The sequence below is a fragment of the Aedes albopictus genome, chromosome 2, assembly GCF_035046485.1.
Source record: "Aedes albopictus strain Foshan chromosome 2, AalbF5, whole genome shotgun sequence".
Lineage (NCBI taxonomy): Eukaryota > Metazoa > Arthropoda > Insecta > Diptera > Culicidae > Aedes > Aedes albopictus.
In genome coordinates, this window is record NC_085137.1 from 281,051,301 (window position 1) to 281,123,389 (window position 72,089).

Below are 72,089 nucleotides of genomic sequence, written 5' to 3' on the forward strand. Positions count from 1 at the left end.
TCCTGGAGGAATTTCTGGAAGAATTCCTGGAAGAATTCCTGGAAAAATTCCTGGAGGAACTCCTGGAAGAATTCCTAGAAGAATTCCTTGAGGAATTCCTGGATGAATTCCTGGAGGAATTGCTGGATGAATTCCTGGAGGAATTGCTGGAAGAATTCCTGGATGAATTCCTGAACGAATTCCCGGAGGAATCCCTGGAGAAATTCCTGGAGGAATCCTCGAAGGAATTCCAGGAGGAATCCTCGAAGGAATTCCTGGAGGAATCCCCGAAGGAATTCCTGGAGGAATTCCTGGAAGAATTCCTGGAGGAATTCCTGGAAGAATTCCTGGAGGAATTCCTGGAAGAATTCCTGGAGGAATTCTTGGAGGAATTCCTGGAAGAATTTCTGGAGGAATTCTTGGAGGAATTCCAGGAAGAATTCCTGAAGGAGCTCCTGGAAGAATTCCTGGAGGAACTCCTGGAAGAATTCCTGGAGGAACTCCTGGAAGAATTCCTGGAGGAACTCCTGGAAGAATTCCTGGAGGAACTCCTGGAAGAATTCCTGGAGGAACTCCTGGAAGAATTCCTGGAGGAACTCCTGGAAGAATTCCTGGAGGATTTCCTGGAAGAATTCCTGGAAGAATTCCTTGAGGAATTCCTGGATGAATTCCTGGAGGAATTGCTGGATGAATTCCTGGAGGAATTGCTGGAAGAATTCCTGAACGAATTCTCGGAGGAATCCCTGGAGGAATCCCGAAGGAATTCCTGAAGGAATCCCCGAAGGAATTCCTGAAGGAATCCCCGAAGGAATTCCTGGAGGAATCCCCGAAGAAATTCCTGGAGGAATTCCTGGAAGAATTCCTGGAGGAATTCCTGGAAGAATTCCTGGAGGAATTCCTGGAAGAATTCCTGGAGGAATTTCTGGAAGAATTCCTGGAGGAATTCCTGGAAGAATTCCTGGAGGAATTCCTGGAAGAATTCCTGGAGGAATTCCTGGAAGAATTCCTGGAGGAATTCCTGGAAGAATTCCTGGAGGAATTCCTGGAAGAATTCCTGGAGGAATTCCTGGAAGAATTCCTGGAGGAATTCCTGGAAGAATTCCTGGAAGAATTCCTGGAAGAATTCCTGGAGGAATTCCTGGAAGAATTCCTGGAGGAATTCCTGGAAGAATTCTTGGAGGAATTCCTGGAAGAATTCCTGGAGGAATTCCTGGAAGAATTCCTGGAGGAATTCCTGGAAGGATTCCTGGAGGAATTCCTGGAAGAATTCCTGGAGGAATTCCTGGATGAATTCCTGGAGGAATTCCTGGAAGAATTCCTGGAGGGATTCCTGGAAGAATTCCTGGAGGAATTCCTGGAAGAATTCCTGGAGGAATTCCTGGAAGGATTCCTGGAGGAATTCCTGGAAGAATTTCTGGAGGAATTCCTGGAAGAATTCCTGGAGGAATTCCTGGAAGAATTCCTGGAGGAATTCCTGGAAGAATTCCTGGAAGAATTCCTGGAGGAATTCCTGGAAGAATTCCTGGAGGAATCCCTGGAAGAATTCCTGGAGGAATTCCTGGAGGAATTCCTGGAAGAATTCCTGGAGGAATTCCTGGAGGAATTCCTGGAAGAATTCCTGGAGGAATTCCTGGAAGAATTCCTGGAGGAATTCCTGGAAGAATTCCTGGAGGAATTCCTGGAAGAATTCCTGGAGGAATTCCTGGAAGAATTCCTGGAGGAATTCCTGGAAGAATTCCTGGAGGAATTCCTGGAAGAATTCCTGGAGGAATTCCTGGAAGAATTCCTGGAGGAATTCCTGGAAGAATTCTTGGAGGAATTCCTGGAAGAATTCCTGGAGGAATTCCTAGAAGAATTCCTGGAGGAATTCCTGGAAGAATTCCTGGAGGAATTCCTGGAGGAATTCCTGGAGGAATTCCTGGAAGAATTCCTGGAGGAATTCCTGGAAGAATTCCTGGAGGAATTCCTGGAAGAATTCCTGGAGGAATTCCTGGAAGAATTCCTGGAAGAATTCCTGGAAGAATTCCTGGAGGAATTCCTGGAAGAATTCCTGGAGGAATTCCTGGAAGAATTCTTGGAGGAATTCCTGGAAGAATTCCTGGAGGAATTCCTGGAAGAATTCCTGGAGGAATTCCTGGAAGGATTCCTGGAGGAATTCCTGGAAGAATTCCTGGAGGAATTCCTGGATGAATTCCTGGAGGAATTCCTGGAAGAATTCCTGGAGGGATTCCTGGAAGAATTCCTGGAGGAATTCCTGGAAGAATTCCTGGAGGAATTCCTGGAAGGATTCCTGGAGGAATTCCTGGAAGAATTTCTGGAGGAATTCCTGGAAGAATTCCTGGAAGAATTCCTGGAGGGATTCCTGGAAGAATTCCTGGAGGAATTCCTGGAAGAATTCCTGGAGGAATTCCTGGAAGAATTCCTGGAGGAATTCCTGGAAGGATTCCTGGAGGAATTCCTGGAAGAATTTCTGGAGGAATTCCTGGAAGAATTCCTGGAGGAATTCCTGGAAGAATTCCTGGAGGAATTCCTGGAAGAATTCCTGGAGGAATTCCTGGAAGAATTCCTGGAGGAATTCCTGGAAGAATTCCTGGAGGAATTCCTGGAAGAATTCCTGGAGGAATTCCTGGAAGAATTCCTGGAGGAATTCCTGGAAGAATTCCTGGAGGAATTCCTGGAAGAATTCCTGGAGGAATTCCTGGAGGAATTCCTGGAAGAATTCCTGGAGGAATTCCTGGAAGAATTCCTGGAGGAATTCCTGGAAGAATTCCTGGAAGAATTCCTGGAGGAATTCCTGGAAGAATTCCTGGAGGAATCCCTGGAAGAATTCCTGGAGGAATTCCTGGAGGAATTCCTGGAAGAATTCCTGGAGGAATTCCTGGAGGAATTCCTGGAAGAATTCCTGGAGGAATTCCTGGAAGAATTCCTGGAGGAATTCCTGGAAGAATTCCTGGAGGAATTCCTGGAAGAATTCCTGGAGGAATTCCTGGAAGAATTCCTGGAGGAATTCCTGGAAGAATTCCTGGAGGAATTCCTGGAAGAATTCCTGGAGGAATTCCTGGAAGAATTCCTGGAGGAATTCCTGGAAGAATTCCTGGAGGAATTCCTGGAAGAATTCCTGGAGGAATTCCTGGAAGAATTCCTGGAGGAATTCCTGGAAGAATTCCTGGAGGAATTCCTGGAAGAATTCCTGGAGGAATTCCTGGAAGAATTCCTGGAGGAATTCCTGGAGGAATTCCTGGAGGAATTCCTGGAAGAATTCCTGGAGGAATTCCTGGAGGAATTCCTGGAGGAATTCCTGGAGGAATTCCTGGAGGAATTCCTGGAGGAATTCCTGGAGGAATTCCTGGAGGAATTCCTGGAAGAATTCCTGGAGGAATCCCCGAAGGAATTTCTGAAAGAACCCCCGAAGGAATTCCTGAAGGATCCTCCGAAGGAATTCTTGGAGGAATTCCTGGAAGAATTCCTGGAGGAATTCCTGGAAGAATTCTTGGAGGAATTCCTGGAGGAATCCCCGAAAGAATTCCTGAAGGAACCCCCGAAGGAATTCCTGAAGGAACCCCCGAAGGAATTCCTGAAGGAATTCCCGAAGGAATTCCTGAAGGAACCCCCGAAGGAATTCCTGAAGGAACCCCCGAAGGAATTCCTGGAGGAATCTCCGAAGGAATTCCTGGAGGAATCTCCGAAGGAATTCCTGGAGGAATTCCTGGAGGAATTCCTGGAGAAATTCCTGGAAGAATTCCTGGATGAATTCCTGGAAGAACTCCTGGAGGAATTCTTGGAAGAATTCCTGGAAGAATTCCTGGAGGAACTCCGGGAAGAATTCCTGGAGGAACTCCTGGAAGAATTTCTGGAGAAACTCCTGGAAGAATTCCTGGAGGAGCTCCTGAAAGAATTCCTGGAGGAACTTCTGGAAGAATTCCTGGAGGGATTCCTAGAGGAATTCCTGGATGAATTCCTGGAGGAATTGCTGGATGAATTCCTGGAGGAATTGCTGGAAGAATTCCTGGAGGAATTCCTAAACAAATTCCCGGAGGAATCCCCGAAGGAATTCCTGAAGGAACCCCCGAAGGAATTCCTGGAGGAATCCCCGAAGGAATTCCTGGAGGAATCCCCGAAGGAATTCCCGGAGGAATCCTCGAAGGAATTCCTGGAGGAATCCCCGAAGGAATTCCTGGAGGAATCCCCGAAGGAATTCCTGGAGGAATCCCCGAAGGAATTCCTGGAGGAATCCCCGAAGGAATTCCTGGAGGAATCCCCGAAGGAATTCCTGGAGGAATCACCGATGGAATTCCTGGAGAAATCCCCGAAGGAATTCCTGGAGAAATCCCCGAAGGAATTCCTGGAGAAACCCACATGGGAACTTCTACAGGAATCCCCGAAAGGAATTCCTGGAGATATCTCTGAAGGAATTTCAGTAGGAATCCCCGAGGAATTCCCCGGAGGAATTCTTGGAAGAATGCCCGGAGGAATCTTAGGAGAAATTATTATAAGAATACCCAGAGGAATTCTTGGAAGAATTTTCAGAGGAATTCCTGTAGGAATCTATGGATGAATTCCTGGAGGAATTCCCGGAGGAACCCCTGGAGGAATCCCTGGAGGAATTCCTGGTGGAATCCCTGGAGGAATTCCTGAAGCAATCTCTGGAGGAGTTCGTGGAGGAATTCCAGAAAGAATCTCCGGAGGCATTCCTGAAAGAATGCCCGGAGGAATTCTAGGATGATTTTTTTGAGGAATTACTGGTGCAATCCTCGGATGAATTCCTGGAGGAATCCCTGCAGGTATTCCTGGAGGAATCCCTGGAGGAATTCCTGGAGGAATTTCTGGAGGAATTCCTGGAAGAATCTCTGGAGGAATCCCTGATGGAATCCTCTCAAGAATTCGTGGTGAAATGGAATGTCAGGAGGAATTCCCTGAGGTTTTTTTTGGGGAATCACAGATAGAAATCTTGGAAAAATCACAAACTCAAATACTGGTTTTGAAATCCTAGAAGAAAAATTAGGACGAAATCTCAGAAAGAACTTTTAGGCGAATTCCAAAACTGCTGGAAATATTTGAAGGAATTGCTAAGAATTCACAACAGCTTCCGGAAAAAAATCAGGAAGAATCCAAGAAAGAAACTCCGGAGGAACTCTTGGAGGTTTGCCAGAGAGAGCTTCCGGAGGAATTCCCGTACTAATCACTAATCAACACCACTTCATTTTGAAAATAGTTGCTCCCCACACTCAATTTGTATGATTTGTAACAAGTTCCGGCGTCTCATCCAGTGGTTCATTCTAGCAACAGCTAACCGCAGTGTTCCGGTGATGGTTCCATAGAAATGTAGGCATTAGAATCCGGCAGAAACATCATCTAAATTCACACCAGCAGCAGCCGCTCTATGTTGTTTACATCTCGCACTTCGCACAAAATCCGAACAGCGCGAGAAACGTCACTTTTCCTTGCGGAATAATTGGTCAGGCTATTTTTCCCAAAAGAAAAATTGACAGCTGGCTTGATCGACACAATCATCACCACCCTTGTCACCATCATCATTGATCATCAAGTTCGTCGATTTTTCCGTTTCAGCTGAGTACCGCTCAAGAAATTTCGACAGAAAATCGTTTCTTGACCGTTTCTTGGCCTATCTTTTTACACAGTACTTACGATGTGAGTATCACCCCTTACTAACCGATGAGTAAATTTTGCTCATCCAATTCTAAACAAGCGAAGCGTTTGTCGTGTGTAAAAATCACTCATCATCAAAACGCTTCATGAAAACGCTTCGCTGTGTAAATTTCACTCATGACATTTTCAAGAACAGCAGTTACTCTAAAATGAGTAAACCGACATTTGCTCATTTTTCGTGTTGTCCCAGTTTAGCTCGGAGATGTGTGAAAAGAACTCAATTTAGAGTAACATTTTCTTAGCGTGTAGTGACTCAAACTGCGTTGCCCGGAAACTGCACAGCTGAAGCGGAAGCGGTATTTGCACAAGTTGCATCTGCAGACGGAAAGTGATATTTGGAACAATTCTTGTCAGAGGCAAAGTAGAGTATTCTGTCATGTGAACACGTCTGATGGATGTCCGGAATTCAGTGAATCTTCCTGGAACTGCTGTAGCTATTCAATTTACTGGCGTGACATACGGTAAAACAAAAATATGGCATACGGTTCATACAAAAATACAAAGTAATGCATCAAAACGAATAAAAACATATTATAAATGAGTAAATTCCAGATTTTACTTCCAGCGCGGTAGAAAATCTGAATTTTGGCACGTAAGAGTCGTATTTTACGTCGTACGTCAAGCGGAATGTGCTGGAATTGCAGCGTTAGGTTCGACGTGCGAAGAAAAATCGACAATCGCGTGCTAAAATTCAGATTTTCAACGCGCGCTAAGAACATTTCGTTTGCGCAAGAAATTTCTAAACCATTCCATTTTACTAACCGATGAGTAAATTTTGCTCATCCAATTCTAAACAAGCGAAGCGTTTGTGGTGTGTAAAAATCACTCATCATCAAAACGCTTCATGAAAACGCTTCGCTGTGTAAATTTCACTCATGACATTTTCAAGAACAGCAGTTACTCTAAAATGAGTAAACCGACATTTGCTCATTTTTTGTGTTGTCCCAGTTTAGCTCGGAGATGTGTGAAAAGAACTCAATTTAGAGTAACATTTTCTTAGCGTGCACACGCTAAGAAAATGTTACATACCGGCTGTGTTAAATTCACGCATCGAACCGTTTCGTGCACAAGAACGCTTCGGTGAGTAAAAATTTTGCTCATAATGTGAGTAACTGTTCGCAAACTCACATTTTGTGTAAATTAGCTTTTAGCGTTTGTTTAAAAAACGGTTCGAAACGAATGAAATGTCAAATTTCGGAACAAACTTTGAAAGTCTTTGTTTTTATCTCGCGTTGTGGATGCTGTTCCGGTGAATTTTTCGTCACGAAATCCGCGCTCCTCCGGATAGGATGGAACAGTTGAGAAAGCGGCTGGATGCCGGTTCCTTGGAAATTTTGGAAGGTAACGTAAAGGTAGGTAAAGGTTTTCGCGGATGAAAAAGTATTTCTTTCGGTATTGTCATTCCAATATTGTATTTTCTTTTAGAAAGATTGGCTTACGAAATAGATGGCACTGAGTCCGGAATTCAGTAAATCTTCCTGGAACTGCTGTAGCTGTTCAATTTACTGGCGTGACATACGGTTAAAACAAAAATATGGCATACGGTTCATACAAAAATACAAAGTAATGCATCAAAACGAATAAAAACATATTATAAATGAGTAAATTCCAGATTTTACTTCCAGCGCGGTTGAAAATCTGAATTTTGGCACGTAAGAGTCGTATTTTACGTCGTACGTCAAGCGGAATGAGCTGGAATTGCAGCGTTAGGTTCGACGTGCGAAGAAAAATCGACAATCGCGTGCTAAAATTCAGATTTTCAACGCGCGCTAAGAAAATTTCGATTGCGCAAGAAATTTCTAAACCATTCCATTTTACTAACCGATGAGTAAATTTTGCTCATCCAATTCTAAACAAGCGAAGCGTTTGTGGTGTGTAAAAATCACTCATCATCAAAACGCTTCATGAAAACGCTTCGCTGTGTAAATTTCACTCATGACATTTTCAAGAACAACAGTTACTCTAAAATGAGTAAACCGACATTTGCTCATTTTTTGTGTTGTCCCAGTTTAGCTCGGAGATGTGTGAAAAGAACTCAATTTAGAGTAACATTTTCTTAGCGTGCAGCTGAAGCGGAAGCGGTATTTGCACAAGTTGCATCTGCAGACGGAAAGTGATATTTGGAACAATTCTTGTCAGAGGCAAAGTAGAGTATTCTGTCATGTGAACACGTCTGATGGATGTCCGGAATTCAGTGAATCTTCCTGGAACTGCTGTAGCTATTCAATTTACTGGCGTGACATACGGTAAAACAAAAATATGGCATGGGAAGATTCAAATATTACGTCCATCATTTTTTGGGATTTCTAGACCCCCCCTCCCCCCTCTGTCACGCTATTTTCCTATACCTAATACACGTACTGTCACACTTTTCTAGACCCCCCCCCTCCCCCAAATGTTGGACGTAATTTTTGAACGTTCCCCATACGGTTCATACAAAAATACAAAGTAATGCATCAAAACGAATAAAAACATATTATAAATGAGTAAATTCCAGATTTTACTTCCAGCGCGGTAGAAAATCTGAATTTTGGCACGTAAGAGTCGTATTTTACGTCGTACGTCAAGCGGAATGTGCTGGAATTGCAGCGTTAGGTTCGACGTGCGAAGAAAAATCGACAATCGCGTGCTAAAATTCAGATTTTCAACGCGCGCTAAGAACATTTCGTTTGCGCAAGAAATTTCTAAACCATTCCATTTTACTAACCGATGAGTAAATTTTGCTCATCCAATTCTAAACAAGCGAAGCGTTTGTGGTGTGTAAAAATCACTCATCATCAAAACGCTTCATGAAAACGCTTCGCTGTGTAAATTTCACTCATGACATTTTCAAGAACAGCAGTTACTCTAAAATGAGTAAACCGACATTTGCTCATTTTTTGTGTTGTCCCAGTTAAGCTCGGAGATGTGTGAAAAGAACTCAATTTAGAGTAACATTTTCTTAGCGTGCACGTACTGTCACACTTTTCTAGACCCCCCCCCCCCCTATCCCAAATGTTGGACGTAATTTTTGAACGTTCCCTTCAGAAAATGATAATTAAATTTTCAAGAAACCTCAACAGATGTCCCTGCATGATGTAATCGATAAAGCAGATTTATATTGACGTTTCTCCATTATGATGGCATCACTGATCACTGATGTGAATCATCAATCCGAATTATTCGAAATATTTTCTTGCTCTTTACAACTGGTGAAATTGATAAAATTTTGAAGACTTGTAGTAAAAGGTGCATTTAAAAGTGCTTTAAAATGTCCGATCTTTTGAGTGTTCCGCTTAAAAAGCCGACAGATGTGGATGTTACGCGACCGCTGAATAACTTGATCAAAAGCTCGTACAGCAGCCTGGGAGTAGAGAAAATAGCCGAAATAAGTGAATCTGTAAACAAATTCAATCAACAACGAAACTCGGCTGTTTGGAAGGCTTTCGAAAAGTTTGAGAGCTCGCTGGAAATTATATACGGGTATGTAAAAAAAATAATGCGAAGTGATTTAATAATAATTCATATTTCGCGTTTTAAGGTACTATGATCAACTATGTGCACTAGAGACTAAAATTGTGGTCCAGGACTTCCAAGTGCCTTTCAAATGGAAAGATGCATTCGACAAAGGCTCAATATTTGGAGGCCGGATGAGTTTGAGTAAGTATTTACACATCCAGCATTGATGCTAGAACTAATTTTTCTTTTAGGGTGAAAAACTGAGTCAAAAAGTCTATGATGGTTTCCAACATTGGCTTATTATCCTTTATCACGATTTTAAATTTCGTGATTCGTAATTTTATTGTTAACGTAAAGTGGACCGGTTAGCATTGTCATTTTTAAAGACAAGGAGTTTTAAATAAAAAGTGGAAAAAGCATAAAGCCTTCAGCACACGCTTTGCCAAGTGTGCAAATTTTTCCGCACGTATAATCCAGCAGGCCAACAGCTGTCGCAACATTGACAAAACATCGGAAATGTCAAGCGCTTTGATGTTGGTTGATGCGTGCGGAAAAGTTTGTACACTTGATAAGCGTGTACTGAAGGCATGACAGTTAATTTAGTTAACCTTAGTCGTGCATTGGGGTCATTATGACCCAGACAGGCACACTGAATATGCACTACCTACGCCAGCTGATGCACGAAGAAGATTAAGCAAATGAGTCACATCAGTATCGAAAATTTATCACTAAATCTATTGAGCGTTGGTTGAAAGCTGATCTGATGCTGATACTTTTGGTGCCTTTCTTGTGGCCAAAGGTAGTTGGTTCACGCATTGTGCATCGTACACACTAAGATCAGCTCGGTATTTTCCCCATCTTTTTACTGAGTTCTCAACAGCAGATTTAACTCGGTACGCTCGGTTATTTATTTTGCGGATATTCTGTAAATGAGTTACCGAGCTCAGCTCACAAACTGTCAAAAGTTACTGAAGCACGGTAAATATCGTTACTGGTGAACGGTAAATACGATTACCGAGTGTACCGAAATAAATCTGCTGTTGAAAACTCAGTAAAAAGATGGAAAAAATACTGAACTCAGTGAAAAAATTACTGAGCTGGAACATCTGATTCTTAGTGTGTATACCAATAGGCTCTTTCCGCTGCTCGTGTCATTGGGTATGTGCTATTTATTGAAATATTGTAGCCACGATAGGTAATACTTATTTATTCTATTATTACTATTATTTTAGTATCACTGGTGTAAGTATATTCTGTCTTCTAATGACTGTGTTCCACCCTCTGCTGTCAGTCTCCTCAACTTCACGGTTGTTGTGATCATCCGCAGGTGAACCCGACTACCACAGGGTATTTTTAGATCTGCCAACTAGTACTTAAAAGCAACAGAAGTATTTTTTCAGTAAAAGCTTTCTATTTCAAGTAATTCAAGTTTAGATGCTTTTCACCATACAAAATAAAATGGGTTTACTCCTGCTGATCAACTGTGGGTGTGCGCCAAGCGGGTAGTCCATTTAGGAGGCTTGAACCCATTTCCCTTTTGTCAATCTTGAAAATCAATATTGAAAAACCAAGTTTGTCAAACGCTTTACTAAAGTTGGTGATTTTTGTTTCACATAGTTAACTCCGTGCATTGTGCACATAAAGCTAGTAGTACACAGGGTCAAATATTTGTCCAAAAAGAAACCAATGCTCAAACATCTTGTTTGACTCGATCGAATTTTCATTAGGGGTAGGCGGGGCAATATGGACACCCGGGGCAGAATGGACACCCTCAATATTTTGAAATATGCGAACTTTTTTGAACTTTTAATGAATGGAGAATATAGTCCATTTATCTAAAACGTAGTTTCAGGAAAGAAACATTTGAAATTAAAATTATACTTGATTTTACACGAAAAAGTTGCGTCCTCCGTTTTTTGTGCATGGAAATTATAATTTTCACACCATCTAAAATAAGATTTAGTGATTAATTTATTGCAGGTCGATTAAAACCTGATATTTCTAGAATACATGCAAGTAGTTTTGCTGTATCTACATGCTTAACACAGGGCTGGTAGCAAGTCACTTTTTAGTGACTTAGTCACTTATTTTGGGTTGGTCACTAAAAAGTCTCTTTTTTCAAGGTCAGGTCACTAAAGTCACTATTTTCACCTAAAAAGTCATTTTTTTCTACTTTTTTTGGGAAGTTGAAAAAAAATGGGTTGAAAAATATCCAAAACTGTTAAACTATTATTTGTTGCCACATTAAAAAGTCATTTTTCCCCATACAAACCGTTCCATACATAAATTACGGACATTACGGATCTTCACAGACCTGCACAAGCACTGGTTGTTTGTGGACTAGACACAAAGGCTTAAATTCCATGGAGATATTGTAAGATCTGCACCATCTCCTCTCCCCCTTTCTCCTCTTCTTGGCGTAACGTCCTTACTGAGACAAAGCCTGCTTCTCAGCTTAGTATTCTATGAGCACTTCCACAGTTATTAACTGAGAGCTTCCTCTGCCAATGACCATTTTGCATGTGTTTATCGTGTGGCAGGCACGAAGATACTCTATGCCCAAGGAAGTCAAGGAAATTTGGGTTCATTCACAAATGTCATAACGCCAAAATTGGCCTTTTTTGACACCCACCCACCCCTTCGTAACATTGTTTATATGGGAAGAAAAAAAAATTGTTCGAGCTGTAACACCATGAAGTACACCCACCCACCCCCTCCAGAGTTATGACATTTGTGAACAAGCCCTTTCCTTTACGAAAAGATCCTGGACCGAACGGGAATCGAACCCGTCACCCTCAGCATGGTCATGCTGAATACCCGTGCGTTTACCGCCTTGGCTATATGGGCCCTCTGCACCATCTATACAGTTCAATACAATCAAGAATACAATAGGGTGGGGCGGGGCAAGATGGGTCACCTAAGGATGGATCACCATAACTTTGTAAATACAAATCGTATTGGTTTGTATTCGTCCGCCACTCTTTAATACACTAGTTAGCTATGCTAAAAGGCGATAAAAAGTTCCTTACATACAAAATATGATATTAAACGAGCAGTTTTAAAAAGTGATCAATTTGGCGCCGTGAAAAAAGTGCGGGGCAAGATGGGTCACCTTTTAAGTAATTCACATTTTCTCAACGAAAAACGTCAAAATATGAGATTTGTTCCGCATTCATATATGCTCCATATCCATACTGAGTAAACAAGAGCTACTAGTAAACATTTTATAAATTTATTTTAAATATAAAAAACTTTACGATTTGAGTGGTCCTAAGGCGACTTGAAAATCGATGTTTTCACTAAAAAATTATCATAATTTTATGTTATAATTTTGAGCGTTCATTCCGCTTGATTGAAGTCATTTATGAGATGGTCTTGTAATAAAAAATAATTAACTTTTGATTGCTCCAACAATACGTTCAAAATTGAAGGTGACCCATCTTGCCCCGCGGCCGTTTATATGGAGATTATATGAAATGTATCGCATAAGAAAAATGGCTAAAAACCATTTTATTTTTTATTTCCAATAAGAGTGAATTATTTTTCAATCAATGCCCCAAACTTTTGTATAGTCATGCTGGTCATCTAACAAAATTATTAACATCAACAAAACATGAGTAATGCGCCCAAAAATGGCACTGACCCATCTTGCCCCGCGACCCATCTTGCCCCGCCCCACCCTACTCCATTTACTTGTTAGAAGGGTCGTTGGTCTGGGGCGTATAGAGTAGTCATTCGTATTATACTAGTTTTGCTTGTAGATCCTGTACCTACATTTCATGGAGTTTTGGGATGACCTAGATCACTGAACTGAAAGTAGTAAAACTGCTGTGGAAATCTTTAAAACATATGCCTTAAAAATACCATCAAAAGAATCCAATCGTTGTACGTATATATCGAAACAACTTTTATAGATATTGGAGGACTGAGTTCCAAAGAGTTTGAAGACCTTAGAAGTATTCATGACATGTTTAATATGTTTTTCATATAGTTAAGACATAAACCCTTCGAACAGGGACAAGTCATTATAAAACTAACCCAAAAATATTGTTGGCCACCTGTTTGTATGGGGCCGCCTCATGGTGCGTAGGTGAGAGTGGAGGCCTAATAGCGAGTCGCTATCTAGTGACTTGGTCACTTAAAAAAGTCCCAAAATAAAATTAACAACTTATGAAAATTTCACCAGAAACTACCCAACAAACATTTTTGCTGAATAAAAGTGGAACAAACCACTCTTAAGTAAACTTCAGCTTAAGAAACTGTTGTTAAGCTGTTTCTGTTTCCTGGGTATGAGACAATTTAAATAATTTAGTAAATAGGAGACATTTTAAGTAAATTAGGAATTCTATTGCATTTTCATAGGGTAGTCAAAAAAAATCGTTGTTTTCTTCTTGTAACTCTTCTAAGGAGGTACGTAGAGAAATATTTCAAGAATTCCATCAACATTTTTTAATTACTTTCTGTTACTTGTTTCCACATTTTTTTTTAATTTTGAGAGATTTCTTGCAAAAATATTCAAGGAATCAAATTTAATCACACTTTTTTTTAAGCATTTGCCTATCTATATTTTCAACATAATGAAATTCATGACAGAAAACATCCAACAAGTTCTCCGAGAGTTTCATAAGAAATTCCGCATTCGATGCACTGCCACAAAGTATGAAAATTGTAATATTTTTATTTATTCTTTCTTGACAGTATTTTCTGTAGAAGCTTTAGCAAATATCACTCAAATATGTTCACTTTAAATCGGTCTACAAGTACGAAAGAAATACCCGCAATTATGTTCATAAAAAACGAAGGGGTTTCTTTCGGAACCGACTGAAGATTACATGCCATTTACATTCATGCCATGCCCATCCAGTTCTGCGCAATATATGCTAGAAAATTGTAGATACTTACATGTTTTTCTTGAAAATAAAGCGGTACCCCAGGGTTTTCTGAATCAAATTCGTCCTACAATGTTTCCTAACTAAGCATATTTTTATGCCAAAAGTCACTATTTGTTATCTGCAAGTCACTATTTGGTCACTATTTTCGAGAATTTGGTCACTAAAATAACTATTTTGACCATCAGTTCTTGCTACTAGCCCTGTTAACATGTTTATATGTTCTTCTTATTATATCAAAAATCAAATTTGGAAATATCTTCTGCTGCCGGGGCAAAATGGACACTAGAGTGGGTCATCGTTTATATGGAAAAATGAAAAACTCAATGGTATCCCATCAGATCAAAGCTTTTTTGAACCCATTTCAGGACCCAAATAAGTGTGCAAAATTTGGGCACGATCGGTTATGTCTACGTTTTGCGCATCGCGTTTGAAGTTTGTATGGGGTTTTACATGGGAAAACACACTTTTTTTTGCATTTTTCTCATAACAAGCTCGAATTTTTATAAAACCGAGTAACCGATAAAGTGAAAACATAGCCTAGGGTGTTCTGAAAAACTTTGTCGAAGACTGCGAAGTGATCTGATGCTTATGAAAAAAGTTATAGCGTTGGCATTGCTTGGCGAAACAGCATGATTTTGTTGCTATTGTTATTCCTTTACATGTTAAAACATAAACACATGCATGCGGTTCGTTGGTTATAACTATTTTCACAAGCATCGGGTCGCTTTGCGGTCTTCAACAAAGTTTTTCAGAACATCCTAGGCTATTATTTTACAGTATCGGTTAAAAAGTTTCAGACAAACTTTTTCAACTTATGGCTAAAATGCAAAAAAGTACGTTTTCCCATACAAAATCCCATACAAATTTCAATTGCAATGCGCAAAGTGTAGACGCAACCGATCGTGCTCAAATTTTGCACAGATACTCAGGACCCTAAACGGAACCAAAAAAGCTTTGATCTGAGAAAACGATTCCGATGACCCACACTAATGGACACTCACCTTTTTGAAAGAAGCGGTAAGGGAAAAATATAATCTAAATCACAAACCAACCAAATTCTTCGATTTCAGTATATTTTCGATTAAATGTTCACTATAGTAGACATGCGGTGAAACAAATTGGTCAAAAAACGACAGCAGTGGAAAATAGTTGTTCTAGGCACAGCTGTACATGCCGACAAAAATGAAGCTTTATCTAAACAGCCTGAATTTAAATTAACTGAACAAAAATGAACTACTTCGACGTATTATTCATTCATAATAGTTGTTTTGTAATGAAATGACTTTATAGGTGTAAATAATGTACGAAATTCGTAAAAGTCTCATGGTGTCCATATTGCCCCATGGGGGTGTCCATTCTGCCCCGTATGCTTGAAGACGGTCATGAAAAACTAACATTTTTCAAAACACTTTTTGAAGTGGATAAATCATTTTTCTTCGTGAACATTCTTATGCAATAGATGCTAAATAGACTTTAAAAGGATACATGTATCAAAAAACTAAACTTTTTTGACATCTTCCCAGGTAAAGTTGGCAAAGACCTTAGGGTGTCCATATTGCCCCGCCTACCCCTAGTGTTAAACTGATGTCGTTTCTTGAGTTCTTTCCTTGTCCAATATTTGACCCTGTGTACTACTGGCCTAAGGTGTTACTAACAAATTATAATGAGTAAAAAAAAACAAGTTAAGTGCTGTTCCGTTTGATTGCAACTATTTATTAATTTGTATTTGTAAGGCAGATATGTACGTTTACGTCAACTGTAAGGTTATTTTAATGTCTCGTACTTGGCTCTACTTTAAAACATAATCATCTCGAACATGGTCTGCTTAGAACTCATACTTTAATTTGTATTTCAGCATTGCCGTCGCTGGGCTACGAAAAAGTTTGCATACTTTTCAACATTGCGGCTTTACAAAGTGCAGTTGCATCTTCGCAAGGGATTGATAATGACGAAGGCTTGAAATTGGCAGCTAAGCTCTTTCAACAAAGCGCTGGGATTTTCAATCATTTGAAAAGTGCCGCCCCTGCTGCTATCCCACAGGAACCAACGATGGATTTTATGATGGATACTTTGAATGCCTTGGCAAGTCTTATGCTAGCCCAAGCCCAGGAAATATTTGTCTTCAAAGCAATTAAAGATAGCATGAAAGATCTAATTGTGGCCAAATTGTGCTGCCAGTGCGAAGAAATGTACTCGGAAGCTTTGAGGCTGCTGCAGAAGGATTCGGTTCGCACTCTGTGGGATAAAGATTGGATTGCCACCGTCGCTGGTAAACAAGCTGGATTCCACGCACTGACTATGTTCTATCATAGCTTGGTATCGAAAGGTAACAAGGCGGTTGGGGAAGAAATATCTCGGCTTCAAAAATCAGTTGAACTATTCAAGATCGCTCAATCCCGTTCGGGAAAACCGAATTTCCTTGATGAGTACGCCACAAGAGCGCAGAGAAATCTGACCGAAGCTAAAAAGGATAACGATTTCATTTACAATGAAATGATTCCCGACATTAACTCGTTACCTGGCCCCGGAAAAGCACAACTAGCAAAGTATCTCCCCATTGCCAGCCCAATGAGCCAGAACTTTAAGGATCTGTTCGCCGATTTAGTGCCAGTAGCACTACACCAAGCGATGGCTGCATGCGACAACAGAAAAAATGAAATAGTTAACGGAGAAGTCATGAAGCTGAGAGAAGCGACGCAAGCCATAAATAGCTTGCTTTCGAGCTACAATTTACCGGCTGCTATTGAAGTCACCGAAAGTGGTTCAACGTTGCCACCGTCACTTCTAGAAAAGGCCAACACAGTCCGCGAGAAAGGTGGTATCGAAGGTTTATTGCAAATGGTTGGCGAGTTACCAGAATTGCTAAATCGCAATAGAGAGATCCTAGATGAGGTGAGTTTTGTAGACGGATAACGCCAAAGCTGTTCGTCAACTTTTTCTATATTAACCCTTCGGGACGCGCGCCGTTGTAAAAAGTACAACACTACCAAAAAAACCTCGCTCGTCGTATATAGCGCGAGCGCAATGCAGTTTGCCATCATACAGGGGCGCGTCTTGAAAGGTTAAGTCAAGAAAAAAATAATTTTATTTGTCCTTGCTTTATCTTGGTGAAAATTACTTTACATTCATTACTCGTTGTGATTAACCAGAGCGTTCATGATTACAAAAAGTTTAAACATCACTACCGTAAACGCACCATACTTTGAACACCTAGGGCTGCACTTCTCAAAAAAAAATCGTCAAACATTTTGCTGGTTTATAACGTGAACTTTTTGTTCCTAGAAGACTAGCTAGTGATTATGGGCAAATGTTAAAAAATATGAGTTTATAAAATATTGCCTTTCAAGAAGTTAATGTGAACAATAATGCGTAATGTTTGGCACTGCGCAAAGTTTGGTGCTTACACGGTAATGATTAAAATTTTAATTTCTCTGATTAATGAATACCGTCATGCGGGGTTTCTTTTTAAATGTTTACAGATATTAACAATAATTGAAAGCAAATTCATCGTAAAATTGACCAACCGAATAATATTTCACATTATTACACGCAAAAAAAATGTGGTCGAAAATACCATTTCAGGGGGTTAGGTTAACCGCAATGTACCTACGTTTTTCAGCTGACTATATGAGAGTATTATTCCAACTAAATGAGCGGTAATTTTTACCATGTATGAATTTTTACGCATTTCAGTTACTTTTACCATGTTTATAGTATTTCCTTTCTACTACAAACATGGTAAAATTAACAAACACTATGTTTGCATGGTATTTTATAACCATAGTAATTTTGACTATGTTCAATGCGCTTTTTACTGCGATGTATTGAAAGCCGTAATAAAATATAGTAAATGTTCTACATGTTAAAATAGAAAACAAGTAAATTAAACAAGCATGTTGGTCCAACTTAAAAACGTTAACATAGAAATATACTTGTTTAGTAAACTTTGCCCTCTATTTTAACAAGTAAAGCATCCAAATACTGTTCCAAAAGATTGAAGTCTAATATAAATGTATTTACTATTTCTCTACCATTAGAGAACCTCTATTCCTATTCCGAAGGGATTCGCTTCCGAAGGGATTCTCCTTAGGCTTCTGGATGCCGTTGCCCAAGCCGTGCAGTGCCGATGCCATTTCCGGCAAAATGGTCTTGATGCTTTCACTTCGCACTGCAGCATCGAAATCTGGTCTCTCGAGTCAAATCCTTCAGCAGCTCACACCCCAGTAGTCCACCGGCGCCTAGAATCGCTCAAATTAATGTTACGGTTCAGTTCTCCTTATTGTAGTAACTCACCAATCGCAAATATTTTTTGGAACTGTTCTGGAGAAATTCCAACTTCTCGTGCAATGCAGTTAATTTCAGTGGTCAGAACGGACCATTATTTATTCTGATTGTTGCTGTTTTGGGCCACTTGCCGGAACTCTAGTATTGCCGATTTCAGGAAGAGCATAGTATTTACAACCACAATTCGGTTCTGCTGACTGTTTTGTTTGTTGTTCTCAGCATAAAACGTCATAGTAAATTTGAACACAACTTTACAGTAACAGCTACCGCAAGATTTTTTTCTGTGTAGTCATAAATTTATCAAATGTACGTTATTATTACTTGGAGAATCTTATCTTGAATTGAACCATTTGTAATCTAGATTTGAACTAGTGAGAGGAGGAGAGCTTCTAGTGTTGGCCTGCAGAGTGTGCTAGTGGTTGCTTTGTTTACTCTTGAAGGATGGAAAATTCCAAATTTTGTTTCCAAATTCCTGAAGAATTTCGAACATTCTGAGTTGAAATTCCACTGCCTAATGAAAAATAGTTATGAGAATTAGCAGATCCATGTGATTTTTAGTTGTTTAGCATAAAATTGGCTGTTGTGGGAATTGCTCGAGCTGCTGCCGTTACTAATTCGAATCTAGATTAAAATTGGTTCAAATTATGATTACGATGGGTCAAATTTAGATTAAAATCATTATTGACAAATAATTGAATTTTTCAATGAAATGTGATGTAAATGTAAACTTTTTATTACATTACGAAAAGCTTATAGGGGTAGGCGGGGCATTATGGACACCCGGGGCAGAATGGACACCCTCAATATTTTGAAATATGCGAACTTTTTTGAACTTTTAATGAATGGAGAATATAGTCCATTTGTCTAAAACGTAGTTTCAGGAAAGAAACATTCGAAATTAAAATTATACTTGATTTTACACGAAAAAGTTGCGTCCTCCGTTTTTTGTGCATGGAAATTATAATTTTCACACTATCTAAAATAAGATTTAGTGATTAATTTATTGCAGATCGATTAAAACCTGATATTTCTAGAACACATGCAAGTAGTTTTGCTGTATCTACATACTTAACATGTTTATATTTTCTTCTTTATTATATCAAAAATCAAGTTTGGAAATATCTTCTGCTGCCGGGGCAAAATGGACACTCACCTTTTTGAAAGAAGCGGCAAAGGAAAAATATAAGCTAAATCACAAACCAACCAAATTCTTCGATTTCGGTACATTTCCGGTTAAATGTTCACTATAGTAGATATAGGGTGAAACAAATTGGTCAAAAAACGACAGCAGTGGAAAATAGTTGTTCTAGGCACAGCTCTGTACATGACGACAAAAACGAAGCTTTATCCAAAACAGCCTGAATTTAAATTAACTGAACAAGAATGAACTACTTCGGCGTATTATTCAACCAAAATAGTTGTTTTGTAATGAAATGACTTTATAGGTGTAAATAATGTACGAAATTCGTAAAAGTCTCATGGTGTCCATATTGCCCCATGGGGGTGTCCATTCTGCCCCGTATGCTTGAAGACGGTCATGAAAAACTAACATTTTTCGTAACATTTTTTTTAAGTGGATAAATCATTTTTCTTCGTGAGCATTCTTATGCAATAGATGCTAAATAGACTTTAAAAGGATACATGTATCAAAAAACTAAACTTTTTTGACATCTTGCCAGGTAAAGTTGGCAAAAACCTTAGGGTGTCCATAATGCCCCGCCTACCCCTACCCGTAGTAAATTATTTCCATGTGGGTGAAAAAATCAGTCAAAATTCCCGATGCTTCAGAAAGCCGCCATTTGGTTCAACTCATGATTAAGTAAGTAAGTAATTACTTACCCTAAGTGTATTTTATACTATTCAGACATCAATGGTCTCACTTGATTTTTGGAGTGTCTAAAAAGGAGCCCCCAGCAGTGTTTTTGTTGTTATTGGACAACTTTTTATTCATGAACGGATTTGGCTACATATACATACATACAATCATTTATTTGTGCAACATCATTAAGACAAGACATAATCAACAATACAGTGATAGACATTCGTTTAGCCGAGGCCAAAAAAATTTCAAAAAAATGTCAGGAAAACATACAAAAGATTTTATGATAAAACTTTTTTATCGTAGTGATTCTATATCCAGTACTGTTTTATAAAACCTGAATTAATCCACCTATGGTGAACAGAACCCTTCTTACACTTATTAAAATTATTGTTGTATTATTCGTATGTATGATTGTGATTTTTGGTCATTCTACAAAATATTGTAGATTTGGCATCAAGCTGATTGCTTTCCATAATAGAATCAAAGACCTTTTTAAAAGTCAAGTTGTATTACTCCAAAGTACTCCTCGAAAGATATCTCGGTTTCAAAATGTCCAATCGGAATGAAATTCAAAAGCGTTCTGGATATAACTATATAACTAACTAGTGAAACCAAATATGATCATAAAAAATCTGTTGACAGACGGCTGAGAAATTTATTATGATACATTTTATCAAAAATCTCACAAAAGCGTAAATTTTATTACTCCTTAGTACTCCTGGAAAGATATCTCGGAAACAAAATGTCCAAACGGCATGAAATTTAATAGCATACTACTAGGATGCTGTAGCTTTCATTTGATGCTGAGAGAACTCAAATCGATTGACACACGGCTGATTCATTTATTATGAAGCATTTTGTCAAAGACCTCTTAAAAAGTTAAGTTGTATTACTCCAAAGTACTCCCCGAAAGATATCTCGGTTACAAAATGTCCAATCGAAATGAAATTCAAAAGCGTTCTTCTATTTAGGATGCAGTAGCTTTCGTTTCGGGCCTTAAGAACCCGAATCGGTTGATAGACGGATGAGAAATTTATGGTGATACACTTTGTCAAAAATATCTAAAATAATTAAGTTGTACTAACCCCTAGCACTCTTTGAAAGATATCTCGGTAACCGAACGTCCAATCAAAAAAAAAAATCAATAGCGTTCTTCTAGGATGCAGTAGCTTTCGTTTGGGCCCTTAGAACCCAAATCGGTTGATAGACGGCCGAGAAATTTATGGTGATACACTTTGTCAAAAATATCTAAAATAAGGCCGGAACAAATCTCATTTTCTTCTTTTGTCACTTTGGTCGTTGACTCGTCAAGAGGGGGGATGATAAATAATAAACGTATTTGATGAAAAATTACCCAAACAATGGGGCAAAATCGTCAAACTCATTGGATTTATTGAGAAATTTTCTCGACGACTCTAATTTCACTTATTTTTTTTTTTAAATTTCCTTAATAATTTATTTGTGTCCCCCCTCAAAATGTCGAATTCCGACAAAAAATTTCCGAGGGGGGGGGGGGTGACATTAGAGAAAATCGAAATTTGTGTCAGCCTAATTAGGTTTTACTACTCCCTAGCACTCTTTGAAAGATATCTCAATAACCGAACGTCCAATCAAAATAAAATTCAAAAGCGTTCTACTAGGATGTAGTAGTTTTCGTTTGGGGCCTTAAGAACCCAAATCGGTTGGTAGACGGCTGAGAAATTTATGGTGATACACTTTGTCAAAAATATCTAAAATAATTAAGTTGTACTACTTCCTAGCACTCTTTGAAAGATATCTCGGTAACCGAACGTCCAATCAAGAAAAAAAAAATCAATAGCATTCTACTAGGATGTAGTAGCTTTCGTTTGGGGCCTTAAGAACCCAAATCGGTTGATAGACGGATGAGAAATTTATGGTGATACACTTTGTCAAAAATATCTAAAATAATTAAGTTGTACTACTCCCTAGCACTCTTCGAAAGATATCTCGGTAACCGAACGTCCAATCAAAATAAAATTCAATTGCGTTCTTCTAGGATGTAGTAGCTTTCATTTGCTTCCAAGAGAACTCAAATCGGTCAACAGACGGCTGAGAACCGTGAGTGACATTTTTTTGTAACACACACACACACACACACACACACACACACACACACACACACACACACACACACACACACACACACACACACACACACACACACACACGCGGTATTTATAACCTTCTTATGGGTGTAAGAAGGGTAAAAATGTGATACATCACACTTACATATACACTGAAACAAAAACGAGGGTAAAAACCCTTCAAATGTCATTTTTTGCCTATAGACCACAGCAGTTTTACTACTTTCAGTTCAGTGATCTAGGTCATCCCAAAACTCCATGAAATGTAGGTACAGGATCTACAAGCAAAACTAGTATAATACGAATGACTACTCTATACGCCCCAGACCAACGACCCTTCTAACAAGTAAATGGAGTAGGGTGGGGCGGGGCAAGATGGGTCAGTGCCATTTTTGGGCGCATTACTCATGTTTTGTTGATGTTAATAATTTTTTTAGATGACCAGCATGAATATACAAAAGTTTGGGGCATTGGTTGAAAAATAATTCACTCTTATTGGAAATAAAAAATAAAATGGTTTTTAGCCATTTTTCTTATGCGATACATTTCATATAATCTCCATATAAACGGCCGCGGGGCAAAATGGGTCACCTTCAATTTTGAACGTATTGTTGGAGCAATCAAAAGTTAATTATTTTTTATTAGAAGACCATCTCATAAATGACTTCAATCAAGCGGAATGAACGCTCAAAATTATATGTAACATAAAATTATGATAATTTTTTAGTGAAAACATCGATTTTCAAGTCGCCTTAGGACCACTCAAATCGTAAAGTTTTTTATATTTAAAATAAATTTATAAAATGTTTACTAGTAGCTCTTGTTTACTCAGTATGGATATGGAGCATATATGAATGCGGAACAAATCTCATATTTTGACGTTTTTCGTTGAGAAAATGTGAATTACTTAAAAGGTGACCCATCCTGCCCCGCACTTTTTTCACGGCGCCAAATTGATCACTTTTTAAAACTGCTCGTTTAATATCATATTTTGTATGTAAGGAACTTTTTATCGCCTTTTAGCATAGCTAACTAGTGTATTAAAGAGTAGCGGACGAATACAAACCAATACGATTTGTATTTACAAAGTTATGGTGATCCATCCTTAGGTGACCCATCTTGCCCCGCCCCACCCTATATGAGATGTGTGTAAAATTAATATAGCAACACTTCTAAAAACGATCTAATTCATTATTTACAAGTCGATCTATAATGCAGGTCACCATACAAAATGATTTTGTTGGATATTTTTTTGAATTTTTTTAGTATTTTATTATGCAATTCCAAAAATTGTACAATTCGGCTAAACGAATGTCTAGGCAAAAAATGACTTTTGAAGGGTTTTTACCCTCGTTTTTGTTTCAGTGTATATGTAAGTGTGATGTGTCACATTTTTATAAAACAGTACTGGATATGCTATCACTACGATAAAAAAGTTATATCATAAAATCTTTTGTATTAGTTTCCTGACACTTTTTTAATTTTTTTTGGCCTCGGCTAAACGAATGTCTATCACTGTAGTACGCCACAATACTCGGTTTGTGGTTGCCGCTCTCCATCCTCGGTCGCGCCCAATGCTCGCCAGGTCACGTTCCACCTGGGCCGCCCATCGTGCTGTCTGCGCTCCACGCTTTCTTGTGCCAACTGGATCAGTAGCAAACACTAGCTTTGCAGGGTTGTTGTCTGGCATTCTTGCAACATTCCCTGCCCACCGTAACCTTCCGGCTTTGGCCACCTTCTGGATGCTGGGTTCGCCGTAAAGTGCAGCGACCTCGTGGTTCATCCTTCTCCGCCACACACCGTTCTCCTGCATACCGCCGAAGATCGGCCTTAACACGCGTCGCTCGAAAACTCCTCCTCGAGCATGGTCCATGTCTCATGCCCGTAGAGGACCACCGGTCTTATTAGCGTTTTGTACATGGTACATTTGGTGCGTGGGTGAATCTTTTTAGACCGCAGGTTCTTCTGGAGCCCGTAGTAGGCCCGACTTTCGCTGATGATGCGCCTTCGAATTTCACGGCTCACGTTGTTGTCAGCCGTCGCCCGTCAGTAAGGATCCGAGGTAGACGAATTCCTCCACCACCTCGAAAGTATCCCCGTCTATCGTAACATTACTACCCAGACGGATCCGGTCGTGTTCAGTTCCGCCTACCAGCATGTACTTCATTTTTGAGGCATTCAACACCAGTCCGACCTTTGCTGGTTCGCGTTTCAGGCAGGTGTACAGCTCTGCCACCGTTCCACATGTCCATATCGTCCGCAAAGCACACAAATGAATTAACTACATCGGCTGTTTTCCTACTCTCCGCATCGACCAATGTGGCGCTAGCTTCTATGCGCGAAAAATCGCTAAAAGTAAATCGCAAAAATATTGTATGGCGAATACCATCTAAAGGCAAATTCTTCAAAGTTGAACACATTATTCGAAAAAATATTTGGTAGTGGTTGTGCACAATGGTGACCACTATTAAGCCTACCAAATATTTTTTCGGGAAAAGCTTTGTATTTCAAGTAATTCAAGTTTAGATGCATTTCGCCATACAAAATTAAATTGATTTACTCCTGCTGATCAACTGTGGCTGCGCGCAAAGCGGGTAGTCCATTGTCCGGATTTTGTGAAAATCGTTCCCCGGCTATTGAGCCCGGCTCGTCGCATCACACCTTCCAGAGCGATGTTGAAGAGTAGGCATGAGAGTCCATCACCTTGTCGCAGTCCCCGGCGAAATTCGAATGAACTGGATAGTTCACCCGAAACCCTTACGCAGTTTTGCACACCGTCCATCGTTGCTTTAATCAGTCTAGTCAGCTGCCCAGGAAAGTCGTTTTCGTCCATGATTCTCCATAGCTCTGCGCGGTCGATACTGTCGTATGCCGCTTTGAAGTCGATGAACAGGTGATGCGTTGGGACCTGGTAGGGTAAAAGCACTAGACTTCGCCACTGCTATAGTCTTCGCCCCCTCCATACAAATTCCTTTTTTTTATGTATGAAGTGGCGAAGATTGAAGCAGAATTTTAGGGGGGCGAAGTCTAGTGTTATTACCCTATTCATGGCATTTCTGGAGAATTTGCCGTACGGTAAAGATTTGATCCGTTGTCGATCGGCCGTTGATGAAGCCGGCTTGATAACTTCCCACGAACTCATTCGTTTTAGGTGACAGACGACAGAAGATGATCTGGGAGGCGCAGTATCATAACGTCCGAGGCCATAAAGTCCCAGGACTTTATGGCGCATTTTTCCGGGGCATAACATCCGACCTTGCAGATACGCCACGAAGTCCAAGGAAAGAAGGCACATAGGATATTATGACTCATCCAAACTTTTGGACGCTATTTCGCAAAAAAACGCGACTTAATGTCCGGGACTGTATGGCCTCGGACGTTGTGACCCGGCCCCATCTGGGATAGCACCTTGTAGGCAGCATTCAAAATAGTGATCGCCCTGAAGTTCTCACATTCCAAATGGTCGCCTTTCTTGTGAATGGGGCAGACCCCTTCCTTCCACTCCTCCGGTAGCTGTTCGGTTTCCCAGATCCTGACTATCAGCCGATGCAGACAGGTGGCCCGGTTTTCTGGGCCCATCTTGATGAGTTCAGCTGCGATACCATCCTTACCAGCTGCTTTGTTGGTTTTGAGCTGGTGAATGGCATCCTTAACTTCCCTCAGCGTAGGAGTTGGTTCATTTCCATCCTCCGCTGTACTAGCGTCGTCGTTTCCTCCGTTGCCGTGGGCTCCCGTGCCTACATTCTCCATGCCGCTCAGGTGCGAATCGAAGTGCTGCTTCCACCTTTCGATCACCTCACGTCCGTCCGTCAAGAGGCCTCCGTCTTTATCCCTGCATATTTCGGCTCCCGGCACGAAGCCGTTGCGGGATGCGTTGAGTTTCTGATAGAACTTCCGTGTTTCTTGGGAATGGCACAGCAGTTCCCTTTCTTCACACTCCGCTTCTTCCAGGCGGCGCTTTTTCTCCCGAAAGAGGCGGGTCTGCTGTTTCCGCTTCTGTTTGTAACGTTCCACGTTCTGTCGAGTCCCTTGCTGCAGCATTACCGCCCTCGCTGGGTTCTTCTCCTAAAAAACCGTTTTGCACTCTTTGTCGAACCATTCGTTCCGTCGATTCCATTCCACGTACCCGATGTGACTCTCGGCTGCGTCGTTGATGGCTGCTTTCACTGTACTCCAGCAGTCCTCTAGAGGGGCCTCATCGAGCTCGCCCTCGTATGGCAACGCGGCCACGAGATTCTGCGCGTATGCTGAGGCGACATCCGGTTGATTCAGTAGCTCTAGGTTGTACCGTGGCGGTCGCTGGTACCGTACATTGTTGATGACGGAGAGTTTTGGGTGCAGTTTGACCATCACCAGATAGTGGTCGGAGTCGATGTTGGCGCCACGATAGGTCCTGACGTCGATAATGTCGGAGAAGTGCCGTCCGTCATTCAGAACGTGGTCTATTTGAGATGTTGTCTGCTGTGGTGATCTCCAGGTGTAACGATAAGGGAGGCTGTGTTGGAAAAAGGTATTACGTATGGTCATATTTTTGGAGGCGGCGAAATCAATGAGCCGTAGGCCGTTTTCGTTCGTCTGCTGGTGGGCGCTGAACTTACCAATCGTCGGTCTGAATTCCTCCTCCTGGCCTACCTGAGTGTTCAAATCTCCTATGATGATCTTGACGTCGTGGCTTGGGCAGCGGTCGTAGTCGCGTTCGAGCTGCGCGTAAAATGCGTCCTTGTCATCATCAGTACTTCCGGTGTGTGGGCTGTGCACGTTTATTATGCTGAAGTTGATCCCTTGATCCTCAACCTGCACATTCTTTCGTCGATCGGTCATTAACCGACCACGCGCCTCTGCATATCACCCATCACGATGAAAGTTGCTCCCAGCTCGCGTGTGTTGCCGCAGCAGATGGTATGATTACCTCTAAACGTTCGCACTATGTATCCTGTCCAACACACCTCCTGCAGCGTTACGATGCCGAACCCGCGGTCTTTCAGTAGATCGGCGAGTATGCGGGTGCTCCCAATGAAGTGGAGAGATCGACAGTTCCACGTACCGAGTTTCCAATCGCAAGTCCTTTTTGTTCGCTGGGGTCGTTGCTGTTGGTCTCGGTTCGTATTATTCTGTTGCTGATTTTCCGTTACAATGGTTTTTTACGGCTGACTCGTAGGGCCTGAAACTAACCCCCTACTTTCCGGAGGACCATAGTGCACAGTTGAGCTTAGAGTCCTTCCCTGGTACTCGGACGTAGATCAGCCGCCCCTAACATGGGGATCAGACGCTGTTGTGAGCCGCTCCTCCTGGAGAACAAACGCTCAGGTTTGCCGAAGCAAACCCCCCCCCCCCCTTCCCTGTCAGCCTATGACCAAAGTTCCCACCGGGGTTGGTTACCCGATCTTCCCTAAGGTTGCTCATAGTTTCCAGCCGGTACCACGAGGAGGTAGGTATATAAGTTGCTGGGCAGAGGCTAGTGGATCACAATGGGATCTGAATTGCGCAGCATACCCAGCCTTTACCGTGGCTACATATCCACGTTGTAAAAAAATCTGAAAATCTTCTGAGCAAAAATGAGGAAATGCATCCACTTTCGCCTTAATGAGTTTTTTTTTTATTAATTTCAAACATTAAGCATAATTCATGATTAAATTTATGATTAATCATCAGCGATCTGACACCGATTTTAACCTTTAATTTCAACAGGCTGAACGAATGCTAAATGATGAAAGCAGCTCCGATGAGCAGCTGCGTGAGAAATTCAAGGAACAATGGACTCGTACTCCTTCAAACAAACTGACGCAAACATTCCGTGAAAATTGCGAAACCTATCGAAAGATCATCAACAATGCCATTACTGCTGATAAAACAGTGCGTGAAAAGTTTGAGAAGAACCGCCGAGGCATTGAATTGTTGTCTATGCCTCAGGAGCAGCTTGCTAATGAGATACCATGTGGGACTACCACCAACAAAGATTGCAATTCATCTGCAGCCCAAAAACTGAGAAGTCTAATGGAATCAGTTGAAACCATTAAAGCAGAACGAGATGTAATTGAATCCGAACTACGATCTGCCACTGTGAATCTTAAGGAACAATTTCTAGCTGCACTGGCTGCGGATGGTGCGATTAACGAACCGGCTATATCGTTGGCAGAAATTGGCAAAACAGTTGCACCACTTCAAAGTCAGGTTCAGGATAATCTTTCACGCCAGGAGACGTTGATTCAGGATATCAAACAGGCTCATCAAGAATTCGCTGCTGAATCCGGATCTAGCACTCAATCAAATGATGCAATGCTGACCCAACTGGCAACCGCTTATGATGTATTTTCAGAACTGCAGCACAATTTACAGGATGGGGTTAAATTCTACAACGATTTGACGCAGTTGCTCATAACTTTCCAGAATAAAATCTCTGATTACTGTTTCGCCCGTAAGACGGAAAAGGATGAATTGTTGAAGGATTTGACTCAGCAAGCTAGTCGTCAAGCACAACCACCAACTCCTAGCATTCCTGCACATCTTCAATCGACTACTCCAGCAGTCCCCGGTAGGTACCAATAAAAAGCTTTATGTAGATACTTCATTGTCAAATGTGGCGATAGAATTCTATAGGGGTATAATCATTGAACTGAACTTGGAATGAGCGTATCAGTTTTGTACCTTTTGATTCCGCCCTATTTTGCTTATCCTTTGACAGATACGCGTATTTCGACTACCACTTGTAATCTTCCTCAGTGTCAGTGGATAAATGACACTGGGGAGCATCTATTAAGTACGTCACGGTCCTAGGGGGAGAAAGCGTGACAAGCAAAGCATTAAATATTGGAACAACCCGTACGAAGGGGGGAGGGAGGGTTAAAATGGCGTGACGTGCTTAATGGATGTTCCCCTGAGAAATATTACAAGAGGTAGTAGAAATACGCGTATCTGCCAAAGGATAAGAAAAATAGGGCGGAATTAAAATGAGCATGAGCATTGGTGACCGTACACTTCGTAGTTGCTACTCAGTGGTTGACCTGAGCTAGCGAAATTGTACAGAGAATGAATAGGCTTGGGGCTTGGGATTGGCCACCATCCTCAATGTACACGTTTCGATAGTTCAAACTTTATTGGGTCAATAACGGCGCTGGTCACGTCCTTACGGTCTACGGGAGAAGGAAAGGAATATTAGTTCGACAATTGTTGCTACTAGATGTTGTATGTACTACTGGACCCTCCATAGTTGTCACGGGAAGGAATTTTGTTAGTAAGAAGGGATTGATAGTTGCGTAGATCAAGGATTCACTTTGCCAAGCGATGCGATCCATGCAACCGTACAGTATATACACTAATGTGTCGCCTCACAACTTGGAAGAATGGTGAGACCATGAAAATTTTAAATGAAAATTTATGTAATGAAAAATGTTTGCGTCACCTCGTAATTGGGAGGACTGGTGAACCAATTTGCTACTTGCCATGAAATCGATATATTTAAACAAAACTTTGTGCCGACAACAAACAGTGACGGACCGCACAAACTTAGGCAAAATACTGACGCCTCGACTGTCGCAATTAAGGATCAAATCAGTGGGGCCAGCACCGTAATGTGGCAGACAGTGGAAAAATACAGGAGAATTTATTTCGAATTAAACAAAATTTATGAAAAACTGGGCCGGCACTTAAAGTGACGAACTATGCAGTTCTTGTTGAGTAAATTGTTGTGAACGAGCATCCAACGTTAGGCGAGTGCCCCCTATGGAAGCGTCATCGGCAAGGCTCGTCTCATCACGACGACGGATGGACGACGACCGCCGCCGCCGACGACGACGACGACGAACGGCAGCAGAAACAACAGAACGACATTGACTGCAGCAGTGACAAGATGCTGCCTGCGCGCGTTCTCCGCGATGTTACTTTTAATTTGTTGTAATTGTAATATTGTGTACATAATGTAAATAGTAGTTTGTCAATAAATGTGCATGTTTTTATTATGTAATGTCCGCGTGTGGAAGTGTTTCTCTCGGCCGCATATTACATTCCCCCGGACATGAAAGTGGCGACGAGGTTTTTCGTAGTTGGGTCGTACCGCAGCTCCAAACGACCAACTCAACGATCCTACGCGGGAGGGAAGATGGACGAAAATGCACCGTCATCGTCGCACAGCAGAACCCGGCTGGAGCCACACATCGCCAATGTCCTCCTGCAGGAGCACGGGTTTGCTTCCCAATGATGGTCATTAATCCCCATCATCCAACGCCATCACCGAATTTGGCAACCAAGTGGAAGTCCAGTGGGAGTCCGAACGCACAGTCAGCGTCCTCCCATGGCAGCACGGTTCGATTCGGAGGATGGATATTCCCTCCAACATCATCAGGATCAAACATGCACCGCAGCAAGGAGTCCGATGCCATATACACACGGTATGCTCCTATGGTGATTGATCGTCGATCTACAAGATGGCTGTTTTTGCATCGACATAATCACCGACATCTTTTGGACTTGGCAGTCGCAGCTTGTCAGGAGACGCACTCGTCGACGCAGTTACCTCCTACAGCACAATGACTCGGTCCAGAAGACAGTCGCTCGTTTCCACCATTCCACTCGTTGAACACCGTTCGGATCACGCAACCCAGCAGAAGCCAGACGTTTACTTTGCCACGTTCTTCTGCGTAAGCCCGGTTTCGATCCCGAAGATGCACGGCGTCATCGGATGCATCCTGTCTGGCCACACAGCAGCAGCAGATAGTCAGCATCCTGTGCATCATTACTTTCCACGGTAGGCACAATGGTGGGGCAACAACGAGCTTCACTCCACATCGTACGATCAAGTGTTTCTTCGTAGCCTCGAAGAAAAGCACCTTGGTCCAATATCGTTCGTCATCCTAAAAGGGGGAGATGTTGTGAACGAGCATCCAACGTTAGGCGAGTGCCCCCTATGGAAGCGTCATCGGCAAGGCTCGTCTCATCACGACGACGGATGGACGACGACCGCCGCCGCCGACGACGACGACGACGAACGGCAGCAGAAACAACAGAACGACATTGACTGCAGCAGTGACAAGATGCTGCCTGCGCGCGTTCTCCGCGATGTTACTTTTAATTTGTTGTAATTGTAATATTGTGTACATAATGTAAATAGTAGTTTGTCAATAAATGTGCATGTTTTTATTATGTAATGTCCGCGTGTGGAAGTGTTTCTCTCGGCCGCATATTACGTTCCGCCCGGATATGAAATAAATATATGAAGAATGATTTCAAGCTGATGAATATATGTACTGAGTTTTTCAAGGAAAAACAAGAACAAACTCACCGATCATCAATCATTCACACGGGCACCCGTCCACCTATTGCTAAAATCGATGGATGCACAGTGGAGTGGGTCAACGTTTATATGGAAAAATTAAAAATTCAATGGTATCCCATCAGATCAAAGCTTTTTTAATTCCATTTCAGGACCCAAATAAGTGTGCAAAATTTGGGTAAGATCGGTTATGTCTACGTTTTGCGTTTGTATGGAGTTTTACATGGGAAAACACACTTTTTTGCATTTCTCTCATAACAAGCTCGAATTTTTCTGAAACCATGCAACCGATAAAAGGAAAACATAGCCTAGGGTGTCCTGAAAAACTTTATCGAAGACCTCGAAGTGATCTGATGCTTATGAAAAAGTTATAGCGTTGGCATTGCTTGGCGAAACAGCATGATTTTGTTTGCTATTGTTATTCCTTTATGGGAGGTATGCACTTCAAACGAAATTGCTCAAGTAATTTTCGTTCAGTGCATTATTTTTCCGTGACCGGAATGGTCACGAAATTTAACACAGCAAGCCCCATTTGATTTGACGTTTCGTTTCAGCTCCGTACTAGGATCCGGAATAAAGCGATGCTTTATTATTTCTTGAGTGATTCTTTGCCTGAATTTTCCACGCATCGAGATAGGCCAAGAAATTTCTTGCAATCAGCGTACTACCCATTACATGTTAACCTTTTGGAGCCGATTTTTTTCGCCGCTGTCGACGCAACCTCGCTGGTGTCGAACACGTTTGTTATGCTCGGTTTCATCGCCGGGGTCATATATGACCCCTCCGGCTCCAAAGGGTTAAAACATAAACACATGCATGCAGTTGGTTATAACTATTTTCACAAGCATCGGATCGCTTTGCGGTCTTCAACAATGTTCTTCAGTACATGCTATCATTTAACAGTATCGGTTAAATAGTTTCAGACAAACTTTTTGAACTTATGACAAAAATGCGAAAAAGTATGTTTTCCCATACGAAATCCCATACAAATTGCAATTGCAATGTGCAAAGTGTAGACGCAAACGATCGTGTTCAAATTTTGCACAGATACTCAGGACCCGACCCGACACGGAACCACAAAAGCTTTGATCTGAGAAAACGGTTCCGATGACCCACGCTAATGCACAGCAAAGAACAAGACAATACTGAATATTCGCAAAATAGGGCGGAATTAAAAGGTACAAAACAAATTACACTCATTCGAAGAGGGTATTCTGTTTAGAGGGTTCGAAAAGTCGGTTGAACACACACGGTTGAACTGAACGTTTCTCTAGCATTTCAATGAACAGACAGTAATCCTGAGTGAGAATTGAGTTCAAATAGTGGTTGATTGTAATGTTATCTATACCAAATCGACATACCTAAGAAAGCATGGAAATACAAAAGGCTGAACCTTAAAATGCTGAAATATCAAAAGTAATGATGTTTTCAATTCGGCTTCTGAACATTTGAGCTGAATATCAGTATATTTCTGATTTCGCCGAATGGCCGAATAGTAAATGTATTATTCGGCCGAATAATGAATATTTACAGCGATAACACGGTTCAGTTCAGTAAACTGGACGTTTAATTTCAGAAGCATTTTATTTCCTAAAGCTAAGTTTCCAGATCCCAAGGAAAGCGCTCAAGTAAAATTCCACCTTTTTCCGCAAGTAATTTTGACAACTGATCCAGTACACGGGGAATCGAAACTACTTAAAAGCGAGATAAAAAATACTCAAAACTAAGTACTTTCAAAAGACTATCGTTTTGGATACTATCATGTTCTCAGCTTTGAATACTTTTCAATCAGCCAGGAAGAGCAATTAAAACACTTAGCTTTGAGTAGTTTGATAGTTGTCATCTTCGAAAATTATTTTGTTTACTTCTCCCACTTCCAAAGTATCCAAAATTAAGTATTGAACTTGTACTTAGTTTTGGATGAAAATTTCAGCCGTGCGCCATCTTGCCTGAAGTGAATAGATTAAATTACGTTTTCAACTGAAAGCTGCCTCATTGTGGGTAAGTTTTTTGATTCTCATTATTATTAAAATTGTTCTAATTGGTATTAATTGATTTTTAGAGCTAACGCCGAGCCGAAACGGAGTACCGCATGCCCAACATGACATGAAAGAATTGTCCACCGCTGATGTGTCCGTTGATTGCCGGAACATTTGTATCATCCGCTATTTATATTTAATAGGTAAGTTGTGAATACTTTAAAGTGGCATAAACAATTTAACGTCGAGATTTCGCACCAAAACAGAATTTCCAACGAAGGATGATAGCGATGGAAACGAAAACCTTGCCGACCACCAGTAGGAGCAACTATGAGATCCGAATAGCAGCATCATGAATAAAATTAAATAGAATTGTTATATGAAGTGTATATTTATGTATGGAGTATTTATGATAATAATAAAATTGTTGAATGCCATACGGTTGCACTTAATTATATACCAATGAATATTCTCATTCATTCATCAATTTTCGACAAAATCAGCTCTAGCTCAACACTTCACTTTGAGTAGTTTTAATCCAATAGTTACTGATTGCGGAAAAGTAAAAATAACGCAAACCGAAGTTATTGTGAAACCACTCAAAATTAAGTACTATGCGAATAACTCAATTTTGACTGGTTTTACTTAGCTGTCAAGATGAGTGGAAAGTACTTAATTTTGAGTTATTTCATTTCCCCGTGTATGGGGAGAAACGTTACTTTTCCTTACGGAATTAGCCTGTGCACGCCGGCAGGATCGACATACGAATGACACTAATGAGTGGAGCTTTTTTGTCGACAATTTAAAGCTTTCAACAATGTTCGACATTCGATGAGAAAATCTTATTGGAATCGTAAACAACAGCTTTCCCCATTGAACCCTTATTGACTGAAATTCAATTCAATCGTTATTTTGTAGTTAAAAATATGATTATTTGTCACGCGAAAATCGATTTTTTCCGTAAGCCGTGTGATGGACGTACTTCGGGCATGTTGCGCTGGATAGAGAGCCAGATCTGCTGTCCAGCGCATTACATCCGACGTTATGTTTCACGACGTTATGTTTCACATATTTGAAGAAAAATCTATTATTTCTTTGACAAAGTTTTTTGTAATAAGCAGGAGCATTAATTTCCAAGAAATTAGTAGGTAGTTCGTTACTATTCCGCATAGGTAGTCGAAGCGACACCATGTGACGGAAATGCTTCGTTTCGGAGTAATTAATTTTGTCCCGCTAGATAGCGATCCTGGCCCCCAGTGCATTGTGACAGCAGTCGAGTTATGTCAAACACACAAGGCTACGATGGCGCTACCTGTGTTCATTTCATAGCGACCGTTTTAGTTATTTTATGCCGTTTTTCTTTTGGCGGAAAATGTGTAAACAAACAACGTCAAACAAACTTTAGTACAAGCGAAACCGAATTCGAGTTGGGGTTGAAACTGTGATCTCATCCACTTCCAACCCAGGTTGGAACTGGATCGGAAAAACGGCATTAATGATCCATTAAGGGGCCGTCCATATATTGTGCATCCTAGCTTAATCACTCAGATCCTGCTGATCTGAGTCAGCCGTCATAAGATTGCGCCCGTTTGATTTGTACACGGCGGCTGACAGCTCCACCCGACGGCTGCAAAACAGTTTTAGCCAAGGTGCACACCGTGTACAAATCATACGTGCGCGGTCTGGCGCTATCTGAGGCTGCGCGTTTCGAACGCATCTTGCTGAGAATCTAAGATAAGCGCGACAATAGTTTTGTAAATTTTATTGGAAAACAAATATTTCCGTAGGGCCGACATGCCACAAAACAAAAAAAAAAACAAAAAAAATTACATTTGTTTCTAACATAACCAGTCAGAAGATACATGTTTGTTTCAAAAATGGATTGAATTTGCTTCAAATGTGACGTTCGATTTGCTCCAAACAGTTTTATTTTTGTTGCCAGAACAAATTGACAATTTATTTGAGTTTACCTGAAAAATTTTTGATTTTACCATGCTTTTTTCTGCGTGTCGGAAGTAGTGCGCTGTATAGCAAATCTGATGCTCTATTCAGCGCACTACTTCCGACGTTATGTTTAACGCACAGGAAAAGCAGCAGAAGTCAATGAAGTTACTTCCGACACCAATTTGGTGCTAAATCCACAATACACTCATTCGAAGAGGATATTCTGCTTAGAGGAGACACTGAGGAAGATTATAAGTAGTAGTCTAAATACGCGTATCAGTCAAAAGATAAACATTAGAGGGCGGAATTGAATTGAACAGTACAAAACTAAATAATTATTAAGAGGACTCACTAAACAGTTTAAATTGCTGCGTAAGCCATGATTTTCTGTTATTTGAAATGTTTCATGAAATTGTGAATGAAATAATCAAAGATTGCCTTGGCGATCGCGACCTTTAATCAGAATATACTTTAATAAGTAGTTTACGCTGTCAAGTGAATCCCCTTATTAATTAATTAATTGATGACATTTTGTTAGATGGAAATCATTACAATAAATAAATAAGTAAATTAAACTTCCAACTGTTAAAAAAATCACCGTTCTAGTTTGCAGTTTTGCATTGAATTAACGACAAAAAAAGGATTGAATTTCCTTTTTATTGTTATACTTGCCGTAATTGTTTCTAATTAATTCTGTTAATTCTAATCTAATTTGATCTTAAATTATTTTTTCATGTAACTAATGATAATCTTTGATGTATTACTTACCTTCACGTTAGAGCACCTTTAACGGTGCGCTTCTATACCCCGTTTGGCAGCCCTCCATCATTGCAGCAAACTTTACCGGTCGCTGCTGGATGCGCTCGCAAAATAGTAGCGCTATGGGTGGGTGACCAAATATAGTAGCGGGACAGTTGCGCTGCTAAAAATTATATGGGAATATGACAGCCCTCCCGATACGAATCAAGGTGACTGATTTGATTGCTACCGGTGTGGAAAAGGGTGGTTAAGTCAAAATGGTAGCGCTGCGCGGGTTGCTCGAATAGTAGCCGCCGTTAATGTTGCTCTTAGTCTATTGTCGTCACGGTTGAAACAATACATTTTTCTTCAAATAAATATGTGAAACTTAACGCGAACGTAATGCATTGGACAGCAGATCTGGCCCTCTATCCAGCGCAATATGTCTGAAGTACATCCATCCCACGGTTTACGAAAAAAAAACGATTTTCGCGTGACAAAAAAAAACATATTTTCAACTACAAAATAACGGTTAAATTGAATTTCGGTCAATGAGAATTCAATGGGAAAAGCTGTTATTATGTTTCCAGTTCAAAACCGAATTAGCGACATTTTTTCTTTTACTTCCGCTGCTTTTGCCTTACGTTAAACACAATGTCGGAAGTGGGGCGCTGTATTGTACACCTGGTACTCTATACAGCGCCCCACTTCCGACATAGTGTTTAACGCAAGGCAAAAGCAGCGGAAGTAAAAGAAAAAATGTCGCTAATTCGGTTTTGAACCGGAAACATAATATTTACGATTCCAATAAGATTCCAATAAGATTTTCTCATCGAATGTCGAACACTGTTGAAAGCTTTAAATGATCGACAAAAAAGCTCCACTCATTAGTGTCATTCGTATGTCGATCCTGCCGGCGTGCACAGGCTAATAATGGTGCGGACTATTTTTCCGCAAGGAAAAGTGACAGCTCCATTTGATTCGCACGGGAAGCGTTACAAGTGTTACACTTTTTTCCTTACTTGCCATCTGCGAACTGCACAAGTAATTTTGAAGCGGAATCATTACTTGACCATTACTTGTCCTATCCCAAGTAACCACAGTGCTGAAGCCTTATTGCATGCAGATATACGGTGTATTTAGTGCAATCATTACTTTACATGCAAACTTAATGTTGATTTAAAGTGGAAGTGGGCAATTATAGAATCAAATTAAGATTATACTGGTATAATCTTGAAGCAGTCGCATAATTGCCCATTTCCACTTTAAATCAACTTTAAGTTTGCATGTAAAGTAATGATTGCTCTAAGTACACCGTATATCTGCATGCAATAAGGCTTCAGCACCGTGGTTACTTGGGATCTTTTTGCACAGTACGTACGAAGCCATAAAAGTTCAGTACCATAATTTCAACTTAATGATACTCGTTTCCTAATGACCTACTTTTCCATACCTACTGATTCATTATGCAACTGAAACAAGTTGCGTAATGAGAATTACGGTCGTCGTTCTCGAGGAAGGACCCGACAGTCGAATGGACGCGTAAATGACGTCAACTCCCGTAAAAGAGCCGGAAAACAAGCTGGAAATGTACAGCACGCCAGTCGGTGATCGTCAGCAGCTGAAGAAGAAAATGGCGGAGGAGCTCCAGGCGATTGTGCTACAGCGCGGTACCGTGAAGGGCAAAATTATACGGATCAGAAACGTTCTCTTCCGATGCGAGCAAGTCAACACAATCCCGGACGAATTTCTGCTGCATACCCACTGGGTATTACCCAGTGGAAAACGATTGATGCTGCCTACGACGAATTTAACCAGTTCCAGAACAGAATCTACGCTTCTTCGTCCGCCAGCGCGGAGGAACAGGAGCAGAAGTACGTCGAGTTTGAGGAGTTCCACAACGGTGTTCGAACCAGGGTTTGTTGGCTGCTGAACGGTGTAAAGCAAGAGGTGATCCAACAACCGCAGGAGGGCATGCAAATAGCCCAGGTGCCCCAACCACTTCGAGTTCAAGCGACCCCCTCTCTCCATACACCACTGCCTACGTTCGACCGGAAACCAGAAAACTGATTGAAGTTCAAAGCGATTTTTCTGGGCGTCATTAGCAAGCACGCCGGCGAGTCAGATGAAACAAAGCTTTACCATCTCGACAAGTGTTTGGTTGGTGAAGCTTCCGGAACAACTGACCAACAAATCATCAACGACGGAAATTTTGCTGCTACGATGGATCATGTTGACATCCACATCAACGGGATACTTAACCTCAAAGCAATGACGAGCGAGAGTGGCAAACTACGCGATCTGGTGGATGAGTGCAAGCGGCATGTTGATGCACTCAACTTCTACGAATTTGAGAAGGATGGATTCTCGGGCATCATGGTCGTCAGTATTCTGGCGTGAAGCTCGATCTGGAAACATGAAAATTGTGGGAAAGCATTATCAAGTTCCTCACAATCGCAGTCAAGTTTTGGAGCGGATCGAACCAGCTAGCAAGCCGAAGAAATCCAGCAACGCTACTACGAAGATTCCTCCACAGTTCTATCGCAGCGACCGTCGCGTCCAGACGCAAGCAAATGTGCTCTATGCTGCTTGGTTTCGGTTTGCCACCAGCATCTGCTGAATAGGCAATCGTGGTCGTTTTTTACGCGCGCTTTGTTTGTCGGTCATTATCTTTGACCTGTCTCGCTGGTGCATTGTGCGTTGCCGGGAACAGTGCTAATAATCGAAATGAACGAGACTGTGAATACAGTACAATTTCGATTCCCACCCGGCAGCCCCCGACCATCATGGGAAGAAATTGCCAAATTTATTAGGGAATGGACACGGATCCACTGCGTATGGAGTGTGCCTATAAAACGGCCCGGGACCGCCAGGATGCAATAATGGATTCGATGGAAAAGAATTCAGAGCCACGGAGGTTCAGTTTCGCAAATGGAGATTCGGTGGTGGTACGGATGTGTATAGCGGGTTCCAATATGCACTACGTACGGGTGTTTGACCTGCCACCGGAGCTAAGCGACGACAGTTTGGCACGGGTGCTCGAGTCGTACGGAAAAGTTGAACTTGTGGTTCGCAAAAAAATCCCGCCGGACTTGGGGTTGGACCACATGTACACTGATGTACGCGGTGTATACATCGAAGTCGAAAAGGAGATACCGCCGTCGGTCGACGTAACAAATCGGAAAGCGAAGATTTTCTACAGCGGCCTGAAGGACACATGCTTTTTGTGCCAGGAAGTAGGACACCGACGGGATTCCTGCCCTCAACGTGCGACCCGGAGTAAGCAGGACAAACAACAAAAGGATTCTTCAACCCCCTCGTACGCTGCCGTAGTTTTGGCAGGAAAGGAAAGCATCGAAAGGCCAACGGAAAACGCAGTTGAGGAAATCATTGAAATTTTGGAAGAAGATGTTATTGCGGGAACTGATTCGATTGAAGACGTACAGGAAGAAAGGCCCATTTGTGAAACAGAAGCAATCTTAGATAAGGAGAAGCGACGGAAGGCAGGTTTGGAAGCGCTGGAAGAAGTAGCCAGAGCAATCCAGGAAGCGATGGCAAACCCACAAGCTGCTCAGCGTCGTGCCCAATATGCCGCATCCCGGTCTAGTTCAGGCTCCGGCACTGCTCCCCCAGGAAGAAATGTGCCCGAAGAACTCATTATTAGTAATTTTTTTTAAATAATTTTTAATTATTTTTTTAGTTACTCGGCTCCGTAAAGTTTTTCGATAAACGCAGAGCCTTAAATAAACGAACTGAATAAAAAAAGATTCATCCACTGAACATATCGTCCCTGGCGGCGTCGGTCGAATACCTATGCAATTTTTGTGAGCAAGGCCACCTGAATCATCAGTACAGCGATTATCTTAAGCTGAATCCGAAGGAACGCTACGAGAAAGCCAAGCAAGTCGGAGTCTGCTATAACTGCTTGAGGAAGGGACACGTCACTGCGCGCTGTTCATGCAATAAGTCATGCAAAGCCTGCAACAAACGACATCATTCTACTCTCCTCATGAACACTACTCCCACGGATGTCGTCGAGCAGACAACGGTTGCGGTACCAGCAGCATTAAACGAGGATTCCACGAAGCCTAATACGACAAACAAGATCAGCGCTTCCTGTACACTCTATCAACAAAATACACTATTGTGTACAACACTTGTGAACATTCTCGACGACAGTGGCAAGGCCCAGCCGTGCCGCGTTCTGCTGGATTGTGGTTCACAAGTGAATCTACTGACGGAGAAATTGGTATCGTTGCTACGGGAGAAACGCCGGAGCGTGAACGTCGATGTCACGGGAGTGGATGGTTCTACGACCAGGGTTTCGGCCTTGATACACGTCGACGTACAAGCTCGGGACAGGAAATACACAAGGTGATTATCGAAGTCGCCAAGCCAACTCAACACCTGCGTAGCGAATCATGTTGTGCACATTCAAGAACTAACCCCTCGACCAACCTACGGCTACGATTACAAGTACGTGCGCACAAACGCGAATCCTGCGGACCTTGTTTCCCGAGGTCTGTATCCGGAGGCCCTGATTGGAAATCGGTTTTAGTGGCACGGTCCAGATTTCATTCAGCAAAGCGCTTACGACCTCATGGAGGAGATTGCCGAACTACCGGAAGTGAAGGTGGCAGCAGCAGTGGCGACTGATGACAACGAGCTGTAGTACCACAGAGTTCTTGCGAAGTTCAGCTCTTTCCGCAAATTATAACGGGTGATTGCCTACGTGATCCTTTCGCCAACAAGACCAGGAAGCGGTTTACCGAAAGAGACTGTGGTCCATACCCAACAGTGGCGGAGCAGTGATCTTCATTACTGGCCATTGTTTACATGGCTCAGCAACAACGGCTGCAAGCAGATTTCCAGGAAGTCCGAAAGAAGCAGGGAACTACCAAGAAGTTCGTCGGGAGACTTCGAAGCCTCAATCCATGGATTGACAGTCGCGTCATACTACGAGTGAACAGACGAATCAAATATGCGAATGTCTCATACGAGCAGCGGTACCCGGTAGTGCTTCCTGCCAACCATCATGTCACGGATAGGGGCTGTCCATAAACCACGTGGTCATGAGGGGGGGGGGTGGGGTTCGGGCAATGACCATTTTGTATGGACAAATAAAAAAATTTGTATGGAGTAATGACCACGCGGGGAGGAGGGGGGAGGTTGAAAAGTCCCAAAAAAATGACCACGTGGTTTATGGACAGTCCCATATTCTGATACAAGTGATTCACCAGGAGAACTTGCACGTTGGACCGAAGGGAACCCTTTCGGTCCTGAGGCAGCAATACTGGATTCTCAACGGAAGCAGATTAGGAAATGCATACGATGCTTTAGAGTGGCCCCTCCCGAAACGAAGCTTTTCATGGGATATTTACCCCGCTGCAGAGTTACCCAGGCTCTTCCGTTTGAACGCACTGGTGTTGATTTTGCCGGACCAATTTTCGTACGCAAAGGCAACCCACGCAAGCCTGTGTACTGCAAAGCATACGTGGCACAGTTTGTTTGTATGGTCACTAAATGCGTCCACATCGAATTCGTATCAAACCTAACGACAGACGCATTCATAGCTGCATTACACCGATTTGTCGCACGACGTGACATTCGGGTGCACATGTACATACAGTGACAATGTTACCAATTTTGCTGGAGCAAGCTCGGAGCTCCACGAACTTTACAGTCTTCTGCGCCAACAGCTGACTAACGATGCAATCCAAGGGTTTTGCCTACCCAAGGAAATAAGCTGGCATTTCATTCCCCCTCGTTCACCGACGTGGGTGGATTGTGGGAAGCCGGTGTCAAGTCGGCTAAGTACCTGATCAAGCGTACTGCAGGAGATACAAAGCTGACTGAGGAAGAATGGAGCACGCTTCTGACGCAGATTGAAGGCATTTTGAATTCGCGGCCGTTAGTCCCTCAGACAACTACAGCGTTATTACACCCGGTCATCTGCTGATCGGTCGTACCATAACTGCGATTCCCGAACCAGCCTACGACCACATCAAGCATGGAACCCTCTTTAGATGGCAACACATTCAGAAGATGCGCGCCGGCTTCTGGAAGCGATGGTCGGTAAACTATTTGTCGAAGTTGCAACAACGTCGAAAGAGGTCCAAGCAGCATACCGTGATCAAGGTTGGAGATTTGGTGCTGCTCAAAGAGGATAACGTTCCTCTACTACAATGGCGACTTGGCAGAATAGTGGATACCCACCCAGGGCAGGATGCAGTAACCCGAGTAGTGACAGTGAAGCCAACATCAGGAGTTTTCAAACGATCGACGGCCAAGGTTGCCGTACTCCCGTTCCCGTTAAAGGACGTGGATAAGACGGAAGTTGATTAAATGAATTAATTACATCGGCTGTTTTCCTACTCTCCGCATCGACCAATGTGGCGCTAGTTTTTAAAATCGCTAAAAGTAAATCGCAAAAATATTGTATGGCGAATAGCATCTAAAGGCAAATTTATCAAAGTGGAATACATTATTCGAAAATATATTTGGTAGTGGTTGTGCACAATGGTGACTACTATTAAGCCTACCAAATATTTTTTCAGTAAAAGCTTTCTATTTCAAGTAATTCAAGTTTAGATGCTTTTTACCATACAAAATAAAATAGATTTACTCCTGCTGATCAACTGTGGGTTTGCGCCAAGCGGGTAGTCCATTTCAAGGAAATCCAATGACGGGGGAGGATGTTGGAACATTTTCTTGAATATTGTATTGAATCAACTTTTTTCGTTTTCTTTTTTGTACAGTGTACAATCGAATTTTTATTGTTTGGCTTTTTTTTTATCTCTCCACACACGATCAGTTTTTGTATACAATCAGAATAAAAGAAGTAATCGAACAACAGTCCACGCGTTTTTTACTCGTCGCGATAAAAGAAACATTCGGTTGCACATGAACATTATTCAACTAAAATGTGTTGTATAATGAAAAAAAAAACATTGCATCAAATTTTGTATTCAACTCGTTGCAAAACTCGACTTTTTCAGCACTCTTTGTATTTATCCAACTCGACTGAAAAAATCAGCTTTTTCCAAATCGTTGCATAAAAAACTATTTTTAGTCATGTACATATACATTGTTCTGAGGATGGTCTTAACTATCTTTTATCGTGTCAACCCAAAATAGCTTCTTCAAAATCATTGCCTGAATTCAAGTTTACACAACATTATGTCAATACATACCTATTTGCAAAAAATCGACGCTTTTTTCTGTTCGGATGAGCCACTGCGACCAGTATTTAGATCTTTTGTAACATTACCCGTATCCTTTCCTTAGAATTTAGTGCATGTCGTACTGCTCCATTGTCATTGAGAGGCAATGGTGCATCGATTTCTGTACAGATCTTAAGATTATATTATATTGTTTTATATTATATTGTTTTGTTACCTCAGAGGTTCGAGAAATCGAATGTGATGAAAAAGTACCGTTTTCACAGGGATATAAATCCCAGCGAAAGTGCGCCCTTAAGGCAAAACTGGAAGCATTCCCTCATTTTTTGGTTTTTGATTTTTTATTAAATATCGAAGCAATATTTTCAAAATCGGTTTTCGTGCACATGTAGAGCATGGATCAAGGTAACTTCTGAATTTTTTTGTGGTGTAAAAAGTTTTCCATTTTTGCAGAAACCATTTTTTTGTGTAATTATATTCAAAAATGGTTTCTGCAAAAACGAAAAACATTTTCCACCACGAAAAAAAAAATCAGGAGAAACCTTGATCCATACTCTACATGTGCACGAAAACCGATTTTGAAAATATTGCTTCGTTATTTTATAAAAAATCAAAAACCAAAAAGTGAGGAAATGGATCCAGTTTCGCCTTAATCACACATAATCGATTCTATTTCTGAGAAAAACAAAAAGGTAGAACTGATATTTGTCCATGCATCGGAACTCTGGTTTCATCCATGTCTTACTTCAAGTTTAGTCCCAGGACAACATTGAAAAACCCGGGGCTTTAGGCTAGTTGCAAAACGCTGTCAAATTAGAGAATGTGTTCGGTAATAAGAATTCACGTGAGTCCTTGTATCACCAGTACTTATCAGTCCTTAGCAGGTTATTACGCAATTAGATACGCAAAGCATGTTTGTTTTTCTTACATCAAGTGTAGTCTCGGCGAGGACAAACCGAGTCTTTAACTATTCGAAAGGCAAAATAAATGCAATTTCAGAAACTGTCACTAGTAACAAGGGCTTTGTACCATAAATCCTTATTACCAAAACGCATTACCCTAGCTTAACAAGTTGGATGTCACCAGGGTACAGTTTGGTAGATCTTACTCCGTAACGCAACCCAAAAGGGAGATCTACCCACGTTACGGGCTCCGATAAAGATCGAGCATGTTAAACCCCCTCAACCATTCATCCCTCAGCACGGGTCGCCTGACACCTTGGATTGGAATTCCCAGTTTGGTGGCCTTTACCCCCGGAACAAGGGGTCCGTAGTCCTATTCTACGCCGGCAACTACACGTGTCCAAAATAGGTGCTCCTGCCCAAATGGTCCCAGACTCTATTTGGCAGCGAGTATTTGTATACATTGTTATGAAGATGTATAGAACCGTGACACATTTCATGGATTTTGATAAGAATAACGCCCGAATTTTTGTTTCGCGGAATAATAAATTGTGAAATTATTTTCGGTACTATTAATAGCGAATTCGGTGCCTCACTAGGGCAAATAAGGGAAATTGTGTATTTTCGGCAGTTTTGTTCATTTCGCCATGGGAGGTTTTTTTTAAAAGCTGTTGAACTGAGAGTTGGCCTCAAATCCTTTCCAACCAAGCTGAATTATATGTCCAAGTTTCAATAAATTTGACCGACAAAAACCACTTAGGACGATGAGCAAACCTGCCGATCCTACCCATCGTCTCCCTATACCGGGCACACCATACACACGAATTTAAAAAATATTGTTTCTTCCACATTTAGAATCACCATCATCATCAGCTCCTGCAGCGACTGCAGTTATGCAAACTCCATATCCAATGCAACCACAGGGAATGCCAGTGCCCTACGGGGCAACAGCAGCCGTTCCATATCCAACATATGTACCACCTCCGATGCCGCAAGGATTTAATCCTTACGCTACCATACCGTATCCTAGTAATCCAAGTAAATATGCTTATAATATTCGTATATTCTCGAAATATATTTTTATTTTTTTTTATTGTAGATGCTTATCAAGGATTCCCGCAGGCTCCGGCATATTATGGAACCTATCCAGGTGCATACGCAAACCAACAAGGTCAGCAGCCGCCACAACAGAATCCGAATAAACCGTTCGGATGGTGAAGACTGTGTTAATGATGATTAGCAACACATCCTTTACTACGCTTTGTTTTTTTTTTGTCAATATGCTTTCGTATAGAAAAATATATACTTAGTAATCATGTGACTTGCTCCGTTTCCAAAACATTCAGAGGTCATTTCTGTTTACCAGATTATCCATATTATCGAGTGGTTCTCGCAAAGCAAACCCTACGAAGAACGATTATGATGTGTAAATTCATGCCTATTATTTAATGGTCCTTACACTTGTTTTTTAAATATGTATGAACAAAATGAGAAATAAAAATGAATTACATATAAATAATTGAAATTGTTCATATGTCGTTATCACAGTCTGAAGTTTGGGGGAGCTGCACTTACCTAATCGTCTAGCCTATCACATCTTGTAATTTTTATACTCCTATATACCAACGATCGAGATGCGATACCTAGAGTTGTTGATCAGGCACCCGCTTTGTCTGAACCAGTAGATTATAAAAATTGAATGTACATCGGGTTTCTTTCCATCAAACATCAGTATTCAAGCCATATTTTCATTTGCAGAAGGTTTCAAAATATTCTATCGGTGATATTTTTTCCATACATTTTGTATGGGAGAGGAGTTGGCCGAAAATGGGAATTTCATGCAAATTTGTATGAAAAACAGCTAAAGAGATAAAAAAATCCAAATTTCCCCGATGAAATATTTTAAAAGTTTCTGCATATGATAGGGGTAGGCGGGGCAATATGGACACCCAAAGGTTTTTGCCAACTTTACCTGGCAAGATGTCAAAAAAGTTTAGTTTTTTGATACATGTATCCTTTTAAAGTCTATTTAGCATCTGTTGCATAAGAATGCTCACGAAGAAAAATGATTTATCCACTTCAAAAAATATTTTGAAAAATGTTAGTTTTTCATGACCGTCTTTAAGCATACGGGGCAGAATGGACACCCCCATGGGGCAAGATGGACACCATGAGACTTCTACAAATTTCGTACATTATTTACACCTATAAAGTCATTTCATTACAAAACAACTATTATGAATGAATAATACGCCGAAGTAGTTCATTTTTGTACAGTTAATTTAAATTGAGGCTGTTTTGGATAAAGCTTCGTTTTTGTCGGTGTTACGACTAGGATACTTCGGTAAAATGCCCGAACCCAACTGTTTGGGTTCTCATGAGAGTATCTTCGAATACGTCCAGTCCCAGTGTATCCTAAATACAGAAATAAAGTTAGTTCTAGTTTGACTACAGACATGCTCGGTTCATTTAGCATCATGAAAGAATGTCTCCGTGAGCAACGTCTCACGAATATAACAGTGTCGACGAGGTGAAATGTATTTTAATCAGCTTTTCTGCCTTTTTTTTATGTTTCACGCCCGTTGTTTGCTTTTGCAAACTTTTGGCGTGATTTTTGCAGGAAAAGCATGATTTTTTGTGTGTTTTTGGTGACATTTGCGTGCAAGAAAAATTATTTGTGACAGTTTTTTATTGTGATTTTGAATTTGTGCGACTTTTTTTTGTGATCAGTACCTTAGTTTGGTATTTATAGCATTATCTGGATTGAAATGCGAGTCTTGGTAGTGTGCTTTGCTTTCATTTTTCAACTATATGTTTTTTTACAACCGCCGGTACCTTGTGCTTTTGGTGTAATTTTTCGAGGTTGATTTTGATGAAAGTTGTATCTGAGAAGCTCATTGGATTATATCGCACACTTCCAATAAGGCGTGAATACTTTAGTGCATTAAAAATAACCTCCAATTTTGTATATTTTTTTTTCTCTTTCCATTTATGGTGCAGCATGGCGTGAAAATCGCTTTTTCCTGTAATATTGGCGCTCACCATTTGTTTTTGGTGAAAGAGGCATGTGTGTCCTTTTCAATGCAATTGTTTTTCATAAAGTTTGATGGAGGACTATTAAATGTTCCTTCTTTTTTTTAAATCCGCATTGTATTATTTGAGAAACCATTTCCATTTTATCGTAAGCACTCACGCACATGCATTGATTGATGGGTCGAAAAAGCGCGACACGCACACAGCTTTTTATGGAGCATGTGAACATCGCCGAAGAGGATAAACAACACATCGCCGTTGGACTCGTCAGTTGCAGTATCATGTGCTTCGATTGTTACGATTGTTGTGACTATGGTTTTTGACTAATTTGTGTTTGGATTTGGAAGTTTGTTTGGTTGCTCCGTATAAAATGGCAATAGCTAGGCCTGGTGATAGTGTATGCAGTGCAGAGTTTCGTAGGCCGCGGAGAAAGCGTTTTTGGTGCGACGATGCTATTCATTGAGCCGCTGCATTTCATGCCCTTTTTGACGTAGGACTACGTTTCTTTTATTTTGGGTGGCAAGAGATGAATACGCCCAGTAAAGCTAGTAGGTACAAGGCGTACAAGACCCTACAAGTTGCTTGAAACAGAGGAGGATACGTTAAGAAGATGGATACCGCAAGGGTGCCCGACTTCCAATAAGTACTGCCAGGGACCGGACTGTCGGCGTATGACTTTTAGAGCGATAGAATCGAAGTGTACAACTGTAAAAGAAATCGTTAGAGAATAAGATTCAGCTGTTTTGCATACACTCCCGTTCAAAAGTTTGGGGTCACCCCCTCAAAAACATGTCATTTTTTAGGCCTATATCTCCGCCAATTTGCGTCCGATTTCAAAACCCTAGGTTTCATTCAAAAGATAATAAGTCAAAGAAACTTTGAACATAATTTAAAAGAAACTTTTTCAAAAAATTTTGTATGTAAACTTAACCCAAAGTTGCCAAATTTTCTAAAAAATGGATATAAACTTACGGCAGTGTCGCTGGAAGTTGGGTCGACCAAATTTTAAGATGAGAGCGGTAATATGACCCATTTTCTATTAGCTTTCAACTGCTTTTTACAGAACTTAGCTAAAAAATCTAGAAAAAAAAAGTTATTAAGTAAATTAATCCTTGATGTCATCGACCAAAAGTTTGGGGTCACCCCTCAATATGATGTATCGGCCAAAAGTTTGGGGTCATTTTCGTAAAACATGGAAAGGTGATTTGGTGATATCTTCGTCATCTATCGTTCAATTTTAATTATTTTTGGCTCATTTCAAAGATAATTAACTAAATTTACGTTTGATGTCTTTAACTTAACGTATTTAACGATTTTTGTTCATAAAAATGTTATCTAAAGTTAGCACATTTTACCACGCTTCAAAAAATGAGGCAACTTTACGTTAAGTTTTAGTATGTAAATTTCAACAAATATGTGTGGTTCAATGTCTATGCAGTAAGTATCATTCATTTTGTTTCAAATAAGCCAAGAAGAATTAAAATTGAATGAAAGATGACAAAGATATCAACAAATCACTTTTCCATGTTTTACGATAGTGACCCCAAACTTTTGGCCGATACATCATTTTGAGGGGTGACCCCAAACTTTTGGTCGATGACATCAAGGATTAATTTATTTAATAACTTTTTTTCTAGATTTTTTAGCTAAGTTTTGTAAAAAGCAGTTGAAAGCTAATAGAAAATGGGTCATATTACCGCTCTCATCTTAAAATTTGGTCGACCCAATTTCCAGCGACACTGCCGTAAGTTTATATTCATTTTTTAGACAATTTGGCAACTTTGGGTTAAGTTTACATACAATTTTTTTTGAAAAAGTTTCTTTTAAATCATGTTCAAAGTTTCTTTGACTTATTATCTTTTGAATGAAACCTAGGGTTTTGAAATCGGACGCAAATTGGCGGAGATATGGGCCTAAAAAAATGACATGTTTTTGAGGGGGTGACCCCAAACTTTTGAACGGGAGTGTATATGTATAGATCAATGTCCATTGTTTAAATGTTATGAGTCCAAATTGTTAATAATGTATCCATTTAAAGTTCAAATTTCAATGTTTGTAAAGTTTCATATTTTTGGAGCGTTCTGAATCGATTTGTCATTTTGAAAATAATTTAAACAAAGGTCAGCTACTTATTTTAAATAAATAACATCTAAAGGGGGAAGGAGTTGTTACGACTAGGATACTTCGGTAAAATGCCCGAACCCAACTGTTTGGGTTCTCATGAGATTATCTTCGAATACGTCCAGTCCCAGTGTATCCTAAATACAGAAATAAAGTTAGTTCTAGTTTGACTACAGACATGCTCGGTTCATTTAGCATCATGAAAGAATGTCTCCGTGAGCAACGTCTCACGAATATAACAGTCGGCATGTACAGCTGTGCCTAGAACAACTTTTTTTTCCACTGCTGTCGTTTTTTGACCAATTTGTTTCACCCTATGTCTACTAAAGTGAACATTCAACCGAAAATATACTGAAACCGAAAAATTAGGTTGGTTTGTGATTTAGGTTTTATTTTTCCCTTGCCGCTTCTTTCAAAAAGGTGAGTGTCCATTTTGCCCTGACAGCAGAAGATATTTCCAAACTTGATTTTTGATATAATAAAGAAGAAGATGTAAATATTATCGTCTGCAAACCCCACGATAATGACATCTGCCGGAAGCTTCAGTGTTAACACACCGTTGTACGTTGCGTTCCAGAGCGTTGGGCCAAGTATTGACCCCTGTGGAACACTTGTTGTCACTGTAAACGACCTCTGCCCTACGTTGGTTTCGTACACAAGGACTCTGTTCTGGAAGTAGTTTCTGAGAATCCTACACAGATAGTCGGGGACCCGCATATTATGCAGGGCTACGGCGATAGCTTCCCAACTGGCGCTGTTAAACGCGTTTTTAACGTCTGTTGGGGAACCGAGGAATTACCTCCTTCGACTTGGTTGGGGTGGCTCTCCAACACTCGGCCAGATGTTGTTGATTGGGATGTCGTCGGTGTCGAGAGGGGCGAACTATTCGCCTTATCCTTTGAGCAGTATAGATCCTTCCTTTCACTTATAGACTGTTTCAGAAATTATAAATACACTAACGATAACCTGCCATTTCAATTTGAGCACAATATCCAAAAAAGTTTCTTCTAGCTCTTATAGTAAACACGCTAACGAAGCAAATAATACCAATTTTGTTGATGTTTCTGGTAAAAGTTAAAAAATAGGGCTCTGTAAACAAGATGATCAAAATTTGAAGTTGCACAAAGTGGTCAAAAAATGTAGCATAGTAGAAAAGAAAAAAATCTCACAGATAAAATTTTTAATTTCCAAACACAATAAAAATTGCTGTATCGATAAAAAAAGACATTTCTCGATTGGTAAAAGTAATTTTTACTGAAATATTTGATCAAGAACCACCATTACGGGCCTACTCAAAACAAAAATTTTTGTTTCAAATTTCTCAACAACACCAATAGCAACAAACGTTAAGCAAACGAATGTCTTAATTACTGTTTACTGCATTCGTTTTTATGGTATGACAAGCTTTGTCATATGGAGGATCAAATGAGCTGAAAAAATAAGTTAGTTTAGATTAAATGCGTTCAGGAAAGCTAAGAAACTGTATGGTAGTTCTTATGTTCCGTAGAAAACCTTAAAAAATGAGAAACTTGATCTCCGAAAAAATGTTGTGGAAATGCCTTTATCGATTTTTTCCAAATTTTGATCAAGGCATTCCTTAGACAACTTGTTGAGAAAGCGAATGTGATAAAAATTTAAATAATTTATGGTATTTAGTGATAAAAAATGTTGAAATCATTAAAAAATACCTTTGTGCAAATGTAAATTTGAAAAATTAAGTTATTTGTTGGAGAACTCGACTGTTCTTTAAAATATCAAGACAATGAATTAACTACATCGGCTGTTTTCCTACTCTCCGCATCGACCAATGTGGCGCTAGCTTCTGTGCGCGAAAAATCGCTAAAAGTAAATCGCAAAAATATTGTATGGCGAATACAATCTAAAGGCAAATTTCTCGAAGTGGAACACATTAATCGAAAATATATTTGGTAGTGGTTGTGCACAATGGTGACCACTATTAAGGCTACCAAATATTTTTTCGAGAAAAGCTTTCTATTTCAAGTAATTCGAGTTTAGATGCATTTCGTCATACAAAATTAAATTGATTTACTCCTGCTGAACAACTGTGGCTGCGCGCAAAGCGGGTAGTCCATTGAAAGGAAATATAAAAATATGGAGTACAATATGCTATTCTCTGAAAAAAGTTGGTAAACATCATTAGAACTGTCCATTTAATTTAATAAACAAAGTGTATTTATAATTTCTGAAACAGTCTATATTGAAAACACTCGCGGTCACATTAGAACACAATATATTTACGGAAAACACAAACTACACGGATTACATTTATTTTAGCTTAAACTCTAACATTGAATTCTTAATACTAGACAGAAAACGTTACAATAAAACGGCCATGCGAAGGCCCCTGTTAGCGCGCCTGCATTCGGTTGGAGGTTTGAGTATGACTGATTCGAATACGACTATCAACACTATAATATACCGAAGTCAGATCCACGATATAGAACGTTCTCACCCAACTATGTACGACCTATCTCCTAGCAACATACCATCCACAGCAAAATTATATATATCCGTTCTCCAACGATCTCCCAAATAAAACATCTCTCTCAGCACCGAAGCAGGTAGATATTGATGGTTGTATATCATGCCAGCATCCTCGATCTTACTACCCGTTGCCTCTGGTCTAACTGGTGTCTTGACCATCAGTTAATGTATTGTTCTGCCGAATCAACAGACCGCAGTTAATCTGAGGTTGAGTTCAGGGTTGTAGCTCTGGGGGGGAAAAAGGTCCACAACAAAGTCTATCGTTACCATGGCGCAGTAACGATTTCCTCTCCGCTTTTGTAAGGATGCCCTTTCCGCCATCTCAACGACGGTCCGAATTGCGTCATTGGGCCCTTCAACTTTGCCATTATGATGCGATGCGGTAGGCATTTCCCCAGGGGCCTCCTAGCATAGCTCCTTGTTACAGTTCGCCTTGCTCTGCTTGATAGCTCGTTTGAAGGCAGCTCTAGCTCCACGGAACGCAACCTTGCGCTCTTCTCTGTCGGCCTCAGTTCTTGCCCTCTGAACTCGTCTCCTAGCTCGGAGGCAAGTCGCATGAAGGGTGCTAAGCGTCGCATTCCACCAGTACGGTGGGCGTCTACCGTTCCTAGGTAAAATCTTCCTCGGCATTGCTGCATCACATGCCGTTGCTAGCGCTTCCGTCGACCGCCCTGGGTCGAAGTTTGCCGCATCGCTGGACGTAGGAGTTCAATGGCCTATCTTGTAGAGGATCGCCTGGTGGTCGCTGTGGGAGTACTCCTTACTCACCCTCCAGTCTTCCATCCATGTCTTCCATCAACTATGGACTACAGAATGTAATGTCGATGATTTCACGACCGTCTTTGCAGAAAGTGTTGACTGTTCCTACATTGCACAGCTTTACGTCCAGCTTCGCCAGAGGTTCAAGTAGGCTATATCCTCTTGCATTGGTTTGCCGGCTGCCCACTCAACGGCCCGGGCGTTGAAATCGCCGCCAATGACTACTGGCCCACAGTGGTCCAGATTTGAAAATACATGGCAAAAATTGCCAAATCATAGTAGTCTGCTAGTTTTAGCCTAAATGAATATATTTGAATATGATTAAGCGCTCAATTACATTTTAATGACATTTTCATTATTTGTCGATTTCTTTGAACAAAATGGATGTTTTTCATATAATTTGACTACACACATATCCTCGCTATTGTTTTGGCAGCTCTTGGGAGTTGCATTTGGTCGGCGTTCAGTCAGAGTGGACTACGCGATTTTCCGGGCAGGTAAAGATAAGCTGAGGAATTCGTTAAACCTGAACTTTTCGTCGCTATTTTGGTGCAGATGTGTCATTACATCAAAGAATAATAGTATTTCTGAAAATAATGCCAGAGATTTGAAATTTCAAATGCTTGCAGGACATTTTCTCGAAATCATTGAAAAACAGATGATCCGGTCTGACTTAACGCCGACCATTTTTTCTTAACCGATTCTGCATACATACACGAGCATTTAAACGGAATATCCCCGCGGGGAGTAGCGGGGAGCGATTTTTAAGACACTTTGAAGTCGAAGTGTAAGAATTTCTCGTACTTATGACATGCAATGACAATTTTGAAGCCAAAAGTGTTATTTTGATCTTTTCCCAAGTAACCACTAAGCACTGGCGTAAGCGGTCTTAAGGTCATACAGCAGCTTTTTCGTGTCAATAGGCTCAGTAGGGAATTTTCAAATGCTCTCAGGCATTATAAATAGTAAGCACTGAAATAAGCCGTATATTAGTATATGACGCTATGCTATAGTGCTTGTAAACCCAGTGTCTATCAGCCGAATAAGAAGCCTGACAGTGCTGTTAAAAGGCCTGGAGTGCATGACGTTTATATCAATCAAAGCTGATTTCAAGCAAAACAAAACTGAACCGAAGCAAGACAATAAAATCTCCTCGGAAATTGCGTACGACCGATAGGGCAGTGGAAGCTTGTCGTCGGACACTTCAAGCATTAAATTGAAACAGAAAATGTATAGCTGCTTCTTCGATTATGATATAAATGCATCGGATGTTTACCTGTGGAGTTTCAATCGTTTTTCCAATAGAGTTTTTTTTTTTAAGACACGGACACGTTCAATGCTTCCAGTGAGCTTTTCGCTCTTTGAAGGAAGCACGACACTAGACAACGGACTAGCATGCAACGCCCAGTGGCACAGCCGAAAACTTTTCCTGACAGCTGCGGCGGGAATCGAACCCGCGCTCCTCAGCACGATGCGACTAAGAGCTTGGTGACCCTAGCCACACGACCACGGAGTCGCACAGAGTTAAGAAACTATAGAGGACGAATGTCGCTGCTGTTCCCTTTGTTCTCGTTCGCAAACATGTCGGGTATCTATCTGTCAAACTGCATACTTTTTTGCTTTGACACTTATATCCCGGCCTATCTCCGCCAGCAAGAGATGTTGCGGCAGCGACGCCAGCGACATTCTTCCTCTATAGTTTATTAACTCTATTGTTTTTCCTACAGACGAACACCAAAACTAATCGATGGGCCCCATTTTTATTCCTCCTGTTACGGAACCTCGTCAACCTCCCAAACTTCCCTAGCTGTATCTTCTGCAGATCTCTCTCCACCCTCCATAAAACCAGTTTATACATTTCCAATGCGGCCACATTGTGCCCGATTTCAGATCCGAACATCGGATCATCCGGAACATTCGAATCGGAACATCAATGCTGTCCCAACTTGTTGCCTTCTTTTCCTTAAATACGGTGCTGAGCAAACCGATCTCTTGGTGCATCGATGGAGCAGATGGGAAACGTGACGACATCCACTTAAGACTAACAACCCCGAGGATATCAGATCGAATCTGGATCAGGCCGTAAAAATCGAAGAAAAGTAGACTTCGATGGAAAACATCTGGAGAAAAAAATAAAGAAAGTAAATAACTTTTTTTTCTTTTTTCTTGACCTATTTTTGACAATTCTTTCACCAGAGACTCGGTACGCAGATTGAAGCTGGCCGTATATCAGCCGAATATTTCGCCAAAATTGGGTTTTAAGCAGATCTATCATAGGATGTAGTTCTAATGAGCTCTGTTAACATTGCTCTTCATGTGGATATAGAACCAACTTGGTGCCAATTTTTACGGCTTAGTGGTTACTTGGGATATGTTGCTTATCCTTTGACAGATACGCGTATTTCAACTACCACTTGTATTTAATCTTCCTCAGTGTCATACTCTTACGTACTACTTTTACTTTTTTCGAATAATGTATTCCACTTCGATAAATTTGCCATTTTTCGCGCATAGAAGCTAGCGCCACATTGGTCGATGCGGAGAGTAGGAAAACAGCCGATGTAGTTAATGGACTATCCGCTTTGCGCGCAGCCACAGTTGATCAGCAGGAGTAAATCAATTTAATTTTGTATGGCGAAATGCATCTAAACTTGAATTACTTGAAATACAAAGCTTTTCCCGAAAAAATATTTGGTAGGCTTAATAGTGGTCACCATTGTGCACAACCACTACCAAATATTTTTTTCGAATAATGTGTTCCACTTTGAAGAATTTGCCTTTAGATGGTATTCGCCATACAATATTTTTGCGATTTACTTTTAGCGATTTTTCGCGCATAGAAGCTAGCGCCACATTGGTCGATGCGGAGAGTAGGAAAACAGCCGATGTAGTTAATTCATTCATTAACTACATCGGCTGTTTTCCTACCCTCCGCATCGACCAATGTGGCGCTAGCTTCTATGCGCGAAACATCGCTAAAAGTAAATCGCAAAAATATTGTATGGCGAATGGCATCTAAAGGCAAATTCTTCAAAGTGAAACATTATTCGAAAAAATATTTGGTAGTGGTTGTGCACAATGGTGACCACTATTAAGCCTACCAAATATTTTTTTCGGGAAAAGCTTTGTATTTCAAGTAATTCAAGTTTAGATGTATTTCGCCATACAAAATTAAAATGATTTACTCCTGCTGATCAACTGTGGCTGCGCGCAAAGCAGGTAGTCCATTGTCTAGACTTTCGCTCTTATATATACCGGTGATTAATGGACCATACGGCAGAGACTGCACAAGCCTTGAACTGGATAACATCTTTATTATTCTTCATTTGAATGGTATAAAACAAATATGTATGGTTCAATGTGTATGCAGTAAGTACCATTCATTATGTTTAAAATAAGCCAAGAAGAATTTAAATTGAACTCAAGATGACGAAGATATCATCAAATCACTTTTCCATGTTTTCCTAAAGTGACCCCAAACATTTGGCCGATTCATGATTTTGAGGGTTGGCCCCAAATTTTTGGTCGAGGACATCAAGAGTTAATTTAAGGTACCCCGGGACAAGTGGGACCTAAAAAAATGCTAGTTTGGTTTTGTCAAGCCAGAAAATTCTAAACATAAATAATTTTATAATTCCAATGGTTCTGAAAGACATTGCTGGTATATTTCTTCTTATTAACGGGCATTGAAACTGTTTAAAAATTTTTAAATTCTGTATATTATGCATATGATGAAAAGTGGAACAGATCCTTATTTACACCGTATCACGGGGCAAGTGGAACCCATTTGGATTTTTTGTACAAATGACTTAATATGGTTGCTGCATATATGTAAGGTAGCATAAATTATAGATATCTTATGCGAATAACTATGTTTAGCGATTTATGTTGGAAAAGTTTTGTGGTATCGTGCATAAGTTACGTAACACATATTGTCGGAACCCTGTACCAGATATTACCTCCGATAGTGGACATTCCTAAGGCTCCAACACGTAGAGATGATGGTGAATGCCAAATGGACTGAATAGCGCATTGGTGGGATTTCCTTGGCATGAACCATGTTGATGGTACCACTTCTTCGGGGTTTCCAGTATCCAAATATCCAGTAGTGTTACACACAAAACGTTTATTTTTACTTGCAATAATACACTAAACATCAATTTATTTTACACTATATACATTACTTCATAAAAGTTACACAATCTAAATATCTAACATTGAACACATATTTGCCAGTCCATCTGGACGTTGTCGTGGCTTCCTAAGCACTAAAAGTAGCTCGTATCCCGTATGGTATTGCAGCTTCAGCTATTTCTTAACTTCGGCTTACTTCGGAGAGAATGCTTTTGCCTTATGGCTAGTTTCCACCTGGTAAGTACTGTGTAAAAAGATAGGACAAGTAATGGTCACGTAAAACTTTTGCAATCAAAATTACTTAAGCGTTCGCAGTTGATAAGTAATTTGCAGCCAGAAAGATTTGCCAACAGATGGCACTGTCATGCGATGCTGTCAGTCATGTTGTTAATTTTCCGTACGGAATAATATGTCGATGTATTATTCCGTGAGTTAAAGTGGCATTTCTCTTTCGTTTTTGTTTCTTCTTTCGCACCAAAGACATCAGGGTGCATTAAGCTGTTAGTACACAGGGGCCTTAGACATGTAGTACACAGCGTCAAATATTTTATTTATTTATTTGATTGCGGAAAGCGCAATGGGTTCGGCAATGGAATGCGGAAGCCCTGCGGTACGTACTAAAAAAATCTGCAAGTATGACGCTGCGGCATAGGCGCCAACTTGTGACGTAGTTGGGGGGTCGAAGCTCTCCAAAATTGGACAAAATTCAACTTTTTTCAGTCCAATGCACTAGTTTTCACGTGGATATGCCTGAATAAGATGAATTGGGTTTTTAAATTAAGAAAAATGTATTGATTTTTTGATTCTATATGAAAGAGCACCTTTTTCTGAACCACTATGATTTTTTTTTTCAGATTTTTAGAATTTTATTTTGGTACCTAAAATCTATTTCGAAAAGATTTTTCGAAATCACCTTTTGACAGCTGGGCAACTGAGGGTTTTTTTCCTATTTTTTCATATTTTATGGTCGGTTCCTTAATATTCAGAAAAACTCATTATGCAGCGAAAAACGAAAAGAATAATAGAATTTGCTTGAACGAAAATGTGAAAAATAGATGGTTGCGAAAAAAAATATGTTCTACCGAAGACTTTACCATTTTAAACAATAGCTTCATTATCAGAATAGAAGTAATTAAGCGTAATTCAACGATTGTTTACTTAAGACACCGAAGTTTTCCTCTCTTTTGTATAAATTTTGAATGAGGCTGAAGAAAGCGAGATCAAACCATGAAATTGTGTTTGTTTGCCCTCATAGGTCTCACTTGCCCCAGATGCTGAAATGCACTGGGGCAAGTGAGAGTGGTTAACTAAAGGTAATATGAAAATAAATTACAGCTTTTTCGCTTAAAATAATTTGCAAGCACTCCAAATATTATCCTGAAACCGAAAAAGTTTTACTTTATTTGTTATTCTATTTTTAAACGACGAATGTAGTAGAGTACGTTAATCTCACTTAGTGAATTGAAAATTACATATGATCGGGCTCTTTATGGTGAGAACAATAACAATTTTTGAATTCAAAGTATCCGTTGGTGTGATACCTATGTTTTCTATGAAGAATGTTTGCCTTAAAACTAAAAAAATAAAAAAAAATATATAGCTGTAGGTCTCACTTGCCCCGGATTCTCACTTGCCCCGGGGTACCTTACTTAATAACTTTTTTACTAAATTGCTATGCTAAGTTTGGTAAAAATTGGCGGGGTGACCCCAAACTTTTGATCGGGGTGTATATATTATAATTTTCTCTGTGTTATAACCCTATGCTAAAAATATTTAAATCCTTACACAGCTTTCGAGAGATTTTTTTCTAGCTTACATGTCTGTTCTCTGTGGTTGAAGTAGATAGTAGGTCGATCCAGAAATTGAACCCAGAGGAATTTCTACATAAGAAACCGCATAAGTGGCAGTCATCTAGAAAAGTTTTGTGGATGTCATCAAAATTACAAAATTTAAAAGAAACATAAAGGTATTTTAATTTGGTGAAACCATTGCTAAATCTTTCATTTATTTATTCTCCTGCAAGCTTTTCGGAATGGATTATTCAGTACTGTACGTTCCCCATCGTTCAAAGTTTGCGGTAAACTAACTCCTTTCGTCTCCGGCAGTAAAAGACTTGCGCACCCTCCACTAATGAGTAATACTCCCATTATGATTAGCGGAAAAACAGTCATCTCACTTCCCTGAAATGCCACAACATAGTTTTAGAGAAACATTCATGTATTTTCCATATCCATATTCCAGATTTTACCGTATAGTTAATCAAAGGAATCACAATAGGCCCAATCATTCCAATCACTGAACTAAAGCTCATTCCCAGTCCACGCACAACTGTTGGATACAACTCAGAAGCAGCTAGTGGCAAAATCACAAACGCTGATGATATACCCATTTTTCCTATACAATACAACGCAAGAGTTATGGTACGATCTGAAAAAGACGATTAACAATTGTGTTCTTGAACTTTATTTTTTCATGCATTTATGCTATTTAACGTGAAACATATAAAAATTCAATTTGAATTTTGCCTACAAACATTAGAGGCACAAATCTGACGAACAAGGATGAGAATGTAATTGCTCAGTAAAAAAAAATCCAGATTCAAAGTGAACCAAACGTTACTTACCGGTTTGTGAAGCGTACGTAAAAAGACATGCTATTCCTCCAACTATCATCGAAATGCACAAAATCCACCTTCTTCCGAAATAATGAATACTAGGCCACAGTACAATGTAGGTAGGAAGCTCCACTAAACCAGCCAGAAAAAAATTGAAAATTTCATCGCCACCTAGGGCAGGGGCATAGTAGCTCAAACCTACATAGACACTTGTGTTAGTAAACCATATGAATGTTATAATAATTGTCTTTCGGGCCATTTGGCGACCAGCAAACAGATCTCTTATGCCATAATTATATGCCAATTTGTCACTCACATCTGTAGATACACTGAATTTAGATTTTAGAGTGTGTTCATAATTTGAGGGAATAGACATCCCATTTAATCTGAAAGTAGCAATATTAAAAATAAATAATCCATAGATTCTACGTAAAACTAATATTACTTTGCCATAGTCACCATTACTTGTGCGGCATCTTTGAATCTATTTCTAGTCACTAACCATCGCGGCGATTCAGGAATGAAGCAATAAAAAGCAAACAATAGCAGCAGCGGAAGTGATACAGCTAAAGACAGTGATCTCCAATCTCGAAATAGATACACTACACCAGCGAGTAATATAAGACCTATCGAGTACGCTATATTAGAAACAATGGTACAAAAATCACGTTTACTGGGCTCTACAAGTTCGATAGCTATAATAGAAAAGAAAAAAATCAAATACACCCAACACTAAAAAACTAAAGCCGGCGAACAATTCTACTTACCTAAAACGTAAGGACTTGAAAGAATGGCAGGTACTGTTAAACCAACAATGAACCGAGTTATCAACCAAAGTTCAAAGTTCCATGTGAGTACGCCAGACGCACATGCAGTTACCTCTATGAACAAATATATGAAAAAAGAAGTCTTACGACCCCAATAATCTTGCATATATCCGAATATGAGGTTTCCTATTAGTCCTCCTACTCCGAACACTATTAGAGCAGTTGTCGGATAAAAATCTTTTTCACATACTAGATTCCACTATTAAAGAAAAAAAAAACAATCAAAGTTTGGTGAACATTTTGAATAAAAGCTGCACTTATTACCTCTGTAACAACTGTAGATTTAAACACTGAAGTATCGTAGTTCCACCCGTAGAGGCAACCGGTAATGTTTCCTGGCGGAAATGTTTCTTTTAGCAATGTAATGCTATTTTCAGCGTTTATCACGTCAGCTACTTGCGAATAATTTCTGGAGTACATACTGCACATTGTAAGTTGAGATCGGCCTTCTTTATATTCTACGGGAATACTGTCACAAATAATAAAATAGAATTAATGCTACGTGATTCTGGTGTAAGGTCATACATACACTACCTTAATTCCTTTGCAAGCTTGGAGGCCCACGGTTGAACTTTTTCAAAGTCAGGTATTCTGCACCAATGATTTGGAATTGCTGCAATGAACAATTGACTGTAGGAGATTTTCATTATCATACAGGTTAAGTTGTATACTAGAGGATGTAGAATTTCATAATAAATGATGATCTGGCACATATTTTCGACTTGCATTTTGGAAATCTAACAGAAAAGATATATTATCACGGTAAAAAATCTGCACGCTAAGGTAAACGGATTCACACTTGAATTCGCACTACTTTCCTTCAATATCAATATCAATATCAATATTCAATATCGAGGGCCTGCCTCTGCTGCGATGTCCTGCTGGGTTGCAATCTAACGCATGCTTGTGTTGGAATATTTGGGCCAGTCTAATATATGTTGCAATGTTTATCATCATATCATTAGGTAAGAGGCGAATGAACCTAGGTTTAAAACCTCTATAATAAAAAAAAAAAAATATCATTAGGCCCTGCGCCGACCCTGCCTAATGTATGTATGCTTGTTATTGTTCATGCATTGTACATTGTTGCACTTATGACACACAGGTGATACAAGAATCACTGTACAATGGACTACCCGCTTTGCGCGCAGCCACAGTTGATCAGCAGGAGTAAATCAATTTAATTTTGTATGGCGAAATGCATCTAAACTTGAATTACTTGAAATACAAACCTTTTCCCGAAAAAATATTTGGTAGGCTTAATAGTGGTCACCATTGTGCACAACCACTACCAAATATTTTTTCGAATAATGTGTTCCACTTTGAAGAATTTGCCTTTAGATGGTATTCGCCATACAATATTTTTGCGATTTACTTTTAGCGATTTTTCGCGCATAGAAACTAGCGCCACATTGGTCGATGCGGAGAGTAGGAAAACAGCCGATGTAGTTAATTCATTGCGCTTGAAATGAGTGTTATACTGAAAATTGTCTCAGTTCAAGTCAGTCTTGTTAAAATTTTCTTGACACTGCGTACCGTTGTACAGGAATCACACTCGTATCACATGTGTGTCCGGGGTATAACAGGTAATGAGCCCAGTGTGGTGAAGAAACCGGAAAAGTTCTCGGAACAGTCGGGAAGTGCAAAATCATCCCGCGGATGATTGCTTCTGTGTGGTACCGGTCGGTGGGGGAGTAAAATTAATTACTTTTTTATTACATCGATTCGGCTTGTGTTCCATCAGCTGCTGTGTGGAAGAACAGCTGACAGTGACCGGGACAGACTCAGTGAGAAAAAGTGGTTGGCAAAATTGTTATTTCCCGTTTGGTTGGAGCGGCGCCTAGAACGAGTTGGAAAGTGCCGGTGAGACTTTGTGGTGCACCATTTTGTCCCGCTGCCGAGAAGAAAAGAAGACTGCTTTATGAAAGTTCCATTTTGACCCGCGAATCGGGGAAATGGACTACCCGCTTTGCGCGCAGCCACAGTTGATCAGCAGGAGTAAATCAATTTAATTTTGTATGGCGAAATGCATCTAAACTTGAATTACTTGAAATACAAAGCTTTTCCCGAAAAAATATTTGGTAGGGTTAATAGTGATCACCATTATGCACAACCACTACCAAATATTTTTTCGAATAATGTATTCCACTTCTTTAAATTTGCCTTTAGATGCTATTCGCCATACAATATTTTTGCGATTTACTTTTAGCGATTTTTCGTGCATAGAAGCTAGCGCCACATTGGTCGATGCGGAGAGTAGGAAAACAGCCGATGTAGGTAATTAATTGTTGTCGTAGCCGTGGTGGTGATCGATTGTAAAACGAACATTTTGTGACGGAGTCTGTGTGTACCGCCGTCGGGTACGTTCGCGTGTATTGTTGGCTGTACCTTCGTGCGTACAGTGTGCGCCAACAGAAAAGTTACAATTTCGAGATGGCAGAAAAAGTTTTTATTTCCCGCCTGTATAATAAAAAATACCAGACTTGGAAGGTGAAAATGGAGATGCTGTTAAGGTGACTTGGTGCGTCACAGAATTTTCATAGGAATCATTTACTTTTCAATTTTCAATGAGTGTTTGCTTCGCGCTTTTGAAGTAATAAAAAACGGGCAATTCTGCAGCCACGCTCGAGCCACATGACCAGTGACCGAGAGTTCTTTGTGGAGATCGACGAGCACTTGAAGGTCGATGTGAACTTGGCGGACGGCTCCGTGATCAGATCCGCCGGTGTTGGAACTCCTGAAGTGCGTCGATGGAGACGGAAGGATGAACACCGTGACAGTGAAGAATGTGCTGTATATCCCAGAATTGGATTGCGGACTGCTCTCGGTCCTGGAGCAGGCACAGAAGGGACTGAGAGTGAACTTTGTGGAGTCGAAGTGCCAGGTAATGAATGCCAGCGGAAGAGTGGAAGCCGTCGCGGAGCTAAGTGGTGAGCTGTATGCCCTGAAGATAGCTGGAGGAGCGGAGATCGGCAACCGCCGGAAGAATGCAGCTGGGCATCGTGTTGAGGAGGAGTTCCAAGAAGAAGATTTTTATGATTGTTATGACGAGGGACTCCAATGCTAAGTGTTAAGGACTTTGTGATTCTTTGTGGTAATACTTGACGAAGCAGAAGTATTCGGTGCAGAAGGATGAGCTTTATGTAGGCTGTGTTGTCCAATGTGAACTTTTTGAAAACTTTGTGAAATAGTAACCTTTGTGAACGAACTTTGTGATTGTGATGACCAACATCGAGGAAGGTTAAGGCAAACCTACAGCATGCAAGGTTCAAGCAAACCTACAGCATGCAAGAGGGGCATCAGGCGTACTTTTGCTTAGGTTTGCCAAAGAAGACCTCGACCTGGCGTTAGTACAGGAACCGTGGGTCAACAATCATAGGGTGATAGGCCTTACTACACCAAAATGTAAGTTACTCTATGATGATAGCCATCCTTCTCCAAGGACAGCTATCTTAGTAAATGGAAGGATTAATTTTACTCCCATTACAGAATTTATCAAACGAGACATCGTAGCCATCAGGGTGGAGGTTCCAACAACCAGGGGTAAGTCTATCGTTAATATAGCATCAGCTTACTTTCCTGGTGATGGAGAAGAAGCTCCGACGTCCTCAATCTGCGAATTTGTCACCAGCTGCAGACAACAAAACCAGCAATTTATTATCTGCTGCGATGCCAACGCTCACCACACTGTATGGGGAAGCAGTGACATCAACAAACGAGGTGAGTCCCTTTTAGAATTTATTTCTGCTAATAACATTGATATATGTAACAGAGGGGACAAACCAACATATGTTAACTCAAGGCGACATGAAGTACTTGATTTAACACTTTGTAGCCAAATTCTAACAGATAGAATTACCTCTTGGGAAGTATCTGACGAGGTATCTCTCTCAGATCATAAGCATATCACCTTCTCAATAGAGAGGGGAGAGACCGTGAGGGAATGGACTACAGGAGTAAATCAATTTAATTTTGTATGGCGAAATGCATCTAAACTTGAATTACTTGAAATACAAAGCTTTTCCAGAAAAAATATTTGGTAGGCTTAATAGTGGTCACCATTGTGCACAACCACTACCAAATTTTTTTTCGGTGGTTGATTTTAAGTTTATAATAGACCATTCCCGTCAATTTTTTTTATGTGCTCTACGGCTTTCCGACAATTTATTGAGCAAACTTTCCCAAAGAACCCATATGTTTTGAAGACCCTAACTATTGAAAAACGATGAAAAACCTGCGAAGTAGCACTTTAGCCCTACAGTCTCCTAAATTTTATTTCACCCCAATTTCCGTCGTGCCCCTCTCTCCTCTATGGGTCGACAGCAGCGACGTGGTGAGTTTCTGATTAACGAACTGTCAGAAGCTTGTTTTGTTTTTATTTGATTTGACAACCGGTCAAATCTGTACAAATCGGTTCCGAGAATTCGTTTGCGGAACGAAAAACGTTTTTTGCACCAGTAGACCGACCGTAGTACAGGTTCAATTTTGAGAAGTGAAGTCGGTGATGACTCTGGCCTAGTTCCGGTGTTTGATACAGCCAGTTCAGTGTGTCAAAGAGCACTGTAGCAGCAGCAGTTTTTTCCCGATTTCCCCAGGTTTCGGAAACCATCGGAAGCAAAATTGGAGTTTCGTTATTAAAATCGGAGGAGTAACCCACAGGATGGAAAACAGCAGCGGAAGAAGTAAATATACTGGGCTGTGATGGAGTTAACAGCAGTTCTATACGATGCCACAAGTGACCCTGGCGAAAACATCAAGTCATCGGAACATAAATTCCAGCGAACGAAATGAAGTATTCTGCTTCGGAAGTGATTAAGCGATCTCCAGGTGGAATCGGAATTTGTAGTGCTAGTACTGTCGAGCTGAACACTGGATGCTGCAGGGGTAATTTCTTAAGGTTAGGGAATCATGCTATTTTCGGGAGCTTTGTTTTGGTGTCATCGCAGGTTTTCTTAAACGAATTAAATTCAAAAATTTTCCTTGAACTTTCCTCAATTTATACATCTAAGTTGATGGACAGAACAAAACTCCCGAAAATACCAACGATACGATACGTAATACGAACGAAGAGTCAAACGTTTGTTTTGGTTTTCTTACAGACGAAGTGAATGTAAAACGTGCAGAATATCGATGGTCCCAGCAGTGTCAACGAATCGGTGGCTAACACGTCTCGCAGGTTTCTGCCGAAGAAGCCTTTTTCACAGCGGCGGACGGGAAGCAACTTCGATAATAACGTGGGAGAAATTTGCATCTATCCGGCGAAATACCAATTCAGGAAGTACAACTTGATAGTAAATGCGACGTTGTTCTGAAGCACATTACGGAATTTTGCCCCAGAAAAAAAAAAATGCAAACTCGGTGTCGCCGTTGACCCCTGGTCCGGCATCGGTGTGTGTGTTCCGACCAGTTCAATGTTTAATCGAAGTAGCAGGGGAAGCCAGAAGTTTTAACTTCTCACAATTCGCACGGATTACAAAAGCTAGCGGAAGCTTCAGTGCAGCAACTTTCTCAGTCCTCGTACCTGGGGGAGTAATCTATTTGAAACACCTAAAATGACGGGAAAGCAGCACAGTAGTGTTAACAGGTGTTCTACACGGTCACTGAAGCTTCTGGCGACGAAGTGTGTGTGGTGGTGGTCTTTGACAAAACTAACAAAGCACGCTTACGCGAAAGTGATCAAGGCGAACTTCAGGATGTTTGTGTCTCCGAACTGAATCCTGTAGGATGCTGTGGTGTTGAGCCTTTTTGCACATCGAAATTCGATTGGAAAATTGACTTTACGCAATATGTGTGATGAAGTAAGGGGTGGGGTGGGGGGGGGGGGGGGGGAGGGAATGCTATGGTAGTGAGTAGTGATTATTGGAAGTTAGGAAGCTTTATACTGGGTGGCGTGTTTTCTAACATCTATTGAATTCAAAAATTCCTGTTGATGAAAAAAACATGTAGAAATGCCAAAATAAAATAGAAACAAACATTGAAAACATGCTTTTTAATTTGAGTTGCTGCATGTCCCTAAGAATTTTTCCATGGCGTAGTGTAATAGCTATAGCGAGACACTTCCGCGGGTCAGTTGAAAATAAGTGTGTTTCAGAAGTTCTCTGGGAATTTTCGTCCAACTTTTACGCCAGAATATCCATAGGTGCTCTTTTTGCGAATAGTGTGACGTGATTTAAGTTCTAGCAACGGCTTAGATAATCCGAAAGTTTCTTAATGCTTCATTCTCATGCTCATGCAAACACAAACCACATGGTTTATGGAGAAATCCAACACGTATTTCTCGTTTTACACCTGTCCCTACTTTTCCTGTTGTTTTTTCTCAACAACATGTCGAAGAACTATAGTACAGTATACACGAATGCAAAAGTGAAGGAACAATTTGAATCCATTGATCCGTTCCCGATCCAAATCGTGACATGCAAACGCCATAGCATTTTTATTTAACAAATCAGGTTACTTCTGTTAATTATACTACTTTTACTAAAACTTTTAATCCAAATGGTTATCTCCCAGTCTGTAGCTCAAAAAATTTAAGCAAAACCTAAATACCGTAACTGAGGTCAAATTGATCTTCGGATCGAAATCAGTTGATTTTTTTTTCTGTTAGATTAAGCAATGCTAATAAGCAATGTAATAAGCATACTTGAAAGTATCGTACATTTGAAATCAGACACTATATTTAGTTAATAAACAGATTATTCCGTGAAACATGATTATATTTTTGGATGATTTTTCGGTGTAGCCCAATGGAAAACAACTAGAACCAGAGGGATTTGTTTCCCGGAATGAAAAAAAAAATCCCAGGATTCGGTATTTTTGTTATTATTGTATTTGATATCCTAACATTTCCCGGGATCCCAGGAAACCTTCAAATTAAATTCTCATCTCCTTCCAAGTTAAGCAATCTAAGATCCTTAACGTTGAACTTTTCGTCATTGAAATCATCGTCATCATCAAACATTTGAAAGCAGTTTTTTCGTTCAAAACAAAAGCTTTTGCTATGAAAATATATTCACTGTACTCCACATGAGGAATATAATGCAGTGAATATATTTTCATGACCCTTGTTTTGGTTTACAGCGAGAAAACTGCTTTTTATTTTTCGAAAAATGATGACGGATGCTTGAGCCAACGATTTAGTCACATTAGAACGATCAAAGTGTTTGGCAGAACTTGTAAAATACTTGATGATGAAATTTCAAGAGTAGAAATTTAGGCATGTAAGACATGAAAAAGTTCTAAATTAAATTCCAATAGAAGTAGTCATATTTTTCAACTTATTTCTTAAGGTATTCGTCATTCATAGAGAAAACGAAATATGACCAAACAGAATTTTAGGGAAAATTTTTACATAAACCGTAAGGTATCGTCGTTGGGGGTAACAATGGGTCAGAGAGGCGAGATTGGCATTATCTGAAATATCTAATTAAATATTGTAAAAATCAAATCAAAAATTATTTGGTGTCATCGTAGTGGTGTCGTGGTGTCAGCAGTTCCTGTCGAAAAATTAGGTTTCTAAAACAATAATTAACCTAGGTTAACCTAGTTAATTTTTGAAAAATCGTCGATAAAAGCTTGAAAATAAGCTATTTTTAAAATGTCACTTTTAAGGCTCGATGAAACAGCATACTTTTAGGTGCATTGATACTTTTTGGAATCTCAAACTCATAGCCATCATATAATAAATTATTGGTAAGTAGTATCAACTTTGACCAGAACTTTATTAACTTGTTTTGTTGTCAATGCGGAACAAATTCGGTTCCCTTGACTCATTCTCACCCCCTCGAGGGGGTAACAGTGGGTCAATTTTCATACACTTGTAGTTTTAAGGAAAATTGACAAACTCCAAATATTGTTTAATAATTTATGCATGCAGTACCAAAAATCATATTCCAGTGATCAAAGGACTTTTTCATGCAAATAAGCAATACTTTTTGAACAATGAATGTGGAAGTATGCATTTTTGACCCATTTGTTGGAAGTTAGGTAGCGTTGAGCGCTCGGATAGCGTCGAACCTTCAGGTACGAGTTTGGAGTGTTGGAGCGAGGTAGATTTGTTGGCGTAGGTATGTTGTTATTGAAGAAGATTGAACAATGGACTACCCGCTTTGCGCGCAGCCACAGTTGATCAGCAGGAGTAAATCAATTTAATTTTGTATGGCGAAATGCATCTAAACTTGAATTACTTGAAATACAAAGCTTTTCCCGAAAAAATATTTGGTAGGCTTAATAGTGGTCACCATTGTGCACAACCACTACCAAATATTTTTTCGAACAATGGGTTTCACTTTGAAGAATTTGCCTTTAGATGGTATTCGCCATACAATATTTTTGCGATTTACTTTTAGCGATTTTTCGCGCATAGAAGCTGGCGCCACATTGGTCGATGCGGAGAGTAGGAAAACAGCCGATGTAGTTAATTCATTGTATATACCTGGAATGAATAAAGAGTGTAGCGGTTGCTGATTGAGGTATCAGTCGGCAGCCGTCTAGTTTGATGGAAGATGTCTCGCGTTCTTTTTATTTATTATTAAGAAACAGACATCGATGGAGCTAGCCTCGCTATGGCCTGCGTGGCCATGGTGGACTAGCTCCAACACCATTCTCATCCCCAACAACGGTAGCTCGTGTCATGAGCATATTTTTCAACGCAAAATTCTGAGCAGATTTCTGAACCCTATGCACCCATGTAAGACTTTGTTAAAGCACAAATTGTGGTTAAAATACAAAAAATAACTATGCAATGTTGCAAGTAACTCCGTTCAACAATACTAACATATACAGAACGTCGAGACTTCTACCTGTTCTGTCTGTTCGGGCTTTATTTCCAGTAACCCCTCCGTTAAGGCTTCGCGTATTTTGGCTTGTACCCACTGGAGTTAATGGAATGAATCCCTTCGAAATTTTTATCACCACCACCTCATTGTTATCGCTGCTGTTTGTGATCCGATCGATACAGGCCAGCCCCCATCACGCGTTCTTATTGTTCTTGCATATTTGTGATCGGCCTTTGAACACGCTTCGGATCGAGCTTGGAACAGCGTACTTTCCTCACTGATGATCAAGCTTGATTCCACATCGTAAGGCTGCTCGATTTTTACAATATGTTACGCACTTTCTGCAGGCACATTTTCTGATTACATGGTTCCGGTGTCAACATTTTCTGGAGCCCGGACATCTTGATCTTGAAGAATGGCGTAGAAATGCGATCGACAATTTACCTGAAAAAATATCGGTTTAAACTGGAACGATCAATCTCGATCCATTTGCGTCTCTAAGTCGCAAGCTCGCTTTTTTTTACTAGTTCTAGCGGGCCCGCGAGAGGCTGGTGCGCCGCGAAAACAGAGTTGGGAAAGCGCGGGTCTATTATCTTCTTCCCCGTGTAAGGTAGCAACATAGTACATTCGCGTATTCAAAACAAACGATTTCCAGGACTTTCGATGCAGGAACCACTGGCGTACGATTCGTCTAGCGTGAGCATTACGTTGATCTCCTTCTGGCCTGTTTGACATCCATCCAACATTCGTGGCGCCACATCCTTTAGGGGCCTGGTCCGTGCTGGATTACTTCCGTAAAGTCGTAGTCGAGGTCGTAGCGGTTTTACTCAAAAGTTTTATTCCAGACATCCATCAGGATTACGTGAGAGGCGGTTGCCATAATTTGGTCCAGTTTTGTTGCTGTTTCCCCGTCGTTCCTTCCGATCTCATCATTTCAATCTGCTGGTTGATAAGCTGGTAGGATCCGTGGACGTGGAAATTACCTTCCCCGTCGGATATCTTTCCGGTAATGATTGTACACCGCCGCAATGCAGGTCTTCCACAATCCAGTCGACGGTTGTGAAGATTACTTTCAGGAATCTCTGAGACGTGTTCCCGGCCAATTCGTTTGGAACCCATATTGAAGCGATTGAATGTGCTGGCCGTTCTGGAACTGATTGAATCCGGCAGTTTGACATTTCAGAACATAAACAAACTTTATAGAATAGGGCTCCCATGGTGCACCTCATTTTCTGAGTGGTGAAGAAAAAGTTCACCATTGTTAGGGTAACCAAAAACTACTTCGCATGGGGGTTTTAATTTCAAAATGTGGTGAAATTCCCGGTTTTTGAAAATTTGTAAGAAAATCAGGAGTGCATATAAAAAAAATCTGAAAACGTCAATAATCATCAAAAACATGTATCTTTCGAAGAAAAATATAAAAAAGGGGGGTTAGGTCAGACGGGAATGGTCTATTGAACAATATAATCTTCATCAACAGCATTTGTTTGCGTATTCCATGGAAAGCGATTGAAGATTCAAATCAAAATGATGTTTTGAATCGAATAGTTTTTCAGAATCCAAATATTCTGGCAAACTTTTGAAGGATTAACAAAGTCATACCGACTGAAAAGGGACATCATTTGTTCTTTTTCAGTGTATGTGACGATTCGTTGACCCTTTTTAAGCAACAAAACTTTCTGGTAAATTACGGTTTTCAGAAGGTTTCTGTTAATGCTCCCTCACATAAAACTGATTCTCGTTCTCAGAAAGGCGCGTTTTGTTCTACTGCAGTAGAAAAAGGCACGTCTTTATAGAGTATGAGAGTTGATTATTAATCATTTTCAGTATCCCTTCGGGGGTGCAGAAATAAATTGTACTGTTGTTAGGATTTAACCCGAATTTCATCTTTGAATATTCTGGTTGAATCTTTCATACGCGTTTTTATTTATTCTAACAAGTAATTAGATCGTTTTAGACAAAAAATACAATTTAAGAGAAAAATGCAACAAAAAATCACTTTTCCCATATTAAATTCCATACAAATTTCAGTCGCAATGCAGAATACGGGGACGCAACCAATCGCTCCCAAATTTTGCACAGTTGTTTTGGACGCTAAAAGGAATCGAAGAAGCTTTGTTCCAAAAAATCGACTTTGTTGACCCAGTCTTATACTTATAGACATTCTAAGTCTTTAAGACATATTTATAAATTGGCTTGCCACGAAAATTTAGTGTTTTTTAAAGAAAATAACTATATATGTATCACTAGTTTTACGAGGAGAAAAAAAAGTGTATATGAATCTGATTTCTTTCTGGATTTTTTATTGAATTTATTACATAAGCTGAAATTCTATTATTTATACATTCGATATTTTAAGGGATGTGAACTATACAAATATTAACTATATTTTTAATTTTGATGAGGTATGACTATGAGAACGACAGCTATCTGCTATAATACAATAGAGCTTACCTGTACGCATGAAATGCACATGGTATTACAGCAGGCAAAAGTAAAACACAAATCACAAGCTTTTGGTATAATCCAAATCCTCCCACTTCTGGAAGCACTGAATCAAAATCCATCATACCGCTTGGGAACTGTTGTCGTTCGAAACTATTCTGCAGAGAGACTGAGCACACGACCGATGTCGACCCTCGCGGTAAGTGAAACAAAATGTACCTGATTATAACCCATTATTCAATGAACAAATTGATTAGGGGTTTTGAATAATGACTTCAAATGCCACATTGCTATTACAAAAACCACAGTGGGAAGAACTAAGACTATTTGCGTTGAAACGATCATTGTTTTTTTCTACCATTCCTACCACCCACAGTTGATCAGCAGGAGTAACTTCATTTCAATGTTTTTTTCCTAAACCTTAATTAATTACCTGCATCGGCTGTTTTCCTACTCTCCGCATCGACCAATGTGGCGCTAGCTTCTATGCGCGAAAAACCGCTAAAAGTAAATCGCAAAAATATTGTATGGCGAATAGCATCTAAAGGCACATTTCTCGAAGGGGAATACATTATTCGAAAAAATATTTGGTAGTGGTTGTGCACAATGGACACCACTATTATGCCTACCAAATATTTTTGTAGGAAGAGCTTTCTATTTCAAGTAATTCAAGTTTAGATG

At 40.4% G+C, this 72,089-nt stretch overlaps 2 protein-coding genes across 3 annotated transcripts; one reads left to right on the top strand and one right to left on the bottom strand.

The window, feature by feature from the left end:
- The first annotated feature begins 8,767 nt into the window (after positions 1-8,767).
- On the top strand, positions 8,768-45,715 carry LOC115266621 (programmed cell death 6-interacting protein). Its single transcript, XM_029873124.2, has 6 exons — positions 8,768-9,108; positions 9,167-9,285; positions 15,832-16,868; positions 27,876-28,719; positions 45,052-45,234; positions 45,296-45,715. The coding sequence occupies exons 1-6, from the start codon at positions 8,897-8,899 to the stop codon at positions 45,412-45,414; spliced, it is 2,514 nt and encodes an 837-aa protein (XP_029728984.2). The 5' UTR covers positions 8,768-8,896; the 3' UTR covers positions 45,415-45,715.
- A 13,002-nt stretch (positions 45,716-58,717) lies between these two features.
- On the bottom strand, positions 58,718-71,603 carry LOC109414997 (beta-alanine transporter). 2 transcript variants are annotated; one of them, XM_019688866.3, is made up of 8 exons: positions 71,418-71,603; positions 60,724-60,819; positions 60,454-60,658; positions 60,130-60,388; positions 59,808-60,057; positions 59,372-59,748; positions 58,997-59,175; positions 58,718-58,928 (listed from the first exon to the last, which is right to left on the bottom strand). In XM_019688866.3, exons 1-8 carry the CDS (start codon positions 71,531-71,533, stop codon positions 58,749-58,751), a joined length of 1,662 nt encoding a protein of 553 aa, XP_019544411.3. In that variant the 5' UTR covers positions 71,534-71,603; the 3' UTR covers positions 58,718-58,748. The 2 variants fall into 2 exon arrangements, with proteins under 2 accessions (XP_019544411.3, XP_019544412.3); XM_019688867.3 differs by having other exon boundaries at positions 60,724-60,802; positions 71,418-71,574.
- Positions 71,604-72,089: the final 486 nt, after the last annotated feature.

What these genes read in the sequence shown, in the direction of transcription:
- LOC115266621 (XM_029873124.2), top strand. Translation starts at nt 8,897, where the DNA reads ATGTCCGATCTTTTGAGTGTTCCGCTTAAAAAGCCGACAGATGTGGAT. An exon ending in TGGAGGCCGGATGAGTTTGA is followed by an intron (nt 9,286 to 15,831) that starts GTAAGTATTTAC and finishes TTTGTATTTCAG; the next exon opens with CATTGCCGTCGCTGGGCTAC. An exon ending in ATAGAGAGATCCTAGATGAG is followed by an intron (nt 16,869 to 27,875) that starts GTGAGTTTTGTA and finishes TAATTTCAACAG; the next exon opens with GCTGAACGAATGCTAAATGA.
- LOC109414997 (XM_019688866.3), bottom strand. Translation starts at nt 71,533, where the DNA reads ATGATGGATTTTGATTCAGTGCTTCCAGAAGTGGGAGGATTTGGATTA. An exon ending in GTAATGGTGACTATGGCAAA is followed by an intron (nt 59,749 to 59,807) that starts GTAATATTAGTT and finishes TGCTACTTTCAG; the next exon opens with ATTAAATGGGATGTCTATTC. An exon ending in TTCCTTTGATTAACTATACG is followed by an intron (nt 58,929 to 58,996) that starts GTAAAATCTGGA and finishes GTGGCATTTCAG; the next exon opens with GGAAGTGAGATGACTGTTTT.